Source organism: Xyrauchen texanus, chromosome 29, assembly GCF_025860055.1.
Source record: "Xyrauchen texanus isolate HMW12.3.18 chromosome 29, RBS_HiC_50CHRs, whole genome shotgun sequence".
Taxonomy (NCBI): domain Eukaryota; kingdom Metazoa; phylum Chordata; class Actinopteri; order Cypriniformes; family Catostomidae; genus Xyrauchen; species Xyrauchen texanus.
Genome location: NC_068304.1, coordinates 13,455,688 through 13,527,776, shown reverse-complemented (window position 1 = coordinate 13,527,776; position 72,089 = coordinate 13,455,688). Strand labels below are relative to the sequence as shown.

At 40.3% G+C, this 72,089-nt stretch overlaps 1 protein-coding gene across 1 annotated transcript; it reads right to left on the bottom strand.

Annotated features, from left to right (window-relative positions):
• Nucleotides 1–14,601: 14,601 nt before the first annotated feature.
• LOC127622881 (tyrosine-protein kinase CSK) lies at nt 14,602–68,625 on the bottom strand. Its single transcript, XM_052097010.1, has 13 exons — nt 68,440–68,625; nt 36,074–36,148; nt 35,753–35,866; nt 34,363–34,475; nt 28,035–28,254; nt 21,857–21,950; nt 20,907–20,972; nt 20,618–20,717; nt 18,975–19,065; nt 18,764–18,837; nt 18,485–18,680; nt 17,879–17,965; nt 14,602–16,175 (listed from the first exon to the last, which is right to left on the bottom strand). The coding sequence occupies exons 2-13, from the start codon at nt 36,086–36,088 to the stop codon at nt 15,993–15,995; spliced, it is 1,353 nt and encodes a 450-aa protein (XP_051952970.1). The 5' UTR covers nt 36,089–36,148; nt 68,440–68,625; the 3' UTR covers nt 14,602–15,992.
• Between the last annotated feature and the right edge of the window lie 3,464 nt (nt 68,626–72,089).

The following is a 72,089-nucleotide window of genomic DNA, read 5'->3' as shown; positions in this document are numbered from 1 at the left end:
AATCATTCTTAGTATTTAAATGTAAAAAAAAAAAAAATGTTCCATTACTACTAATTGTTGTATTTATTATTATCTTATTTAAAAGAGTCTGTATTATTTACATAACCTTAAAATGCTTTGGCAATACTATACTCCAGTTGTCATGCCAATAAATCTAAATTAAATTGAATTGTGTGGGGAAAAGGGTTTGTCTGAACCCAGGTTCCCTTGTGTAAAGTGGTTAATGGGCAAGGAGGAGGCGAGAACCGGCTTGGCAATATAAATAATAGTTTTTATAATAAACTGAACGAAAAACAAACAGACATAAACACAGAGCAGCTGCATGTCATTCTCTCTCTCTATGAACCATCGTCACCGGCTGCCTTTATAACTTGCGCGCCCCCATCAGGCTAAGTGGGGACCAGGCGTGCATTGTTCCAGCCTGGCCCCGCCCTCCTCCGCTCTATACTCCTCCCGGCATTGCCTCAGGCCGGGGAGCCCACGTCATGACCTACCCCCCGGATCATCTGCCGGTGGGTCATCCCGGCTTTTCTCGACCTGGGAGGAGGCAGGAGGTTAAAACAACAACAACAAACAAAATAGCCGAAGGACAAAGGCCAACACAGAGCGACAGAGAGAGAGAGAGAGAGAGAGAGAGAGGAGAGAGATAGGAAAAAAAAACCTCACTGGTTCTCTGATGCACCATCACGTGGTCCTCGATCACTCCCCCACCCTCTCAGGTGGATAGCAGCCGCTCCTCCCCGGGCGGACCTGAGTCAGACCTACGACCCCCGGTGGACAGAATGCCCCTCCGCGTTCCCGGCGACTCGTGGGGACACTCCTCCGTCCCTGGCAGCAGCCCTACCACTCCAGGCAGTCGGGGAGTCACTTCCCTCCTCCGCTCGCGGATAGCTGCAACATATTCCATGACCCCTCCGTGTTTCTGGGGAACGGCAGGGCACTCCTCCAGCCCTGGCAGCAGCTCCATCGCTCCAGGCGGTCGGGTAGTCCAGTCCCCACTCGCCTCGTGGACAGGCTACTCCGTCCCCCGACGGATGGGAGCGGCGCTCCCCTGGGTGGACGGCAGTGTTGAGGACTCCACGATGGGCATCCCTCCTCCCTCCCGGGTTTCGGCACCAATGTAAAGTGGTTAATGGGCAAGGAGTCGTCGAAAACCAGCTTGGCAATATAAATAATTGTTTTAATAATAAACTGAACGAAAAACATAAACACAGAGAAGCATCACGTCATTCTATTTTTCTCCGAACCGTCGTCACCCGCCGCCTTTATCCCTCGCGTGCCCCTATCAGGCTGATTGGGGACCAGGCGTGCGTTCTTCCAGCCAGGCCCCGCCCTCCTCCCTAAAAATTATTTTTATTTTACAATTGCATTTGTACAGTATTACAGTATTGTACTATAAAAAGTTTTTAGCATAGATTATGACGCTGCATGTTTTGTATTTCTTCAGTCATTTTGCCATGAATACCAAGTGAGCATGACCACCACTGGTCTCTGTCTGGCCTCATCCAAACAGTTAAGCACCTCACAATGGCACAAGTACTGTGCGGATTAAATAAAAACAAGGTTTTAAGGATTAAAACAGAAGGAAGAATATATCTGATGCTGGGCAGGGCAGACATCCGTGACGGAAATGCAAATTTAGCTGTCTGTGTGTGTGGCCCTGAATAGATGCTAATTGTGGTGGAAGCGTCAGCCGAGATGGCGGCATATTTATAGGGCGTCTCACAGAAGTGTTTGCTCTTAGTGCATGTGTGTTTGTGTATAAAGAGATTTGTTGACAAGGAAAGAGGCTGCAGTCACAGATCAGAATGACAACAGCAGTGCTACAAGCATCCGTCAGGGCCAATGATCTGCCGTCTGCAACAGAAAAGCTTGAAAAACATAACTAAATGCACACGGTATTTATGTAAATTTTTAAGTAGAATTTTAGACTGACTGCAGGTATAACAATTACTCCTTTCACAGCTAATTACAGAGCATTTGAAAGGCTCCCAATTAGCATGTTCTAGTGCTAAATACTAATAAGAATCCCTGAATGACAAATGAAATATTATAATTACGAGCTCAGAGCACATGAATGATCAAGTGAGGTCGTAGTTACAAGTGGGAAACTTTGAATTTTATATGATACCTCAGTTGTGAGTTGGAAGGGTCGTGTCGACATGAAAGATGATGGAAACCAATGATTTTACATAATTATTTCAACATATATACTTTATTTCAATAGCAGTAATTTGTTATAATATATATGACAGTGAATGTTATCTAAACAAAACGATGCTTAAGTGGTGATATTATAATTACTATTAATGGTGAACGTTAATCATTGCTCAACACTGACTCAAAAGCAAACCTATAAAATTAATAGGACAGGAAATTATAGTTTGTAAACACCAACACAGGCAGCTTCCAGAGGGTTTTATGCCCAGCTTTTTATGTTTGTAAAAGCTGATTAGGACAAGCTCTTCCATGAGCTCAAGTTAATGAAGATGAAGGTGGCCGTTGGGATTAAACCATCTTATTAATGAGTCTCACAGGAAATCCACACACAAAAAAAAAGATGTAAAGTCCATCTATAAAACAGGACTTGAAGCTGTGCTCTGTGAAATGCAGCGTTTTTGACAAAAACACAAATATAATACAGATTTTTAATAGTCTTTGTTTCTTTTTGGTTGACGTCACCTTGGCCGTGCAAGCTACTGGTTAATGTTAGCTATTTAGCCATTGTTTTAGTCTACTGTGGCAGGTAATTATCCAATAGTTAACTGGGTGATATAATGGCAGTAACACTGATGTAATAAAGGATATGGCAATAATAGAAAATAACAATAGATTTGATAAAACAAAGTGTTACCATTGTGATAAGTGGAGATGCTCAGAAGGGTGAATTTGACCTTCAGCCTCCAGTCAAATATCCTCCTCAAGTGGGTGTCAGCAGTGTTTCAGGAGGGACATTTCGCTGCAAACTCACATTCTCAGGTCTGGCCTGGAATGGCCACTTTCACCATCCAATCAATTCCTGATGAAATCAAGTCCCGTCCTACATTCTCTCCTTCTGGAAATTTTTGTGTCACTTGGAAGAACATCATATTGCAGAAATTACAATTGCAAATGATGATTCATGTTGATTTCAAACTATAAGTTGTAATGTAAACACCTTTCATTAAAAGTAATTCACAGTGCAAGTTCAAATAAAATAAAGCCAGAACAGTCCTCCTGAAACACTTTGGAGGTTAGTACAATGTTCAAGGAGTCACATTTAAACCACTTTACTTTTGTGTTCCCAAGCAGGCAAAATCCATCGCCGGAACGCTGCATAATGTTTCATGTGGCAATAACAATAAATATTGTGATTTTGACAGAGCTTTGTCCATTGATACATGTTCTTCTACAGGTTGAAGGAAATATGGCATTTAATGCTCTGCCTTAATCCAAATACAACACCATTATCACACCATTAGAATTATGGCCTTGAATCCTAGATGAAATATTACTGTACGCATTGACTCAAGGTCATTGGCCAGAGCACTGGCTCAGCAGATGTGTTTATGTCTTCAATACCAAGAGGAATCAAAGCTATAAGCACTTAATAAATTATAAAATACGGGTGTTAATTTAAATGTTAATTAACACTAAAAGTCAACAGCATGGATACACAAAAACACTAGGGCTGTGTGTCAGGCCCGTTTTTGAGATCACATGAGTGGTTTTCATTAGAGTTACTTGGCGTGGCTGGGGGAGAAACTTACATAACTGACCCACTGTCAGCAGTGCACCGGGGTCAGACATTTGAACAATACAAACTCCCCTTGCCTGCCTATAAACCAGGGTTGGACAGCAATATCTGAGAAAAACAGAACAAAGCATTTCAGTATTGGTGCATTTTGAGCTCCGTGAAATACCCTTAATTGTACTTTATTTTGCGTTGTTAGTCTAAATAAGCATCCAGTAAATACCGTGGTGCTACATGAGACAGATTTTCAGACTCTCTTTTTTTTTTTTTCTCAAACAATCTGTCTGATTTTGGTTCACATGCCCCATCATAGAACACTGAAATAATGTATATTACAAGCAACTCTGCGAAGTATTCATATTATAGCCCTTAGAAATAATATGAGTAGTACAGTAGAACACTATTACAAACACAGGTTTTTTGCTACTAGACTAGTCTTACAATTTCTGCCTTATATAGGCACATTTGGCAGAAGTAGTAAGAGTTGTATGGGTAGACATTCCAAACACAGCCACACCCTCTATGTTCTGCTATGTTTGTGTGATTGAGTTCAGCTGAACAGAAGTGTCAGTAATAATCCATCTGGATATAAACCAGCATCAACATCTCTTTCATGTCATACCACAGATAAAACAGAATGCCACCAGACACTCAGCAGAAATTCACAGAAACCAAAAACAAAATAAATTTGTTTTTGTGTTCCAACTATTTCTCATGGGAAGTCGCCAAAGGCTCGCTGAAATGTCACTTAAAGTAGCAACATCACGTGATGACATCAATATATAACATACATAAATTTACGTATGTAAAAGGATTGTCGTAAAGAGCTACGGCAATTATTTAAAGATGTAGAACCATATTGTTTCCATTGAAATGAGCTTTTATCTATAAATATTCTGTGCGTGATGACGTCATGCTTAAAAAAAACCCTGTCGCATAAGTTTTGGTTTATCGCAAAAGAAATCTGCCCTTAATCCGTTTCCATACAGAAATGTGTGTTTATTGCTAATTGTGTACCTTTCGCCTCCCAGATGTCCCTGATTTTCTTTTCCCTGAAGTCTTTGTAAAATGTGGAGTGTATTGAGACAATTCATTGAAATTAGCCAGCCAGGCATTTACATTTCTCAAATTAATACAATCCGAAGACGAGGAATTGCATTCAAAAGTGAACAGTTGCCCTTCTGATAGTTCTATAATATTGGTCCTGATGTTTAGCCTATCGCAGGTTGCCACCTGTTTCGACCTGAAAGTGAATAATCATGGCCCTGATCAAGCTGGCATCCTGCACCCAGGGGTGAATAATGACCTGACCAATTTTCTTTTAGGGGCCTCTCGGTCCAAATATCTTTTAAAGTTGAGATCTACGCGATCGATTTTCTTTGATTTAAGTCTCTTTTAATTACGGTTCTGTTATTTACAGTCAGATTAATTCAAACCAACAGCACGGATGTGGTAAAGAAACGCTGAAGAGCCACTGTTCTTAAAGAGACAGTGCCATTTTAATGTTTGTTATGCATAATGTGAACTCAGTGTAAATACTACAAATTATGCATAATAAATGCATATATTTATGGAGCCATAATAAATTATTACATATTTTAACTTCATCAAACTTCATCAAATTTCATCAAACACTTTAAATATTAATATTAAAGGCTCCTACAGTATCTATGCAAGGGTTTGGTCAAATTCGTAGTTCAGGTAGTTCTGGCTCGCACTGCTATATCTGTTCTATGTTTATCTGTTCTATATCCATCTAATGATGAAGTGCGTTCAATTCAGAAGTGATCATCCCTACACCCTGTTTTCTTCAAAGACTTGACCCTCTATTGTGAGAGCTTTGAAGGGCTGAAAGGAATGGGGCTCAAACATAGTGGACATTTGGTCATTTTGTGGAAATTCTGTTTGGAACTTTTTTGTTCGTCAGCCCTTTTTGTACAAAGAATAATGCGTAACCATATAAAGTTTAACATATGATATAATATTCAGAAAATGATATTTGCTTACCTATTTTTCTATACAATAATGAAATTTTAAGCACATATTGCTTGAATTCAATAAATACAAATTTTAGCAGTAAGTCATTTATCATATAAATATCAGTAACAATATAAAAGTTATTGTTCATTTTTCTTTATCAATTTTCACATAAAAAAGACGCATCAAAATATGAAGGTAGCTATTTTAGAAATTATTTTAGAAGGTCTTCTACTTTCAGAAGAGCATGGAAACATGACAGCATTATATGATTTAAGAGTGACTCAAAACATGTAATTAGAAACAGGGTCCTATCTTATAAAAGGGCTGGGGGCCCTCATAGTCACAGGGCCCTGTAGACGGAGCATTGTATAAGCTGTGGGTCCCACATATTTAAGCATATACAAACATTTGTTTTGAAAGTTGATGGGCTGCGAGACCTAGCAGCACTAGCCCCATTGGCCTAGTCTGTAATTCACCTATGCTTGCACCAAGTAGTGGGGAAACTTTCGGTCTTAGTATAAGGACCATCTATCCATGTGTATGTATATCCTGTGTGCATAGCTATTAAAGAAAAATGTATGTGGTGTAATATCAGGTATCATGTATCACATATCTGATACATTCCTGATATTCAATAGCAATTTTGAACAATCATCTAATCTAAAGCATTGCCATCACAACTGCATTATGTCCCGCATATTTTCAGCAACTTTTAATGACCAACAATCAAATTTTTTTGAAGAAGCTCAGCAAATATGATCCGAGGTAAAGCGGGTTATAATTAAAATATTTTAAAGTTTTAAAATGTTCAAAAGCTTGTTTTCTGAAAGTGAAATCAGCATTGGACAAATAGATGTGATAGTTCCCTTTCTGTCACTCACTCGACGTTGTGTCGATCTAGTGACACTAGGGGTCTCTCTTGAGAGCCTCAGTTACCTCTTATCTTTGAGAAAACGCCAATGAGAATTGGTGAACAGAATTTGCATGCCCCTCCCCCGGACATACCTGTATAAAAGGAGGGAAGCCTGCATCTGTTCAGACAGATTTTTTCTTCGGAACAGAGCGGTTGTGTTTCAGCGAGCTGAGTAAACCTACTGCTGTCCCACACACCTCTATAAGAGCATACGCTGTTGGAGAGATACCGCATTTTCAGCTGCTTTTCTCTTCTTCTGCACGCCACTGCAGACTATGTCCCTGGGTGCTTCGACAGCCCTCTAAAGTAGAGTATAATTCTCTAAAAGAGTACACATTGACATTGAACGTTTTTTTTAAAGACACATCTTTCAAGATGCCAGTCAAGATCAAGATGCCCTTCCGTCTTTGTGTCATTCCTGGATGCGGTCATTACCTCTCCGCTTCTGACGGCCATGGGCACAGCCTCACATGCCTGGGCAGCGAACACATTGAGGCAGTGTTTGTGGATGGTTCATGTTCTCACTGCGAGAACATGACCATGGCAACGCTGTGGTCACGGCTTTCCTTCATCCGGGGGAAAGCCACTCTAGCCGCCCCCACGTCGCGCCTTCTATCCACGGGTATAGGGCTGGCGCAGATGTCACTGGAGGCAATTTTGGGAGATTCTTGGGCACAGTTTTGCCGGGTAAATCCCCGCTGACCACCCATTCCCCAGCACGCTCATTTGCCCTCGTTCAGATCTGAGATGAGTCTGGCTCGCCTTACAGCCAGTCTTATTCAGCCCTTGGACAGACCTCTGTTTTCTACGGGCAGGAGTCCCCCTACAGCAGACATTCAGATGCGTTGTAGTTACTACAGATACCTCCCAGTCGGGCTGGAGCGCCGTGTGCAATGGGCACGCTGGCTCCTGGACAGGGCCGCAGCTGGGTTGGCACATAAACTGCCTAGAGTTGCTAGCTGTATTACTTGCCCTGCGCAGATTCAGACCTAGGCTCTGCCCACCCCCTTGCAGGTTCGAGCACACTCTACGAGGAGTGTGGCAACCTCATGGGCACTGGCCAATGGCACTTCTCTAGCAGACATCTGCAGAGCGGTGGGCTGGGTAACACGAAATACCTTCACGAGATTTTACAATCTCCAGGTTGAGCCTTTGTCAGGTCCGAACACGTAGAATTCGGTAATACAGAACATCTGGCTGGGTGTATCGCTTGCGCATAGCACCTTTCCCCTCTCCTGAGGCGAAGACGTGCGCTCTACTCCCCCAGTCAAGTCCACAAGTCATGGACCCTGGATGTCCTTCCTCAGCAGTCCATGTAACACGGTTCAGTGTTGTGGCATTTTTAGATAGGGATCCCTGTCACTACATCAACACAACTTCGAGTGAGTGACAGAAGGGGAACGTCTTGGTTACTGTCATAACCTCCGTTCCCTGATGGAGGGAACAAGACATTATGTCCCTATTGCCACAACACTATACTAGCTGCTGAAATGCCCAGGACCTTACTCTCGGCTCCTTAGCTCAAAACATGTCTGAACAGATTCCCTCCTTTTATACTCGTATGTCCAGGGGAGGGGCATGCAAATTCTGTTTGCCAATTCTCATTGGCCTTTTCTCAAAGATAAGAGGTAACCGAGGCTCTCAAGAGAGACCCCTAGTGTCACTACAGCGACACAACGTCTCGTTCCCTCCATCAGGGAATAGAGGTTAGCACAGTAACCAAGACGTTTATAGTCTTGAAAAAAGTCTAGAACATTCTGAGAATATCATTCAGTCGACTTTTTTCATTTACAGAACAGGGTAAATCTAATTTAAGTTTGTGTAAAGAAAAGGCAAGTATTTTTTTTCATTTGGTAATTCATCTTTTTTATTTAATACTTTATTCATTTGAATATTTATTTAATTTAATACAGGGAATTTTGCCAGCATTTTTTTTTAAAGTAAGCCAAACATGTATTTTATAGAATTGGGCTATATGTTGGTGTTCCAAAAAAGCACACTAAACCTTTTCTCTTAGTATTATATATTCATTTTTAATTTAAAACATTTGGTGCATAGAAATTATATGTTTTTCTATATTGTGGGCTAATTCCTTGACTTCCGTCTATTATTCTGAATGGTGTGGAAAAGAAACTTTAATAAATAAATGGATGGCTACCACGATTATATTAATCGCAAATACTCACCTTTCATTTGTTTTCCGAGCACATGTCGATGACAGGTGCATGATACCAGATATTTTTGTTGGCTCTCCTGGAAGTGTCAGGATGCAGATATGTTTGCAGCATCAGATCTGTGCAGGTATGCTGTTAAAACCAATCCATATAAGTGCGTGTAATGCCTCACATCAAATAAATTGGCTTTCAAGGATGTATCCCTTGTCGTTGTGATTAACACAGGCTAAAAATTGCCGTTAATTCTCAACTCAACCTTTATATATAGAGCAAATTTATAACAACAGCAGTTGACCCAAAGTGCTTTACAATACAAATTTCATTCACAACATCATTTGCATAATATACCCTTATATAAATACTAATAAATACCTGAGCCTAAAATCTATATCCATAATTAAAATGTGTTCAAAAGCAAATGAGTAAAAATGTGTTTTTAAAGCAGATTTAAAAAGGCGTTGGAGCTGTCCTGATATGAAGTGGAGGCTTGTTCCAGAGTTTGGGGCCTAAAATAGCAAATGCATGATCGCCCTTTAATTTGTAGCGACAATGAGGAACTTTTAGCAGAAGTTGGTCAGCTGACCTAAGTGCTCTAGTAGGAGAATAAGGGACAAGAAGGTCACAGAGATATTGAGGTGCAAGACCAGAATTTTTAAATGTGTCCTACATTTTATTATAATCTATCCTCCAAATTATGTCATGTGACACTACACTTTTGCGTTAATGCCAATTTTCTCGACAAAAAGTGCATGCAAACCAGTTTTTTGTGACATTTGAAGTATCGACAAGAGAAGATACAAAGATTTTATGCACTAGAGTTAAACTGAAAAATATTATTATTTTGGCTATAATTTGCATTTTTCCAACAGCTATATCGGTTAATTTGTTCATTGTTTTAATCTTAATTAGTCTTAGTTAAATCTTTCGTTGCAAAAACCTTTGATGGAAACATTTAGTTAATAACTTTTTAACACGTGATCATCTGTTCATATCACTTATCAACTTTATAATAGATTAGGGGTTCATATCCATTCTCTCTGTCTTTCTCTCTCTCGCCCTGCTAGATAATTTCTCAATGCTCTTCCATCGCTGTAGGTTGACTTTTATTCTTTAAACAGTGAGCATGCACATGAACCGAGGTTGAGATTGTCACAACAAATACCAACAACATGAAAGCTCCTCAGTCATTTGATTTATAGAACATCCATTTGCACATTAATCCAACTCCTGATTGCATGCAGGTCAGTCATCTCACTTGAAACACAGGGGGCGCTAGAACACTGAGAAAACTGAGACATCAGTCATGATAGAGCTGATGATCTTTTGTGTCACCAGAGGTGGAAGAATATCGCTAAAGCAGACTACAAAAGTTGCTAAAATTGTCATTAGTCGCTAGATGGCTCTTTTGCTCGCTAAGGTGTTCAAAATGTTGCTGAATCTAGTGACTAAGTCGCTAAATTGGCAACACTGCACAGGGCACGTAGATGCGTTTCAGGTGGCAGACAGTACACACAAAATTTACCAAGGTTTTTCCATTCTTCAAGAATGAACAACGCTAGAGCAAATAATCTATGTCCTTTGTTAATTATTTGGGTCGAATTTAATTGAAATTTGGCAAGATGCGCTCCGTGTCGCGGCAGAGATTTGCAATAGTATGCGCAGCCTCCGGAGTCGTCGCTGGGCATCACTAACAGCAGCGGCGCCGTTGTGCGTACCTTCATTGAAAACAATTGTTAACATTTTTGAGCGAACCATGTCCTCTGCCAGAGGTGCCCAGTGTGCGACCACCTTCACACTGACACATAGAGAAGTGGATGCAAAATCATTCAAATGCAATAGTTTTCAGTTACAAATACACTTTACAGTTAGCTATGATTAATTCCATCCATGAGTGAAAGTGTACAAAACCAGGGCGGTTACTGAGATTAAAAGAATAGTATTCGGCTTGTCATGTGATCATAACTTGGCCCCCATGAGGGGACCCTCTTTGATGTAGAATAAAACATACCATCAAAAACGGTGTTATACACCGATCAGCCACAACATTATAACCACCCGCCTAATATATATATATATATATATATATATATATATATATATATATATACACTCACTGATGAGTCAAGACATTATGACCACTCACAGGTGAAGCGAATAATGTTGATCATTTGCTATCAAAACCACATGTCAAGGTCTTGGTAGATTAGATGGTAAGTGAACAATGCAGGACAAATGAACAGGAGTGAAAACCTAAGTGACTTTGACAACTGGGTCAGAGCATCTCTGAAACAGCAAGGCTTGTGGGGTGCTGCCAGTCAGCAGCAGTGAGTACCTACCGACAGAGGTCTGAGGACGGACAAACCACAAACTGGCAACAGGGTGTTGGGCGCCCAAGGCTCATCAATGCGTGAGGTAAACAAAGGCTATCCCATCTGGTCCGAACCGACAGAAGGTCTACTGTGGCACAAGTCTCAATTTTTTTTAATGATGGTTATGGGAGGAATGTGTCACAACATGCAGTGCATAGAACCCTGCTGCATATTGGGCTGCACAGCTGTAGACCAGTCAGAATGCCCATGCTCACCCATCCACCATCGAAAGTGCCTACAATGGGCACGCGAGCATCTGAACTGGACCTTGGAGCAATGGAAGAAAGTTGCCTGATCCGATGAGTCTCGTTTTCTTTTACATCACGTGGATGGCCATGTACTTGTTTGCCATTTACCTGAGGAGGTGATGGCACCAGGATGCACTGTGGAAAGACGACAAGCCGGCAGAGTCTAGCCATTCATGTAGATGTTAATTTGACATGTGCCACCTACCTAAACACTGTTGCAGACCAGGTACACCCCTTCATGGCAATGGTATTTCCTGATGGCAGTGGCCTCATTCAGCAGGATAATAATCCCTGCCACACTGCACACATTGTTCGGGAATAGTTTGAGGAACATGATGAACAGTTCAAGGTGTTGCCCTGGCCTCCAAATTCCCCAGATCTCAATTCGATTGAGCATCTGTGGGATGTGCTGGACCAACAAGTCCAATCCACAGCGGTTCCACCTTGCAACTTACAGGCCTTGAAGGATCTGCTGCTAATATCTTGGTACCAGATACAACATAATAAAACTATGGTTAATTTGACCCAGATCAAAACTTTCTCTAAACTCACAGACTTTCACAGTCACCAAATCACTGTGAGGAAATAAACCTTTATATAATTTGTTTTATTATTATTATAAGTATTATTAAAGGAGTAGAGCCAGGAAACAGGATGGGAAAAACTGAGGCAAAAGGGGGAAATAAAGCCCTGGTCCTTCTGCATGAAAAATACACATCCACAGCATCTTTATACAATATGTCATTGCAATGACACTTGGGGGCCCAGTTTCCACCAGACTATTTGAGTGCAAATAGCCATGCTGTGTGGGCAGGTGCTATTTACATCTAAAGCAGTCACACCTTTTAAATAAAACTCTGCATTTCCTGTTTTATGGTGCGGTAAAGTTCTGTGGACCTGTGTGACTGACGGTGACTGGTGTCTCTGCAGAACAATAATGGGCATTTCCCAATCAGTGGTCATTTTCAAACCAGGATGAGAGTTCTTCAACTGCTTTACTCTATTTCAGTGGCGAATTCTCAGGGCCAGCAAAGCCTTCTCTGCTGGCCTATCATGCCAAATAAATACATATTTTTCATCCTTTCATTCTCAATCACCTTTTTTCCTATGTATTTTTAATCGCTTTCCACTCTTAATTAATCTACAAACAAATAGAGAAAAACTAAAAGTTTATCCAGTCAGAATTTATTCCTTGATGCTTACAAGTGAAGTGTGACAACTGTTTCACAAATCACGTGGCTGAAGCAGCTCGTGAGTCTGAGCTTCACCCCGTCAGGTCATCAGAATATCTTTACAATCACTCAACGGTGCACATGAATGTCTAAATATAAAATCTAAAGTCAGATTGTCAGATTCCTCAGCCAGTTAGATTGATCTATTTGTTCTTGGTGGGTGTGATCTTTAGGATATGTCCCGGTAGAGGCCTTCTAGCTGGCCTTGTGTGACGCAATCACGCTTTAAGTGATGTAATTAGAAAGCGAAGAGCGCGAGATCTTGCTGACGAGTCGGCTGTCATCACTGCTGGTATTGCCGTTGAGAAAGAGATCTTTATGGATTTAAAAACATGAGATGATTTGCATAACCGTGTGATTGCTTAATTTATTAATCATGAAAGGAGGACTGATTTTCACTTCAAGCTAATTGGTAAATTGTGCAAAGTAGGCTGCTTGAAGTTTTGAAAAGTAGTTTCATTCAACTCGGAAAGTCAGATTTTCCAACTTCCTACTAGGAAAAGTGCAATGTAATGCATCTTTAAGTCAGAATTACAACTTATAGGCTCAAACAGAAATTCTCAAAACCGATTTCACCGAGCTGCAGGTGCATGATGTCACACAAACATCTCAACACTCAAAGTAAGTGATAAACATACACTTTATTAACTAATATCGATAAATGAGTTCCACATTACATGATATTAAAGCTTGTTTAACAAACGCCTGCAGAAACAGGTGTATAAAACATTATAATCTCTTTTGATAATCGTACACCTGAAGCACAAACGTTAGCGCTGCAGCATTGTTTATCAGTTGTGTTGCTAGGAGACATCTCCAATGAGAGTCAAATCCCTGCTAATCTAACGGGAGCGTTCCGAATATCGGGGAATGGAATGCATTTATGGAGTAAGAATTTCCCACATCCAACTGGAATGGAATGCAACATAATCATGTTCCCTGACGAAACTAAATTTATTGCAAAAATGTATTAAATCGCAAATATTATTAGATAGATTTTTCCAGGTATTATAGGCCTCCTTGTTAGATTCATATGAAAAATTATGATTTTTGAATGTCTGTTCGGGAGACATTCATTTAAAAAAACAGTCATGCTGCAGTTAAAATTAGTCTTGCTTGAGCATAGGTGTCGTTTCAAGTTCTGGCTTTTGTGCATGGAGGTGTTTTTAAAATGTCAGTTGGTATTACTAGTTAGCTGCAACATAATGTATGATGCCCAAAGGCATAGGGTGTCTTATTCATTGTGAAACCGTGTTTTCTTAATGACATGAATCACACTGAAGGCCTGGACTTTTAATGCATGGCCCGCCACTGCGCGATTTTGCTTACTGCATAGATTTCCTTCTTTCAATGTATGGTTGAAAAATGCCCATCGCAGTTTGAAAATGCCCACTGATTGGGAAATAACCATATTTGTTCAGCAGAGACCTACGTATACTACAACTCAGTTTTCATTTTTGTTAAGATTATTTTCTGTTATAGCATGATTTCCTGTAAAGCTGATTTGAAACAACTGTTGTGAAAAGTGGTATACAAATAAAAATGACTTGAAATAAATCATAATTTTTCAAAGTCTCTGTTTTTGTTGGAGGAAAACACCATTCCAGTATGAACGAGAGGCGTAAATGTAGCTAAATCAATGCATTTTCAACCGACAGAAACAATTGTGTTGAGCACTAAGATGAGTCAACATGAAATAATATTCACAATCCATTTTACTCCCATAATGTGATGCATTTCCACGTAGTACATGACATTCAATAAGGCAAGACCTTATTTTATTTATCTAGAATTGGCAGGATGGTGAAAAGTGGTCTCTATATGACCAGTGGTTTAAAAGGAGGGGTTATTGAATGAAAAAGCTTTGTGATGTCAGTTGAAAAGTAAAGTCATTTTAGAGGCAGAGCAATGTATTACTTTTTGTTCTTTGGAATCATTTACTGTACACTGATCAATCTTTGGCAATAATACCAGGTACATGTATTAATAAAGTTAACATGGCCAACTACAATTTCATGTTGACTCCAAAAAATGCAATTTCAGATGGTAAAACTATTCAGTTTATCGTATGCGTGTAGTGTGTTAATCTCAACCCTTACACACATAGGTTTGAAAGGTGCAATATGTCGGTCATCAATGGTGACATTTAGACATGTTCACTTCCTGAAAAAAGAACTCTCTGTGCTGGTCACATGGAATGATTTATTCTTATTCATAGCAGAATATTAAAACAATAAACATTGAAACCACTGACACATTAATCCAAGGCCCCTCTGAGCATGCACAACCCTGCAGTCCATCTGCAGACCCCCAACACATCAAACTCTTTCTGCCCCATCTGTCTTCACTATTGCATTTCTGTTCCATGTTTCAAGTTCTTTAAATATATTTTAATATAAAACATGTTGACAAATAAAGAGTTCTGTTGGATTGACCCCACAAGGAGTGTGAGTGTGTGTGTGTCTGTGTTGGTAGGCACATGAGCTCAGCTGGGATGTGTGTGTGTGTGTGTGTGTGTTTCCCAGCTCATCAGTACAGTCTAGTGAACACAAACCCTCTCCGTGCAGATGACCAATCAACAAATACAAACATTATAAAAGGCTGATCTAAAAAAAGAATAAAAAAGACAAACGTTGAATGTGTTTCAAAGGAACACAGGCACTGCTCTGTTAACACCAGCAGGCACTTTGACATAGAGCACACACAGAAATATGCATGCAGCTAGATGCAAAGAAAACAAGCACTTCAGAATGAGAGTTGGTGAAAAATCAAGAACATGTCCAAGTCATATTTCATCCCCAAATCAAAAGATAATAATAATAATTATTATATATTATAATAATTGTAATAATATTTGTTGTACTGTATTTAATATTTGCTGATTAAAAAAAGCAATTGTATTACAGTACCGGCAATAAGAATCGTCATTTACTATCTTTTACTATTTATTCTTCTTTTTGATTTTGAGATGAAATATGGCCTGGACATGTTTTCATGAGATTCACTCAGGTATTGTTGTGGAAAACAAAACAAAAAACAAAGAAAAACAGCAGAGGAAAAGACCAGCCTTCCTCACAGATGCCATGAGCAGAAACAAGATAAGAATGAGAACAGAGAAGAAAATAATGATGCAGAGAGACCGACATCTAGAAGTTTTAAACACACACTCACACAAACTCAAGCGGTGTGTTCCTAATCTCAGATTAATATTCATGAGAGTTTGTCAACAGTCCACGTCCAAACAGACAAAAAAAAGAATGCAGCGCCACAGTAAAAGGTTTCATTTTGTGACGGAGGAGTTCCTGTGTCTCTTGAATCGCTGTCCCCGGGACACCTTCGGCCCTCACAGGTACAGATCTTTCGCTCTGATGTGCTGCAGTTTCTCACAAAGCATATGGAATGAGGGTCGCCCCTCTGGGTCCAGTGTCCAACACTGCTTCATGAGGTCATAGACCGCGGCCGGACACCCATCAGGCGCATCCATCTTATAGCCCTTCTCCACACGCGGCACCACTTCCTTCAGTGGCTGCAAACACACAGAACACAAATAAAGCAGGCGGACATTCACAAAGCAAATCCCTCAGTGCCCTCTGGTGGACAAACTGAGATCAACACTAAATATGCACATTACTGTTTGAACTTGAAGAGACGTATTTCATATTAACAACTGCAAATCCAGTCACCTGTCACTCAGAATCAGTGCCCCAAAACAACTAACACTGTGTGTTTTGCTCAAACACCACTGAGTGAATGCTAAAACTAGGGCTTTGTTTCATGTGGCATAGATTCTTATTAGAAAATCGTATTTTACAAGTATCTTTGTTTTGTTGTTCACTTAAAATATCTAAACTTTAGGAATGTAAAAAAAATATTGATGTAACGATTGTTGCTCGGAGGGTTTTCTCTATATGTTTTTGAGGCTTATATATGGATCTTGAAAATAGAAGCCTAATTTGTGTGCTTTCCAATTTATTGTCAGTTGGCCTTCCGTTTAATGTAGTCTGATGTAATAGATTTGGGAGACCACAAGGGGGTGATATAGAATTTACTATACTTAATAATATAGCCGGTCACACACTGGACGAGAAGCGGCGTGTCGCAGTAAGACAAGGCACAGGTATCACACAAAGGCTGTCAAAAGTTGAGTATCTAGTCACCATACACACAAATGTTACAAAGATTTTGTACTTCTTCAATAATGAATGACGTTGATGAGTTTGCAGGTTAATGTATGAAACTGGTGTTTCATTCAAGCTGTCAAACCACAAAAAGACTTGTAACTGAAAATACATTGTGTAGGCTACATAACAGATACAAGTACACAATATATCATCCAGTGATGGCTAGAGTAAATAATCTATGTCCTTTGATAATGATTTGGGTCGAATTAAATGGAAAACAATGCGAGATGCTTTCCAAGGTGCTGCAGAATTTTGAGCAGCTTCCGGAGTTGTAGCTGCGTGCCGCTGATAGAGGCCGAGTGCCTAAAAACTAAATGATTGTTTCTAAGTTTAGAACGCGCCATGTTGTCTGCCAGAAACAACCAAAGTGCGACCGACCCCTTTAAGTTAACCTGCTGCTCAAACTTTACCAAAGTTGTGTTGTACTTTTGAGAGACTACTGCGCAACGATTAGCTTTATTTATGTCTGAAAAAATGCAGATATATACAGTGCCCTCCACTAATACTGGCATCCTTGGTAAACATGAGCAAAGGAGGCTGTGAAAAAATTTCTTTATTATTTATCCCTCTGATCTTTCATTCAAAATATTCAAAAAGGACTCAAAGTAAAATAATTGAAATGGGGAAAATCTCATAAATAAATAAATATTTTCTCCAAAACACGTTTTCCACAATTATTGGCACCCATCCACAAAATGGAAAGAGGATATAAGAAAATAGTCAAAGCATTGAAAATGCCCATTTCCACCACCAGGGCAATAATTAAGACATTCCAATCAACTGGAGATATTAAGAATCAGCCTGGAAAAGGATGTGTGTCTATATTGTCTCTACGCACAATGAGGAGGAAGGTTTGAGTGGCCAAAGAATCTCCAAGGATCACAGCTGGAGAATTATTTTCAGAGAATATAAGTGAACAAGTAAACAAGTGAAAATAATCTGCCAATGGAACGAGACAAAACCCCCCCGTATATTTTCTGTGTATGTATCCAACAGGGCAGCTCCCTGAGGTCCTACAACCACTCGGACAAAACAATTCAATTCTTACAATTCTTGGGTACGGCACCCGACCAAAGGAATAAATCTCCCAAAGAAGAACTCCATAACTCCACACATCTGATTTAGTGGAAAACCTCTGCAAAAGGAGGGAAAAAAAAATACTTTTAATAACATAAAGATTCATATTGGAAAGAGAATGTTAATTCTCCCCCAAAAAGTAGCTTTTTACAACATGATTACGGCACAAATCACCACTGAAAACTGCTAATTTGTGCATCAAAGTCAAAGTGCATCTGAACAAATTTCGCAAACAAAAAGTGAATCTCACTATTGTCAATCGCATGCTTTTAAATCAAAATATAAATAATATAATAACTGTTAAAATTTCACTGACATTTTGTCAGATTATGCAAACAGAACAATAACATCAGCAGCTCAACCTCCAGTTCTAGAAACATGAACAAATAGCTCAAATCTTATTGGTTGAGTTTTTACTTAGTGAGAAAAAATAAATGGCACTTTATTTTAACACAATTTCTGTACATATGTTCAGTGAAGTTGTCTATGCAAGCTGTCGAAGCCTGTTTCATTCTAACAACATAATCGTTGAGCTGATTTAGAGATATAATTTTTTGTCAAGTATACGTCATGTTACCTTCTCTCGCAGAGCCTCGGGCGAGGTCCACTTGACGGGGAGTTTGGCCGTGTCCTGAGTGGACGAGGCCTCCTTGGTCAGGCCGAAGTCGCTAACTTTGGCAATGTTATCATCAGACACCAAGACGTTACGAGCCGCCAAATCTCTGTGTACAAAGTTGTTGACCTCCAAATACTCCATGGCTTCACATACATCACTAACAGAGAGACATATATCAGTCCTGAAGACCTATCCTGACGGACATATTGAGCTGATGTGTTTAACCTGGCATTTACTCACAGCGAGAATTTGAGGAGACACTCTCCCCCGAGCACAGTTCGACCCCGAGAGCGCAAGTAATCCACCAGACTGCCCTGTTACAAATGAAATACTTAAATTATCGAAAGTGACCATAACCTTTGTTAAAAGTTAAAATCCTGATGAAATAATGTCATTCAGAGTTCATGATGAAATGTAAACACACCAGTACTACGAGAGAACTAACACTGACCTTTGACATATATTCTGTGACGATGAACAAACTGCCTCTTTCTTCCACAATCACCCCCAATAACTGTACCAGGTTAGGGTGTCGGAGCTGACTGTAACACACACACACACACACACACACACACACACACACACACACACACACACACACACACACTTTGAAAATGTAGTTACTGGCATTGCATGTATTGAGGTAACAAACAAGTTGAGTGACAAAGAAGACATGTAGCTGGATATTTAGCTCAGTAACCGTTTCAACCGAGTGAAACTTTGTGAATATGAGACCATTTTACAAACAAATTGTTCCGAATGATTTAAAAGCAAGTCATTCAAACAGATTTGCAAACAGGTTGTTAAAAGTTATCCCGGAGTACCCTCTTAATACCATGAATATAATGATTATTTAGTGGTGTGGTATTTATCAAAATAGCACAAAACTATCCAATACTACCACAATCCTTTTTGGTAAGTAATGTATTACTGAAGTATTCACTTGATTTTTAAAGTGTAATAAAAGAAACAAGTATGCAAGTATGCTTGACTGATGTAGAAATATAAAAAAAAAATTGCATTTAAGTAGCATGTGTACATTACTGTATACCTGTGAACTGCAGTCAAATAATGTGATGATGTGTTTGACAGTGAGAGTTGAGAGAAAACAGGCTTGTAGTTTGCCTAAAAATTATGCTGAAATTCATTAACGCTTAAGTTCTGCGAAGGTGTTCCATTTGGGGATATTTCTCCTGTTCGCTCACATCCTTGAAATTCTACACATAAAAGAACTCAGCTTGTCAAAGAGCCTTGATGCGATGTTCTTTATTTACAATTGCATGTGCCAGATGAGGAGATTGTAGCTAGCTATGTTACCAACTTAAAGGGATAGTTTACCCAAAAATGAAAATTCTCTTATAATTTACTCTCCCTCATGCCATCCCAGATGTGTCTGGCTTTCTTTCTTCACCGGAACAAAAATATTTTTAGAAGAATATTTCAGCTCCATACAATGCAAGTGAATGGTGACCAAAAAAGTCTAAAAAAATCACAAAGACAGCATAAAAGTAATTCATATGACTCTATTGGTTAAATCCATGTCTTCAGAAGTGATATAATAGGTGTGAGTGAGAAACAGATTCATATTTAAGTCCCTTTTTTAATATAAATCTACACATTCTGAAAGTGAAAGTGGGGATATATAGTCTGTGTCTCGTCGCTTCAGAAGACATGGATTGAACCAATGGAGTCATATGGATTACTTTTTTTTGACTTTATGTATTTTTTGGAGCTTCGAAGTTTTGGTCACTATTAATTGCATTTTATGGACCTGCACAGCTGAAATATTCTTCTAAAAATCTTCATTTGTGTTCTGCTGAAGACAGAAGGTCACACACATCTGGGATGGCATGAGGGTGAGTAAATTATGAGAGTTTTCATTTCGGGTGAATTATCCCTTTAACTTTGAAAATGAATAACATTGAAGCACAAACTTCTGAGATGTCACCCACCATTAACTAATTTAAAAAAAGACACCACACATAGTGTAAATGCAGGCTATGTTCGCCTAAGGTGCTTTCGTTTGTTCAGGAGAAAAAAAGTTCAGCTTCTTTTATTGTATAAATTAGGCTTTAGAGAGAGACAGAAACTCACGTCATGACTGAAGCTTCAGCAAGAAATGCCTGAGCCGTAGCGTCATGTTTGATACACTTCACTGCCACCTTTGTACCACGGTAATCTCCAACCATCACATCTGAAATATAAACAAATATAAACACAGCAGTTAAAACCATAACTCTGAATAGATGATTTTGTATTTTGTATATTCATAATTATAGATTTATTGAGAATATGTTTTAATAATCCTATTTTTTTCAAAGCATAATGCTAATTCCAAGCACTTTTGGGGGTCACATTCATGTGACCTCTGACCTTTACATACCTCCGAATTCTCCTTTCCCAATGGACTGCAGAAGTTTCAGGTCTTTCCTAGTAAGAGCCCAACCGCCTGCAGAACATAAACTTCATTAAACACTTTCACATGAAGATAAAAGCCTCCAGATGGCTGGATGTTTCCAGTATTTCCTGTCAAGGAGGATCTTAGCAGGTCAGAGCTCCACTGATGTTTTAACAGACACAGCAAATAAATAAACATCTGTTTCCATCTTTAGATCTTTAGATTTAATTTGGGTTGACGTTCATCTTGCACAAACCAAACTGTCTGAAGGAATGATAAACATATGCCTTGGAAATGTAGAGCAACTGTGGTCCAATGAACATCATTACATGATAGATGAAGCCAAGCTACAATCGCATTGACTTGATCTATTAGTTTGACAATTTAAAGCTACACTATTTAAGATTTTTTTGTTAGAAATGAACAAAATTTAATCAATGAAAAAGTATACCAACAATCTGTCTTCCAAACCATGTTTTTGCTTTATCCCGATTCACTATGGTAAGTCTTTTTCTTCCTTTCCTTATTTATTACATTTTTTTGAGGAGAGGAAATAGATTTTTTCTAAGGAATCATGGGGGGAGTTTTGTTGTTGTTTGTGACATTTGCTCTGATAAGTTGATCATCTGTTACCATGTTTTCACCGGCACTCCTCAAACCATCAGATTCGTCCGAACAGAAGAGCAGAGCCAAAGCCCGACTGACGTAGTTACCATAAATGTTCCTCCACAAGTTAAAAAGTTAAATAGTGTAGCTTTAAACAAACAAATTATTGTTTTAGTCTGGCTGCATTCAGTTTTTTAAAGAGCATATAAACGTACTGATTGATAAAACCCCCTCAATTCCCTAAAGCCTCTGTAGAGGGAATGCAAGATGAAGTATGCTCTTGATATAAATGTAAAGAGCATTTATATAAACACAGAGATAACACTCACTCCTGGAGAACTCGTCCTGCGCCGCCACTGTCCCTTCCATCAGGTTGGGTTTGATTAGTCGTGTACACAGACCATCAGCATCTTTGGTGTAGTGCTGAAAACACAAATGTAAATGTGTAGTGTTAATATACACTGTCTACAAGTGAAATGCAACTTTGAACACAGTTGTCAGAGAGCAGAACACAATAGAGAGAAAGACAGACAGGAGGAGTGAAGGACAACAGCCCATGGTTGTATCCTAGTTTAATGTGCAGAGTCAACTATAAGTAAACAATTTAAAGGTTGACTTCCATAAAAGCCACATTGCTCTGTTTGTTTGAGTGGGTCAACATGTCAACTTCTGACTCAACCAATGATGTGATTTTGGGGCGGGACTATCTGTTTGAATGATCAAAAGGAATGGGGAGTGTTTGGGAAACCTGTCTGAAAACAGACAAAGACAACATACTGGCCAGGTGCACCCTACAAAGTTTCGGGAGTGACAACCGTATTTAAATGTGGGAATGAATCCCCAAAATGTTCATTCCATGTGTGTGTATGGAATACGAGACTGACTCACGCAATTGCGATGATTGACAAGTGATCACCATAGCAACGCTTCAGCATCTCCTGTGAACAAGAAACATGCATGCTACCAGCTTAATCTGTTTTGTGCTCGCTATTTTTGATTTTAAAGAGATTATCCACCAGACATGTATTATCATCAGACAATGTTTAGTAAGATGCTGTCCACAGAATAGCAGAGATAGTTTTTTTTTTTTAAGCGGCTGTTGTTAAACAGCGCACACTCTCTCTGGACTGTAATGTACGGGTTACCCCGAGACCACAGGGCAGATAAGAGAAATAACAGTGGAGAGAGAGAGAGACTGGAAGTATTTGAATGAATAAAGACGCATACCTCTTTTTACTTGATTTACACCAGGAGAACCATGCTGACTGTTGATCTCGTTATTAACAACTAGTTGTTCAGTTTGGTTTCGTACTCATTACGTGGATTTTCTGGAAATGTGGTGGTCATTACCTAAATTAGTTTGTTGTAGAATGCAGATGTCACTCCTGAATTTTACTGAACTGTGTGAGTACAGAACAGGATCAAGTACTAAAAGATGAACTGACAATTAGGGATGTGCATGAGTAGTCGAATATTCGTTCCGCAATAGTTATTCGAATAGTAAAAATACTATTCGAATTTCGCACAGTGAGATGCATGTTAAATCCTGAACACACAAACTAAAACAGTCAGTTATAACAGACTGCACTGGGTGGCGCTGTTGAGTGTGGACACAAGTTGATCACATTTGTTGAGCAAACGGTTCCATCAGTATGTTCAGTTGGCCACCAAAAATTGTGTTATTGCAAGAATATGGTTTACTGTGTGAAAGCTGGGTTCTTGTTTAAATGTACTGGATAAGCAGTGTGCACTCTCGTATATGGGCAGCTCGTCAGAAAGCAGCGTACCTGTAGCCATGTAATCCTCACAACGCTTTTGTAAACAGCAAACACGGCATCCAGGAAAAGACTATGTTAGGGGAGGTAAGGGACATTCCATCATTTAAACTGGTATGTATAAATGAGTATAGTTTATGGAGCACGTGGATATGCTTGTTTTTCTCAAAAACATGACATGAGATACAATATAAACATGATAACTATTATATGCCGAGTGTTTATACTTGTCCTGTACTTTAACTGCGTCAGTCTACTTCATTAGCTGTTTCTTTTTCTTCGCTTTGCGTGAGCATAAATGCTTTATTTCTATTCTTTTTTTTGTTTTCACTCATTGCATGTTTAAATATATAAATAACAGGACATGATATAAGCTTGTTTAGAATATAATTAGAAGCTTGATTTTTGTAATGGTGATGCAACGTTTATGAATAATTGTTTTTTTACAACGTCTCTCTCTCTCATTAATTACCTTCATTTAAATAATAGAATATTAAAATATTCGTTTTTTATGAGCTTAAATAATCAAATACTAAATTATTGATGAATGCCCATCAATACTGTCAATCTAATTTAGCTGCAGTGTTTACAATGCCACTGTTATTCTAGAATTTGTTTAAGGTTCCCCTGCACTCAACATTATGTCAATGTAGTGACATTAGGGGTTGATCTTGAGAGCCCCGATTACCTCGGATCTTTGAGAAAAGGCCAATGAAAATTGGCGAGTGGAATTTGCATGCCACACCCCCGGACATATGGGTATACAAGGGAGCTGGAATGTGGATTCATTAAGATTTTTTCTTTGGAGCTGAGCGGTTGTACTATCAGCGATGTTCCATTCACCTCTACAGAAGCGAATGATGTTGGATATCTGATGCATAGCTGATCGCCATGCTTAATCGGGCTCGATGATTGGTTCCTGGGTTTGGGGTGCTGCTTAGAGGCAGCTCTTGCCCCATTAAGGGAAGTGGGTATCCGCATCCTCAACTACCTCAAGGACTGGCTGATTCTAGCACACTCTCAGTTGCTGTGCACCCACAGAGATTTGGTGCTCAGGCACCTCAGCCGTCTAGGGCTTCGGCTCAACTGGGAAAAGAGCTAGCTCTCCCCGGTTCAGAGCATATATTTTTAGTTAGACTCGGTCTCAAGGGCAGTCAGTGCTGAACTGCCTGAAGTCATTCAGGCAGAGGATAGCGGTTCCACTGAAACAGTCACACTGCTCAGGTTGATGCATACGAGACCACTCGGCACACATTGTGTAGCTATCACGCCGCTCTGCCGCCACTTATTCAGCCCTTGGACAGACCTTGCATTTCTACGGGCAGAAGTTCCCCTACAGCAAGTGTCCAAATGTGTCGTGGTCACCACAGACGCCTCCAAACTGTGCTGGGGCACCGTGTGTAATGGGCACGCAGCTGCCGGTTCCTGGTCAGGACCGCGACTGGGTTGGCACATCAACTGCCTAGAGTTGATGGCTGTACTACTCGCCCTTTGGAGGCTATTGCCATTGATCCAGGGCAAGCATGTGTTGGTCCGGTCCGACAACACAGCAACCGTAGCATATATAAATCGGCAAGGTGACATACGGTCTCGTCGCATGTCTAAATTTGCCATCTCATCCTCTGGAGTCAGCAGCAGCTGAGGTTGCTGCTGGTAACTCATATCCCGGGCAGCCTCAACACCACAGGTCAAGACAGGCAATGCTCAGCAGAGAGTGGAGACTCCACCCTCAGGTGGTCCAGCTGATTTGGAGTCGATTCGGCAAAGCACAGGTAGACCTGTTCGCTACAGGGGAGTCCTCCCACTGCTCGCTCTGGTATTCCCTGACGGGAGCCCCCCTCGGGACAGAAGCGCTGGCACACAGCTTGCCCCAGGGCAGTGCAAATACACATTCCCCCAGTGAGCTTTCTTGCATAGACCCTGTGCAAGGTCAGGGAGGATGAGGAACAAGTCACCCTCATGGCCCCATACTGGCCCACACAGACTTGGTTCTCGGAACCTCATGCTCCTCGTCACAGCACCTCCCTGGCAAATTCCTCTGAGGAAAGACCTTAATTCTCAGGGATGGGGCACAATCTGGCACCCACGCTCAGACCTCTGGAACCTCCACGTCTGCCCCTTGGACGGGACGCAGAAGACCTAAGTGGCCTACCACCAGCAGTGGTAGACACGATCACTCAAGCCAGAGCTCCCTCTACGAGCCAGCTTTAGTGCCCTGAAGTGATGCCTGTTCGCAAATTGGTGTTCTTCCAGAGGCAAAGGCACCCAGAGATGCGCAGTCGGGTCAGTGGTTTCCTTCCTGCAGTAGAGGTTGGAGGGTCGGCTATCCCCCTCCACCTTGAAGGTATACATAGCCACTATAGACGCACACCCTGACGTAGTGGATGGTAAGTCCCTAGGGAAACATTACTTGATCATCAGCTTCCTCAGAGATGCCTAGAGCCTGAATCTTCCCAGGCCATGCCTCTTCCCTCCTGGGATCTCTCTGTGGTCCTCCTGGGCCTTCAGAGAGCCCCATTTGAGCCACTACAGTCAGTCGAGCTGAAATCCTTCTCCTTAAAGACGGCCCTCCTGATTGCGCTCACCTCCATAAAGTTCTCTTTTAGTAACACTTGCCTGGAGTTTGGTCTGGCAGATTCTCACGTGATCCTGTGATCTCAACCGGGCTATGTGCCCAAGGTTCCCATGACCCCCTTCCGGGGCGTGCTTTCCACACCTACTTGGATCACACACACAGAGCTTTAGATGGTCTGAGCAGCTCTTTGTCTGCTTTAGTGGACAGCGTAAAGGGAACACCATCTCCAAACAGAGGCTTGCCCACTGGATCGTGGATGCCATTGCAGTGGCCTACGAGACCCAGGACGTGCACGCCCCCTTGCGGGTTCATGCACACTATACAAGGAGTGTGGCATCCTCATGGGCACTGGCCAATGGCACCTCTCTAGCAGACATCTGCAGAGCAGTGGTCTGGGCAACACCTTCGCGAGATATTACAATCTCCGGGTTAAGCCGGTTTCATCCCTTATTCTTTCGGGTACAAACAGGTAGAGTTCAGTAATACGGAACAGCTGGCTGGGTGTATCACTTGCGAATAGCGCCTTTTCTCTCCCCTGAGGTGAAAACGTGCGCTTTTACCCCCAGTCTAGTTCACAAAGTTGTGGACCCTGGATGTCCTTCATCCCTAGCCCTATGGTTCACGAACTCGGCGGAAGAGTTTGCAGCCAGCCCCACTACGGTGTCTAATATGTCCTGTACTTGGATAGGTGCTCAACAGGTGCCGATTACTCCGGTAACCCCTGTGATGTATATTGCGCAGTACGGTCTCCCTGTCAACGGACCCGCGTCTCCCTTGGGCAGAGCTCTCTTTGCCCCCGGTTGCTGTGTTTGTAGAGTCCCCCCCCCTTTAGTGGCAGGACCTACCACTGCGCCTCTTCCATGTGCGTCTGCTGAGCCCATGTGTCATATTTCCACATTTTGACCTCCCCTTTTAGGCAGAATGTGGTCTCCGCCTGGTCTTTTCTCCCCTGAAAGTATAGGAAAGTAAAAGAACACCTTCCCCGATGCTTATGATAGCGTTAGATGGCCCCAGCCGAATCTAATACTCTGTGGAGAGAAAACATAGAGAGAAAAGGCCACGGCTGATGTGGCCTGCTCCCATGCTAGTTACGTCACCACCCCCCCCAGGGATGTGGGGAACTACATGATGTCTTTGGGGGCATTGGGGGAGGTTACATGCAGTCTGATGCACCTGCGCACACAGCAGCTTGCTTGCACCTGCATCAGCGTTTTTCCATAGGGGCCCCTAGTGTCACTACATCAACACAACAATGAGTGAATGACAGAAGGGGAATGTCTCGGTTACTGTCGTAACCTCCGTTCCCTGATGGAGGGAACGAAATGTTATGTCCCTCTTGCCACAATGCTGAACTAGCCACTGAAATGGCCAGGACAGTGTCTTGGCTTCTCAGCATAAAACCTGAAAGAATCCACATTCCAGCTCCCTTTATACCCGTATGTCCGGAGGAGTGGCATGCAAATTCCACTCGCAAATTTTCATTGGCCTCAAGATAAACCCCTAGCGTCACTATATCAGGGAATGGAGGGTACGACAGTAACCCAGGAGTCCTTCCAAAGTCCCTAGCTACATCAACCACACTCAGAACGGACCTTAAAAATGTTCTGACTTGTGGTTCTTATCTAACTGACAGGGGTAACGGTTTTCTCACAGCAGAAAATAAAAAAATCGGAAAAATCCTACTGACTTAAATTGACTGAATGTTCAAACAGGCCAACGCAATGCTCAGCAATTCAAACTCCAAATGTCTAAACATTTTAATGTAAACAAACACACACAAGGCCTGCCATATCATGACTTTAGGTTACAATTCAAATCTATCATCTGTCTTGACTGATTGTCTGTCTGTCCGTTTGTCTATCTTTCCACTTAACCTAGACTTTTATAACACACGTGCCTCTAGGGGCAGTACATTTATTAACACTCCCAAAAATCACATGTTTGAGCCAGAATACATACACACACTCTCATGAAGTGACGTGTGTGACATTGATTCATCAGCAACTTGTAGTGACATGCTGTTGAATAAAACACAAGGAAGTGGAAAGAAGGAGAAACACTAGAATGTGAGAAATGTTGTTATGCATTCAAACATGAAGTGTTTGTCCTAAAAACAGCATGCCCCCCCCCCCCACACACAAACACAGCAACACACACCTCCACCAGCTGCATGAGATTATCAAAGTACTCCTCCTCATCGATAGATAGTTTTCCACTGTGGTAAATGATTCGGTAATGTTCCACCTTCCCGTCGCAGCTAACACACAGTGTGTAGTCGCCGGGGTAGTTTGTGCTCTCACGCACCAAGAACAGTCCAGTCTCAGGTGGATAAAGCAAACGTTCTGCCTGTTCACGCGTGATTTTACCATGAAACCATCTGAGAAGAAAGAGAGAAAAAGATTACAAATTAGGTAGGATTTATAGTTCTGAGCTTTGTGAGTCTTATTTTGATTCAGAGAGATTCTTGCTTAAGGAACCAAATGTGTCATAAAGAAATGTCTTTATGGCTTTTGAAGGTCCAATTTCAGATTTGCCTGTTCCAAAACTGTTCCTGTAGAAATTGGCAGTCCTTGACTAGAATAAACTGCACTGGTGTACCAGAATAATTAACATATTAAACCACAGATGCCAGTGATAGAAAATAATGAACGTGGTACAGAGGTCAGAGGCCATATAGATGTCGATCAGAATAGCATTCTGAAATGATAATCTTCTCACCAAAATTGTACGGAGGGGTTATCTATTTTACCATAGTCTTTGTCAAACCAGTCTGGCCATTCTCTGTTGATCTCTCTGATCAACAAAGTGTTTCCGTCCACAGAACTGTACCTGTTACAAAAGGTACCAGCCCATTCTGGCACCAATAATCATCTATGCAATAATCTAATCAGCCAATCGTGTGGCAGCAGTGCAGTGCATAATATAAAGCAGATATGGGTCAGCAGCTTCAATTAATGTTCACCTATATCTGCTGTCGTAAATAATTGCTATTTCTCAACAGTTCTGCAAGTTTCTGGTGTGGACGTGACCGGCCATCTTTAATCTACCATTACACAGAAGCCACATCTGCAGCAGCTGCATAAATATATTTACACAGCAACAATAGTGGGAAACAATGTATCATGTGTGCGAATGCTATATTTGTGGAAATAACTTTGCTGACTGTATTGATAGGCCACTGCCGCACAGCTGACAGAACGCTGATTGTAAGATGTACCACTGCAGTTGCCAGATATTAAATCCAGGAGTCATTATACATGAGTAATTCATTGCATTTCTATTCTTAAGTGCCTACCATCAGACCTTTTCGTGACCGTGGTCCATTTTTAAATGCTCCCAAAAACACAACCTGGGATTCTTTGATTTTTAACAAAGAAGACGCGTTTGCAGCTTGCATCTGCGCTGTTCAGAAAACTGTTCAGAAAAATAATCAAGTTTCTTACTTGATTTACAAGAATTTATTTATTTATGCCTTAATTTGTGGTCATTATGAGAGACGTAATCTAACAAAAACACTGTATTCCGTTACCACTCAACTCTCTGTGTGTGTGTGGGTATATATATATATATATATATATATATATATATATATATATATATATATATATATATATATATATATATATATATATATATATATATATATATATATATATATATATATATATACATACACACACACACACACACACACACACACACACACACACACACACACACACACACACACACATACACAAACACACAGTTGAAGTCAGAAGTTTACATACACTTAGGTTGAAGTCATTAAAACCACTCATTTTCACCATTTCACAGATTTCATATCAGTAAACTATAGTTTTGGCTTGTTGTTTAAGACATCTACTTTGTGTATGACATGATAATTTTTCCAACATTTGTTTACAGACAGATTGTTTCACTTTTAATTGACTATGTCACAATTCCAGTGGGTCAACTGTGCCTTTAAGCAGCTTGGAAAATTCCAGAAAATGTTGTCAAGCCTTAGGCAATTAGCTTCTTATAGACTAATTGGCTATTTGGAGTCAATTGGAGGTCTACCTGTGGATGTATTTGTCACATTCATGAGAACAAAAGCTTTCATTTGATTTTACAATTCTATTGTGCTATGTGAAAAACTTAATATTCACATGCATATTTCTAGATCCCCCCCTTTGTGGCTCTCATTTGCGAGGCAGAGGTTTTCAGGCTACATTTTGTTATTTTATCTAACACAAATGCAAAAGTGATGGTATTCTGTGAAAAAGGTCAGATTCTAAGCTTTCAAACTTTACCACATACGAGTGACTTATGTACCCAGAGACTTTTACAATTTAAGCGTTATCACAGGCTTCAAGCCCCATAGTCCGCAGTGTTTAAGAGGCTCAATTAATTTGTACAGATATACACATTTAAAATGTACAGTCTTTCTCTTCTGAGGAAAATGATCTTGTCCACATTGTCCATCTTATTTGTATTTTGGCCAATTGTTGTGATCTCTAAAACAAGAACACCCGACCCCTAATATCACCAGCTAATGACTAGAACTCCTCCATGGCCGGTAACTTTGCCATGGCCAGTCCCAAGCCCATCTGTGAAAAGAGGAGGTTTATGTGTGAGGCCAGCTACCCCACCATGGGGGAGAAAAATAAATAAAAAATTCCAGTTACAGAATTGTCAACCAAAATACATCCAGGCCTTGGGGAGTGAGGAATCTCCTTCACGGAGATCTATGATGCATTGTGGTGAAAGCCAGAGATTTATGGAAGCCACAAAGCCGACCTCCCTGCTCTCGACCAGGACTATCGCCATCAGGGCATGGAATGCGAGGACCATGTACAAGACAGACATGACAACCTAAGTGGAAACGGAGAGGAAAAATTACAACCTCGCCCAGCTTGGCATCAGCGAGACCAGATGGACACAGTCTGGACAGAAAAAACAAGCTCTGGGAGGAATGCTGTTGTATTCTGGACATGAGGAAGAGAACGCCCCCACACACAGGGAGTACTTATGCTATTGCCAGCAGCCAACAGAGCTCTGTTTGGATGGGAAGCCCACAGTCCCAGAATCAGCGACCTTTCACGTGAATGTTATCCAGTGCCGAGAGAGACATTAACATATTGATAGGGGACCTCAATGCCAAGAGTGTAAGCAACAACATTGGGTATGAGGAAGTCATGGGCAACCATGGCCTTGGCGATATGAACAAAATTGGTGAAAATTCACTTCCCACACAAAAAAAAATAAACAAGGCAACGTGGGTGTCACTGGACCAGATAAACCATGTCTGCATTGCCAAGAAGTTTCGGAGTGAAGAGTGGAGCAAATGGGGCTTCAGACCATCACCATGTCATGGCCAGGCTGAAAATAAAGCTAAAGAAAGCATGGATGGAGCCGATTTCCGATTTAAATTAATTTCAAGACACGTTTTTAAATGTTGATCTCTGAAATGTTCAACTTTATATGGCATCTACAAAACACAGCACTCCTGCACATGCACAGCACAATGTCCAGCACACTGATTTACAAACTGCAAGGTGTCTATGATTAACTAGAGTTGTGGAATATCTATTCAGTTCAATACTTTAATAGCCACAGATGAAAAAAAAAATACCAGCAATACCAATATCTGACATAATTCGCTACCCCGTGCGCTGTTTGATTACAGTCGGCTGCCTTTCAACTCTCACATCAGTGTGTCTGCCCGTCTGCTTGTCTCGTGATGAATTCAGCACTTCTGCACAAGACTGTTTAGGCGATATTAAAGGAGACTTATTATGCCCCTTTTTACAAGATGTTAATATAAGTCTAAGGAGTCCCCAGAATATGTCCACTCAAAATCATGGATCATTTATTATACCATGTTGTAAATGCCTCTTTTTGGGTGGAATCAAAAACATGCTTTTTTCAGGCATGTCTCTTTAAATGCAAATGAGCTGCTGCTCCCCGCCCCCGACATAGCTCTGGTCTCCGTGAATACAATCAGAGACAATGGTATCTTTAGCTGCATTAGCCGTGGAATCAGCAAACAAGCACATTCTGAAAGGAGATTAGCAATCTGAGTGCTCAAGACCTCACAGACGTAACTCTGAACCCTTGACCAAAACTCATAAATTATGCAAAATCTTAAATTGAATGAGGCACACCCTGGCATCAATAGACATAGACGTGACATTTTTTAAAATCCTACCCCATTCTTCATCCTCCAGTACTAAATTCACCTCTTAAGAGATGTTAAAAACCCATCACCTAGACTCTGAGTTAGCCATGAATAGTACGCTGAAGCCTTGTGACCCTTTCCAAAAGCTGCAAGCACCATCTCAAGATTGTCTGCTGCTTTAGAGGGCTATGTATGACACCCAACGTTGGTACAAAGTAGATGGCGCATCTGTAAATTCCAGAAAAATTGAGATCTGGGTATCCCAAACCGCTGTATAATATTTTCAAATGATCTCAATGCTCCATTTTCATACAGGTCACCCAGCAACTCCCTTTTAAATCCATTCTGTCCAACAGAAAGGGGACATGTAAATTGCACAATTTAGGGTTTAACCAAATACTTGTGGCAATGTTCAGGTAAATGTCCAAATTGAACACGCAGGAAACTTTTGTCCACACTAAATGCATGTGCGAGATAAAAGGATTTGCCTTTACTTCTCCGGGAAACTTGGTAGAGACACATTTTAAATGTGTATATTTGTTTACTTTACTTTATTGCATTATTACATAGTTTGAAGCAGAGAACATTTTGTCAGAACCTCTCATAAATTACGTTACTTTGTTTAGTTCCTTTATGTCCAAGTTTTGTAAATCGCTAAAATATTTTTAATATTTGTATTAAAATATTTCTTCAGAATCATGAGATAATTGTGATCTTTATTCTAAGCAAAAAAATTGTGATTCTCAATTTAGAATTGTGCAGCTGTACTGCTGGCCATAGACTGGATCATGAAGACATCCACAGCAGCGAGAAGAAACCAAATCCTGTGGACACACTGGATGCAGCTCGATTTGCAGACGACCTGGCCCTACTCACCCATACCAATCAGCAGATGCCAGAGAAGACCAACAATGTGGCAGCCACTTCAGTAAAACTTGGCCACAACATCCACAGGGGAACAACCAAGATTCTGAAGGCAAATACAGCCAGCACAGCTCCAGTAACTCTTGCAGGTGACGCACGGGATGAGGGTGGAGGCTTTCACCTACCTGGACAGTGTCATAGACAAGCAGGGCAGTTCAGACGCCAGCGTCAAAGCAAGAATCGGCAAAGCAAGGACTGCCTTCATCCAACTAAAAAAGATCTGGAGCTCCAAGGACCTATCGCTGCAAACTAAGATCAGAATTTTTAACACTATTGTAAAATTGATCCTTCTGTATTGAGCACTGTAACAGGTTCACAAGATGGGCAAGGATGAGGCAGGAACCGGCTGAGCAGTCAATGTAAATTTTAATGACACAAATGAACAAACAAAACATGGAGTACTCCAGCAAAACCCACAGACATGCACACACACAGTCTCTCTCTCTAAAAACTGGCATCTTCGACTCCTCTTTATCCCTCTCCCGCTGATTGGCCAACTCAGGGCCAGGTGCGCACCCTCACGGCCCGGCCATGCCCTCCTGCTTGTCACATTCCTCCACCGCCCGATTCAGGGGTGCCATCCGGACTGGCTTACCGAACACCCTTTTCTGCAAAACCCACAGACACGCACACACATAGCTCATGCTTCTCTCTCTCTCTTGAACTGGTGCCTCCGGCGCCCCTTTATCCCTCTCCCACTAATTGGCCAACTCAGAGGCAGGTGCGCACCCTCACGACCCGGCCACGCGCTCCTCCTTGTCAAAAGCAGACACTTGGAGGACAACAGTGACTACCTCCAACAAAGTCAAGACTTTCATTAACGTCTGAGAACTATCCTCCAAATCTGCTGGCCAAACACAATTAGCAATAACGACATAAGGCAGAAAATTTAAAAAAACTCCCTGCCCATGAAAAGACGCTGGGGCTGAATAGGTCACACACTCCACAAGCCCACCTCAAACACCACCAAGCAAGCCCTGACCTGGAACCCTCAAGGGAAAAGGAAAAGAGGAAGGCCAAGAAACAGCTGTCGCTGAGACTCAAGGCTGACTGCAAGAGGATGGGCTACGCTTGGAACCAGATTGAACGAAAAGCCCAAGACAGATATGGCTGGAAAGTCCTGGTCGGCGGCCAATACCCCAGGATGGGTAGTAGGCATAAATAACGACTAGATAGCAAATCGCTGTTTCACCCAGCTGAGAAGTAAACTACAGGCTATTTAAAAAAAGAAAAGAAGGACAAGCCCTTTATTAATAGGAAATTCTTCAACACAGGAAAGGAAACCATTTCATGGTGTCTTTAAAGGTTCTCATTTGTTTGTGATCTATCCTGACATTGACTCGAGCGATTGACGATTGCCACAAGATCATTAGTGCATATGAATGAAGTGCATGTACTCACGGCATCAAACTGAGTTTTCCTCCAGATTTCACTCCCTCTCTCTTCTGTACGTAGTTGGCTGGAATTGTGCCCTCTCTGCCAACAGAATTCTTTGCTTTGTACCAGTTCGGGTCCTGAATCAACAAATCAACAAATCACAATACTTAACACATTCTTGCAAGAGCATCATATGACAACAGTGCTGGACAATATAGCTGAAATTATATTGCAATATTTTTCAGCCTTCTGACTATGATTAGACTTGACTGAGCTTAAAGAAATCATTTTCCCAAAAATTCTCATCATTTACTCAACCTCATGATATCCCATATGTATATGTCTTTCGTTCTTCTACTGAACTCAAATGAAGATCTTTAGAAGAATGTTTCAGCTCTGTAGGTCCATACAATGCAAGTGTACAGTATGGTGACCAAAACTTTGATGCTCAAAAAGCTCAAAGGCAGCATAAAATTAATCCGTACGGCTCCAGTGGTTTAATCAATGTCTTCAATTTAAGTCCTTTCTTACTATAAATCTCCACTTTCACATACTTTAATACTGATCTGTTTCTCAACGACACCCATCATACCACTTCTGAAGACATGGATTAAAACACTGGAGTCTTATGGTTACCTTTATGTGCCATTTGGAGCTTATTTTGGAGCTGAGATATTCTTCTAAACATATTAATTTGTGTTCTGCAGAAATCTGGGATGGCATGATGGTGAGTAAATGATGAGGGAAATATTCCTTTAATAAATTCAGCAAAATACAAATAGCATTAAGATCACAGAAATGTTCACAATGTTGCTTGATTTTATATTGTCAACAAAATCATCTGGTATATCAGTTGAATCTTGAAATTAATACAAATACCAATATAAAGTCCAGGTCATATTTCACTTCAACATCAAGAGTACGTTTTTTTTATTTTGCATTAAGAACCACATTTCTAAGACAATTAAGATGTTTGCATTAATTGTGACATTGCTTTCATGACAAATTTTAATTACCATAATGCATTTGGACATTTTATTTTTGAGATATTTTTGTATTTTTCATTATTCAAAATGATAATTCTCATTTGATCCTCAAACAATTATTGAATTATTAAACAATCTGAATAAACTAAAGGTACATTAAAATTTGTATAAATTATTTTTTACAGTAATAAAAACGTTTCTTGCATTACAGTACTGAAAAATATTTATTTGCTATGAATAAAATGTCACAATGACATTTGTGACTTAATGGTAGTAAAACAGGCTTCATTTTCTTTATGCAAACTATAATGTATTTTTAATAAGTACGTCCAGGACATGTTCATGACAGGTTTTGTGAGAATTTTTAGGCTGTTTAAATGACATCACGATGTAGCCCCTCCCCTCAGTGGTTCCGCATTGGGTGTTACCTTGGTTACGCCAATGATAGTGAGCAGATCTCCTTTGCAGAAGGGCAGGTCCTGATCAGTACTTCCCTGGAAATTATACTTCGCCACACACTCTGTGCCCGGCGGCCATGTTGCCTGTGTGAGGAATGAGAATGTGAATAAATGGCCTCCTCCTTTTCATCTTCACACAACTTCAGTCAACTTTCCCTTTCATTGTGAAAAATATGATTTGTTAAAAGAGAATGATGACTGAGGTGAACATTCGGCCTAACATCCCCATTGGTATTAAACAGAAGAAAGTCACAGGTAAATGATGACATATATAGTGTGTGCAATGTATACCTGTAGAGCAGACATGTTGAGTGTGTGTTGCTGGTCTCTTCAATGAGCCTCACAGACTGATGTGAAACATCAGAGCTGAAAAAACAAAAACACAATCAGTCAGTCATGCATCATAATGTGTTATAATAACCTGCTGTATATAACAAAATTAAGAACGTGTCAGAATCAAGCAGAAGCTCATGGGGCGTTGAAGCCCCTCAGACCAGCGAGAACAGGAAGTGAAAACAAGACAAACCCTCAGTGATGCTGACACAAATTTTCCATCAAACTACTGAGTGGGAAGTGTGTGTGTGTGTGTGTTTAGGTCAAAGTTTTTGCCCCTCTCACATCAAATGCGTGCGTACAACATCTAAACTTGGCCACAATTCTATAGCAACAAGCTTCATTTCAGCTCACATACGTCAGAGTTATTGCAAAATAAACTCAGCAGAGAGGTCTTGAATCATCCCGAAGGGGTTTATTTAGCAATAATGACTGGGTGACTGTACCTCATCTCACTTATTACACAGCTACTTGGCATGAAACATTCATTTGAGTCTAAATCATTTTAGAATGTGAGAGGATAGAGACTGTGGAGTGTTACAAGAAACATAACACTAGCACAGCAAGCTATGTAGGAAATCACATGCCTGGGACAACAGTCAATTATGCCATTTATCATCAAAATAGACAAATATATGACCATAGAATGCCAAGATAGACCACTCACAAAGTTTTCCAGTGAGATTTGTAAAAAGAGTATTTTTTTATCACTTTATCACTCTAAAATGTAAACCAACACACTGCAATCATGCCAAAAATGATGGCATCACGTACGCACGCTGTTCGTGTGTCTCTGCACCCTACACACCAACAGGAAGTACTTAAATTGTAGCCTGCCTTGTGTAAATGGAGCAGCCCCTGTGAAGAGAGTGTGTGTGTGTGTGTGTGTGCTAGGGCTGCACGATTTGGACAAAAAGTCATATTGCAATTATTTCGAAAAATACTGCGTTCGCGATTTGAAATGCGATTATGATGGTAATGTTTTCCACATGTTCAACTGCAAAAAGGCTACTGGGGATTTCACATTTGAGCCCTCTTAAAAAGAACCAAACTGAGACCTTTTTTCAGTTCACCCACAAACAAATAAACATATAAACAGTGAAACAAAGTCTTCTTCATATCCAAATGTTACCATCCACCATGTACGTGTTTTTTGTGACAGGATCTCAGCCCACTAATCATCAACATTAGTTTTTGAAACACAGCCAACTTAAATATTAGGGATGCTCCAATCAGGATTTTAACATCCGACACCGATCTCCAATTTTCATCTCATCTATCGATGCTGATCATTAAACTTTTTTTTCAGCTGCTCTGTCGAATCTGGTTATATGTAAGCTTTCTGGTCAATGTCACTGTTAACTACATTTCCCTGTTGGTAAAACCATAGTTGTTGCCTAGTTTTTGCTATCAAAAATAATGTTGATTGATTGAATAATTCAGTATACACAAAATATAAATGTTACTCTTTATTCTAGGCCTTAAAAAATAGTAGGCTTATACAAACTATTCTTTACTGTATATCAAACAGTCCTAAAGAATGAGGCTTAATGTCAAACTGAAGTTGAACTGATAACCCATTGGTGTAATTCAATTTAAAGTGAAAAGTTTGGTTAGTTTGTCACCATTTAATTAAATTATTTGTATTCATTGTTTTATTATATTTAATTTAGCAATGCATTATATTATAATAACTAAATATTTGATAGATTTATTATATGTTCCTTTTCATTTGGTAATATGTTGTTCGGCTTTCACTTGTTTCTGCGGGGAGTGTAATAAGTGTGACACACTCTCTCGTGAGGTAAACAAATAACAGGAGAATGAAGAGGTGTTTCTGGACTCTACAGGTGTTACTGTTAATGCTGTTTGCTCAACAAGCATTTAATAAAGATGTTTGAATTATACACCATCATGTATTCTGTGTTATTATTATGATACCTGTGCCTTGCGGACACTGAAATGCTGCTACCACAGATAATAATAAAAACGCTTCAAGCAGAACGCGCCACTTTAGTGTAAATAAAATGTTTAGCGCACGTAAGGAAACGGAACCGAACTCAGAGCACTTCTGTTACTCTAAGCATGAGAGGGAGTTGTGGAGTGCAGAACCGCTCTGAAAAATCTGTAAAATAACTTATAGACTGGACTGAGCAGCGCAAATAAACGTTGAAGGGAGCAGACTATTTATATAATTAATGAAATCACAGCTTTTGCAATTTAATAATCGCAAAACGTCATATCGCGGTTTCAATTTCATTTTGATTAATTGTGCAGCCCTAGTGTGCGCGCATGCATGGCGCTCTTAAAATGTACAAGAACAACATTAATGACATTCAAAACATGTCAAATGAGATTTCAAAAGTAAAAAGCAACACAAATCCCGACACGTCTTTCTCTCTTCAACTTCCTGCTGTACAATGTGAAAAAATAATGCATATTTAAGCAGTGTCTGCCTAGTCAAAAATCACTATTACTATTGCTCATATACAGTGTTGAGCCTCATGTACTTGGATAAGAGGCAAAAACAGGCCTTCACACAATCATAAAGCCTGCATGCAGCCTGTGGGAACCCTCAAAGCCTGATAACACACAATGGTGCAAAAATCAAACAAAGACAGTCCAAAACAGACTACAGATCCCATCAAGCTTTGCTCTCTTTACACATATGAGTGAGATTCTGAAGGATCGAACTCTCAACTCCTATTGGATGAAACGCACAACAGAATGCGTCCCCCAACCCTGATGTCATCGAGAATATAAACACCTCAGAGATCCTTCCAGCAACAGTATGCCACATCTAGTTGCAGCCCTGCTGCTCCCAGGTGTAGCCTTGTTGTCGCCTTGTTGTCTAAGGAAGTAACGTACATACCTGAACATTGGCCATACGATCTGAATCTCACTGGACAAGCCAAGATTTCTCTGTATTCCACCAAGCACACTAACGGATCCGAAGGAGGTCGCAGAGAAATCTGCATCTCACACATTTGCCTGCAGAAGTGAAGATGATTTCTATTCCTTCTTCAACCTTGACGACTTTGCAGATATCTACATCAACCTGCCGCGAATCAGCCGTCATACTGCCCACCGACAGAGTGAGGAAATGGCCTCCCATCATCTACCCGAGCTTCAAGGAATTGAGTCGGAGTCAAATGATGGAAGAACACATTCTACCCACGTCCTCACACCACTCAAGTGTGTTATTCTTGTGTATCAAGGCTATTCTTGTACAGTTTACGGACCTCCGATTCTGCTCATTGCTGCTAATAATACTCAAGGTATTACTGTAACATCATCCAACAATGTTGGAATGTTTGTGCATTTCCGCCATTGTGGATGAGACAGCACACTGAGTTTATCCATTAAAGAAACAACGACTGCAGCAGATGTATTCCAAGCCGTTCACCACGTCTCTGAGTGATAAAACTAATGTTTGCCTTCTCTCCCATTATTACTAAAACTGGCTTCAGTGCCATCACACTGTTCTCTCTCTCTCATACTAACTGAACACACATAACCCCTCACAAACATACCCGCACACACATTTGCCGACCAGATCACTTGGCTATAGAGCCCAGCTTTGTCCTTAAGTTATAGTACCAGCGGAGCCATGTGTTAAATGGTCCAACGCCATTAACCAATCTCTCCGGCCATATTATCTGGCCGGAAACCTCGAGTGACGTACTTTCCACGAGGGCCACGGCCGCATTTTGTGCGCTCCTCACACACACACACACACACACACACACACACACACACACACACACACACACACACACACACACACACACACACACACACAGACAGACAGACAGACAGACAGACAGACAGACAGACAGACAGACAGACAGGACACACACACACCTCATGTATTATAGGCTTACCATATCTAAATGTTACTGTTTAGTTTGTAGTTGGAAGTCAGATGTTTATGGACTGCATTGTATTGATTATTAATTGATTTTACTGCATCAATAAACTTTGTTATACTTTAAAGAGAAGTGTTTTGTTATTGTTCTTGTTGACGTTGACTTTGATAGTTATCTTTGATGATTGTTGATTTGAAGGATTAATAAGCTAATGTTGATTCTAATTAGTGTTTATTGATTTTAATAATGATCTTTGATAATTATTTTATTATTGCTAATAAGCAAACCTGCTCCTGAACGAAGCGCCCAACATTCAGTAGCAAGAAAATCTATGTGAACCCTTTGGAATTACCTGCATTTATGTATACAATTGTGTGTTTGATCTTCATCTACAGTAAGTTACAATAAAGAACAAATACAACCTTTTTCTAATAACACACATTATTATTATTGTATTGTTCTTGTACAAATTGAAAACATCATTCAAATGTTCAAGGTGTAGGTTTGAAAATGTATGTGAACCCCATAAGCTAATGACATCAACAAAAGCTGAACTAAGAGTCAGTAGTTGGCAAATCTGGCAGCCAATTAATGAAATTAGATTTGAGGTGTGGATTCGAGCTACTTTGCCCTATAAAAATCACACACATTTCGATTTTGATATTCACAAGAAGCATCTGCTGACGTGGACCATGCCTCGCAAAAAAGAGATCTCAGAATATCTACGGCCAGAATTGTTGCTTTGCATAAAGCTAGAAAGGGTTACAAAGTTAGCTTGAAGAGCTTAGAAATTCATTTCTCCACAGTTAGACCAATTGTCTAATGGAGATGATTTAGTACTGTGGCTACTCTTCCAAGTGGCAGTCCAGCCAAGATGACTCAAAGGACACACACAATGCTCAATGAGAGACAAAAGAACCCTAGAGTGACAGTTAAAGGCTTAACTGAATCATTGGAACTGGTTAACATCTCTGTTTGTGAGTCCACAATACTGAAAACATTAAACAGGCATGGTGTCCATGGCAGGACACCACGAAGGAAGCTGCTGCTTTCCAACAAAAATATTGCTGCACATCTGAAGTTTTAAAAAGACCACCTTGACAGTTAACATTCCACAAAGCTACTGAGAAAATGTTTTGTGGACCGATGGATCTAAGGTTCAATTGTTTAGAAAGAACACGCAGCATTGGCATAAAAATGGCACAGCATACCAACATGAAAGCATCATCCCAACGGTGAAGTTGGAGCAGCATGATTTGGGGCTGCTTTGCTGCTTTGGGGCCTGGACTGCTTGCCATCATCGAGGGAAAAAATAAATTCCCAAATGTATCAAGATATCCTACAGGGTAATGTCAGAGTGGCTGTGTGCCAGCTGAGGCAGAGTATAAGTTGGGTGATGCAGCAGGTCAATGACCCTAATAGGGCTGCGATGGTACAGAATGGATACAGGGCCTTCGGTGCGGTACACGCAGTCACATGAATGATTACATATCTTAGCATGCGTGAAACCAATAATAAAACAACATTTAACTACCAACACAAACCGCATAGAACTAAAATGAATAAAGATTGCGGAGCAACACAGGACTGCACAGAATCAAAACTTAACAGAACAGAGAGCCAGACGGTACACTAGAAATTGCGGATCAGATAAATGCATGTGAAGTTTATTCTAGCTAGCTCAATATTTTTCCCAACTGTGATGGAACTAAGCAAAATATAAATATGTTGGACTTATATAAGCCAGAGATTGTAGACCCACTGCCCAGAGTGCCATCTCTAAAATCTGTTGTTTGATGGCATTATGGTTTTGCAGTAATCTACAGTAATACTGGGCAACGAGTAGTGAACAGGACAAAGGCAGTGTGTCGGCTCTGTTTCAACGAAGTCGGGAATGTCTCAAGAAGCAGCAATCTAACATGAGGACTAATTTGCATCAACATCATCCACGTGTGTCTTGAGTTTACAGGAGCAAAGCAAATAAAGCCTGTGCAAGTTAGCCTCTCGCTGCAAGCTCAGAGCTAAAGCGATAACGAACACCATAGGCGTATTCATTGCTGCAGATCTGCAACCGTCGAGAACATAGGATTTAAGCATCAGCTTAACGTGCTTCAGCCCCGTTATAAAGTTCCTACAAGAACGCATTTCAGCAATTCTGTAGTGCCTGATCTATATAAACAAGCACGTGCTGTAATTGTCCAGCAAGGGAAATTGTCAGTGCCAACAGATCTGCCCTCTACTCTGATAAAGTGGATATTCTCATTTTCCTAAAGAAAAAAAATGTGAAAATTTTGTGCTAAATACAAATGATGAGCTGAAAGGCAAATGACAGAAATCTGCACAGCTAATATCTTAATTTTGTTACATTATTATAATTGCACTTTTTTTTTTTTAACTTCTATAATTTTTTTTATACAATGTGCACATAAGAGGCTCTTAAGATTTTTATTGTAATTTCATTGAAGAAATATGCATAGTGCGGTCATGTATAAATGAGCCTTCAGCCACTGTGTTTTCAAAATAATTTAACTTTATGGACTGAGACAGCCCGCGGACGGGCCCTTAAATGTACAAAATAAAAGTATGCGATAAACAAAACTGCTGTGTGTACATTGGTACACATGCCACATATCTTTGGAAAGCTACATTTCTTGATTTTCTATTGATATAAACCATTTTAAGATACAATCACAACAGCAGGTACAATCTATATCTTTGTCAGACCACCAACATATAAACAACCAATAACAAAATTTAGGCAACTCACCTATGAAGCCTCATAGTAGTCCACTGATCCATAACTTCCCGACAAAAAAGGTGTTGTTTCATTGTCAAATGTCCAAACGATCAAATCAAGTAAAATGTTTAGTCCAAATCACATTATTACATCAATAAATATCCACAGACTCTTGTTGCATCATTTCAAAGCACCTGGCAGCTGTACCTAATCTTTCACATATTATCGGTAATAACTTCAGTTCAGATGTAAACATTTCCTATATCCGGTATCAAAGTGGAAGCACGCACTCTGACCATTCGATTGATAGCAATAGCAACTTTATTTATATAGCACATTTAAAAAAAACAACACAAGTTGACCAAAGTGCTTTACATTGTAACACATAACACAGAAGGTAAAAAAGATCTAATCTTAAAAGTAAGCATCACATAGGCAGCAACACGTTTAATAAAAAAATTATCACTAATTAAAAGCTATTGAAAACAGATGTGTTTTAAGTTGTCTTTTAAAATCCTGCACATTAGCGGCATCTCTAATATGTTCAGGCAAACTATTCCAAAGTTTAGGTGCTGCTACATCAAAGGCACGATCACCTTTTTTATTTCGATGTGTCCTAGGTATTTTGAGTAGATTCTGAGTCGCTGATCTCAAACTTCGTCCAGTCTGATATTCAGTTAAAAGATCTGACAGATAGGCCGGTGCGAGTCCATGCAGAGATTTGTACACCAGTAACAAAAGTTTAAAATCAATCCTATAATAAACCGGAAGCCAGTGCAAGGAGATCAGGGTAGGAGTAATGTGTTCGCGTTTTTAATCCCCATTAAAAGTCTAGCAGCTGAATTTTGAACTTTTTGTAAACGAGAAATAGATGACTGACTAATTCCCGTGATATAACGCATTACAATAATCAAGTCTGGATGTTATCAAAGCGTGGATCGTGGTTTCAAGGCCTTTAAACGTCAAGCATGATTTCATCTTTGCTAGATTGCGTAAGTGAAAGAAACTTGACTTTACAACAGAATTGATCTGTTTGTCTAGTTTTAAAGAGCTGTCCATATTTACACCTAGATTTCGAATACATGTTTTAACATGAGGTGACAAAAGGCCAAAGTCTATTTCTGCTGTACCCTTGGCTCCACTAGAACTGCAGACAATAATCTCAGTCTTGGTTTCATTTAAATGTAAAAATTCAAAGTCAACCATGTTTTAAGATCTTTAAGACAGGCCATAAGTGGTTCTAAACCATTTTCATGTGACAGTGGCAGATACACTTGTACGTCATCAGCGTAGCAGTGAAACTTAATGTTATGTTTCCTGAAAATATTTCCCAACGGAATCATATAGAGAGAAAATAAAATAGGAGCAAGAATGGAGCCTTGCGGCACACCACACATGATCGGTGCTGATCTAGAAGAACATGTCCCGATCTTCACTACCATACTTCTACCAGTCAGATAGGATTTAAACCACTCCAGGACCTTCCCCTGAACCCCCACATACTCCTCCAAACGTGAGATCATCACTGAGTGATCAATTGTATCAAAAGCCATGGTTAAATCTAATAAAACTAACACAGCAGACTTTCCAACATCAACAGTCATCAACAAATCATTAAAAACTTTTACAAGTGTTGTCTCAGTTGAGTGGTGTTTCTTGAAACCAGACTGGTAGACTTCACCGATCTTATGTTCTTCTACAAAGTTATTTAATTGATGAAAAACAATTTTTTCTAAAATTTTGGATAAAAATGAAAGATGAGATACCGGTCTGAAGTTAGCCAGGACAGTCGGGTCCAGATTTGGTTTCTTTAGTAAAGGCTGCACACATGCCCGTTTCAACATGTTTGGAAATATCCCAGTATCTAAATTGTTATTTATAATTTGCAAGGTACCAGGACCAATCACCTCAATAGTTTCTTTAAAAAACCATGGAGGGACCATATCTCCATCGGGGTTTTAATTTACTTACCACCTTTTGTAACCACTGAAATGTAGCCAATTCAAATTGATCAAAAACTGCAATATGCCGAACAGGACTTAATGGTTTATAAGTCATCGGTGAGAAATCCAGTCTAATTGCATCAATCTTAGAAATAAAATAATCAAGAAAGTTCTCACATACAGACGGGGACGGAGTTAATTTTACCTTAGGAGAAGGATTTACTACAATATTAATAATATTAAAAAGTGTTTTCGGATTATTCGAGTTTTTCTCTATAAGTTCTGTGAAATATCTAGATTTAGCTGATTTTACAGCTCTCTGAAATTGTGTTAAAGTTTCCTTAAAAATGTTATAAAAAATTTGACGTTTATCCTTTTTCCATTTTCTTTCCGCCTGCCTGCAAGCTTGTCTACAGCGCCGTATCTCATCATCATTCAACCAGGGATCAGACCTATTTTTACAATATTTACTTTTTAAATGGAGCCACTGCATCCAACACTTCTTGACAGGTGAAGTGTAGCAGTTGAAGGTGTTCATCCACTCCCCTGTCCTGAAGACCACTGTCTGACACATTGTACACCTCCCTGAACCTTGTAGTAAAATCTGCACAGGTTGTAGATGAAAACTTACGAAAATACTGAATAGATTTTACAGGGTTGTTAAAATGGCAGACAACAGGAATAGTAAACAAAACAGGTTTATAATCAGAGATACTGTAATCACTTAATTCTAAGTCCTCAACAAGAAAACCATGTGTTAGTACCAGGTCTAATGTATGGCCATGCATGTGGGTTGGGCCTTTAACTTCCTGAGTTAGGCCAAAGGAGTCAATCAAACCTAAAAAAATCCTTTGCCAGGGAATTTTCAGAACAACACAGATGAATATTAAAATCACCCACAATAAGCAGTCTATCAAACTTTGATATCAAACCTCCGAGAAAATCTCCAAAATCATTGGTAAAGTCCTTATGTTGTTTAGGTGGCCTATATATGACTGCTATTACCACTGGGTTGTCAATGTCTAATATCATTAACTGCAGTTCGAACGACTGATATTCCTCGGTCACTATTTGTCTACAGTTAAACTTCTCTTTAAAAATAGAAGCCAACCCTCCTCCTCGACCAGATAAACGAGGAGTATTATAAAACGTACATTTCTGTGGTAGAAGTTCAGAGAAAGGGCTTATTTCTCCACGCGTGATCCACGTTTCAGTAATAAACATAAAATCCAAACCGCTCGCGGTAAATAATTCATTCAATAAAAAGGTCTTATTTACCACTGATCTTGCGTTGATCAAGGCAATCCTCAGTTTTACCGGGTCATTGTTTACTTGAGATATCCGCCGCAAAGGTCTAATATTGCACGATCTCACACCACCACGATGAAGTCGAGGCGGGCGATACAGTTGCTCCAATCCAGACGAGGTCGGGGAGATCAGAATGTTCCAAGCATATGATGGTTCCAATGAACGGCGTCTTATGAGATGACAGCAGTCCATTTCGTTGATAGAGGAACTCTGAAGGGTATACCTCTACCGGTTTTTCGCAAGGGTAAGCTTAATCTGAACAGCAGCACCACCTCTTTTCCCTCTTCGCCTTCGGCGTTTCCTTCCCGTCGGCAAACACGGCACGCGCCGCAGAAAGGGAGGCACGGACGCCAGCAGCGGTGGTGGAGTGCAATAAGCATCCAGCGACACACAGTGAGATTGCTCATCGACCAGAAATTTAATGTTCAATAGAGTTTGCCGATCATACGCTATTAATGGCAGCACATTTTGGCTTAAGACAACACTTGAGTTTAAAATCACTTGGCTTAAAAGACTCATAAAACACCATAAAATAAAAAGTCTCAGGAACTGACGGCCTGCCAAAAACACCGGCGCCATCTTGACTTCTTGACACCTCATTTGACCCAATAGGAGCTTCCATGTCCTGTCCAAAGCCTTCAATAGCCAACCACTGTCTGTGTCGAATGTAAGGGACTCCCCACTTTCCTTTGTTCCCTGATCAAACTATTTACATCGAAAAGTGGAAATGACTGACGCATCGTATAGCCAATGAAATTCTGAAAACAGTGATATGCGGCTTTAGTGGGACGATTAGAGCACGGTTCTGTAATGTGTGTGCGCAAAGTTGCCTTGCCATTACCGAGTGTTTTGTGCGTCCGTGCGTAAAAGGTGAAGTGTTGTTTTGGAACTGTTTACACATTTGGAGATTTAAATATGGTGAAACGGACGCGAAAAACAGGATTTTCACCCCAGGATGTGATATAAGAAGGTTAAATTAAGAGTTTGGAGATGAAATTTCTGAAAACAATATGGATGATTCGGAGGCAGAGGAAATGTTTATGGAGAGATGAGACAATGCTCTGGACAAGTAAGTGTTTTCTTGTGTTTTATAACATATATTACTGTATATTCCGCATAAATAAGCTTTAGTTTGAATAATGAATACACATTTTGTAATTACCCTTTTTCGTGTGTTTCCTCAGTGAGTGTTTGAACCGTTTGTGCGTGTTTTTTGTATTTGTTTGTGCGTGTGTGAGGTCTTAGTTCATTGTTTGTTTCAGATCTATTGACATGCTATATAGATGTTTTGTATATTTACTGTAAATATGTATTTATATATATATATAAATGGACGCGAAATACATATATAAATAAATCAATAAATATAAGTTGAAAATAAGAATATATGTTGTGTTTGAGAGTCTATTTCTTACAATGCGGGGAGGTGGGGGAGGGGTAGGCCCATCTATTTGTTACAATGCTGAATTCATGGGGGGAGGTGTAGGCCCATCTATTTGTTCCATAGTACATTGGCAAAGTATACAGTATTTACAGTAAATATACATACAATAATACATATTTACACAGTCGAAAAGAAAAAACTATATATATATATATATATATATATATATATATATATATATATATATAGAATACAGAAAAGATGGAAAAGTTGTGTCTAGCTTTGTAAATTACATTTATTTTTTCTCACTGAATCAGATAGCGATTGGGAGCCGGATACTTCTCCCCACTCAGCAAGCGGCCACATAAAGTGGAGCAGCAGGACAGCACCTCATCAAGAGAGGAGGGCTTTCAGAGAGACCCTTGCTGAGGAGCTGGCAGAGTTGGGGTCTCACTCCACAGCCAGACCCGTATCTCCTGCTCCACGAAGAGCACATCACAGGCCGTTGCACATCACCAAATCTTGCACCGCTGGTCGTCTGAAGTGCAGGCAGTGTCATGCAAAGACACCAGTGAAGTACTCCTCCTGTGATGTGCCTTTGTGCTTTGTACCCAAATGTGACTGCTACAATGACTGGCATGTTGCTAGAAACATGTACAATTTTATAATGGTTTGTAAATACTTTGTGTAAAAATTCATGTAAATAGTTTGTTGTGTATTTTTTATATAAACAAATTGTCCACCATAGCACTAGTTTTGACTCTTTTATATGCACAACATTTAGTTTCAAGAAGGGAAAAGGCACTCTAATGTGTTTATGCATCAGTTACTCTGTGTCAGCAAAACTAATAGTGGATCTGGATATGGAATATGATAGCTCTAAGTGTCATCTTTCATTAGAGCCCAAAATTATGACTGTACGTTGAAGCGTTCAAAAGTAGTAGCCTTTTTGTCCTAGGTTACCAAAGGGTCCTTTTGGAGTATCCAAAAGGCACTTTTGTAAAACGCCTGGGTGTACCCTTAGAAAAACATGTGTAACATATTCATTTTTTATGGTATTGTTATAAAATTTGAACTTGGACTAGGAAAGGCTTCATGCTGTGATCCCATTGTGTTCTCAAGCTAATAGCTACAAGTTATAGTCATCTGCAGGCATCTGTATGCAAAAAAAAAATTTCAGGCGGAAAAACAAACTTCTATTTCATTGTGTTTAAACTTCTATTACTCAAAATCAGTAGCACTTACAGTAATTCTAACTGCTGGGGAAAAAACTTCAGAGTGTCCCCTTTCAAATGTGACCAAATCCATGCATGTACTCCAAAAGGTTCAAGAACAGCTTTAAATTTACTTTGGGTATGCCTTGATTAGGCGTTTTAGGCTAATTTTACAGGATTGGGAAGAGGTTAGAAAGATTCTTTTGTTTTCCTTGCTATACAGAAACCGTGACCCAAAAAGGTCTAATTGGCAGCAATCGGAAATGCTTGGTTGAGGTTATTGCTGCCAAAGGAGGATCTACCAGTTATAAAATCCAAGGAATCATTTACTTTTTCACAGAACTGTGAATGTTTAATGGGATGTGTTCAATAAAGACATAGAAGATTATAAAGGTTTGTGTGTTGTAAGCTTAAGCATGTTGTTTTTGCCAAGGATACTTGTGACTTTGATGAAGATGAGATCACATTTTATGACCAATACAGAAAACCAGCTAATTCCAAAGGGTTCACATGCTTTTTCTTGCAACTATACATTAAACTTCAATGCAATCCACACCATTCTTCATGAAAGATACATCATGGTTACTGTCGTAACCTCCGTTCCCTGATAGAGGGAACGAGACCTAGTGTCAATATAGTGACACTAGGGGGTCACTCTTGAGAGCCCCAAACACCTCCCATTCTATGAGAAAAGGCCAATGAGAATTGGCGAGTGGAATTTCAAAGCCACTCCCCCCGGACATATGGGTATAAAAGAAGCTGGAATGCCCACTCCATTCAGGTTTTGTGCCGAGTAGCCGAGACAAGGTCCGGCCATTTCAGCGACTAGTACAGTGTTGTGGCAAGAGGGACACAACGTCTCGTTCCCTCCATCAGGGAACGGAGGTTACAACAGTAAACATTACATTTCCCATCTGTCACTCACTCGACGTTGTGTTGAAGTAGTGACACTATGGGTCCCTAAAAAAAAATGCCACAACAGCTGAACCGTGTTCCTTGAACTGCTGATGCAGGTGCAAGCAAGCTGCTGCGTGTGTAATAGCAGAAGCATCAGTCTGCATGTAACCTCCCCCAATGTCCCAAAAGACATCATGCAGTTCCCCACATCCCTGAGAGGATGGGGTGACGTAACTAGCATGGGAGCAGGCTGCGCCAGTCTCTGCCTTTTCTCTCTATCTTTTTCTCTCCACAGAGTATTACATTTGGCTGGGGCCATCTAACCCTATCATACGCATCTGGGAAGGTGTTCTTTCCTTTCCTATTCTTTCAGGGAGTCCACCGACAGGGAGACCATATCTAGGAATATACATCACAGGGGTTACTGGAGTAATCGGCACCTGTCGGGTCTCAGGATGACTTGAGAATCTGCTGGACCGAACTCCAGGCAAGTGTCGCTGACAGAAAACGCTTGCAGGTCCCACACCCTCTTGATGGAGGTGAGCCCAATCAGGAGGGCCATCTTCAAGGAGAGGGCTTTCAGCTCGACTGACTCTAGTGGCTCAAAGGGAGCTCCCCGAAGACCCAAGTGGACCGTGGAGAGATCCATGAGGGGAAGAGGCGTGGCCTGGGAGGATTCAGCCGGATGATCAGGTCATGCTTCCCTAGGGACTTACAGTCCACAGCGTCGAGGTGGGCTGCTATAGTGGCTACATATACCTTCAAGGTGGAGGGGGACAGCCGCCCCTCCATTCTCTCCTGCAGAAAGGAAAGCACTGACCCGATTGCGCATCTCTGGGGGTCTTCGGCTCGAGAAGAACAACAATTCGTGAACAAACGCCACTTCAGGGCATAAAGTTGCCTGGTAGGGGGAGCTCTGGCTTGAGTGATCGTGTCTACGACTGCTGGTGGTAGGCCACTTAGATCTTCCGTGTCCCTGTCGAAAGGCCAGACGTGGAGGTTCCAAAAGGTCTGGGCGAGGATGCCAGATGGTGCCCCATCCCTGAGAAAGAAGGTCCTTCCTCAGAGGAATCTGCCAGGGAAGCGCTGTTGCGAGGAGAGTGATATCTGAGAACCAAGTCTGGGTGGGCCAATATGGGGCCACGAGGGTGACTCATTCCTCATCCTCCCTGAACTTGCACAGAGTCTGTCCAAGTAGGCTCACTGGGGGGGAATGCATATTTGCTGAGGGAAACCTCAAAGTACTTACCTTGTTCTGCATACCCAGCATAGGGTGGAAGAGTGACTGAGGATGAGGAGGACCTCTTGAAACTCATCACATTCGGCTGGCCGTAGGTATAGCGCAGCAGTGCGCGCGAAGGCGGGGGGCCGCGTTCGCAGGGTCCTAGCTGCGCATGCTCTGTGTCTGGTCCCATGACAATGCCGGTCATGAACACTGATTATGTGACCCAAGGAGTGAGGAAACCGCTCTCTTTTTGACAATGTGGGTACCGCAGCCTGTTTGGGGTGTGGTGAACAAAAGAGAAAATGAAACAAAGGATTTATCTCCCGGCCATCTAGCGGGAGATAGATTGGTCTGGATACCAGCTGCATAGCAAACTTCTCGCTCCCTGGGTTGTCTGTCTCAGGGGCGCTTAGAAGCCTCCCGGGTGTCAGCTTCCTGCGGGGGGTCTCTACGCTGGGGCCGAGAACTGGGCTCGGGTTGAGGCAGAGCCACCTGGGCCGCCGGAAGAAGTTAAGCTGCGACCGCAACGTTGCTATATTCTCGCGATGAGAACATGAACCATCCAAAACCACTGCCTCAGTGTGATCGCTGCCCAGACACGAGGCAGCGCCTGTGGCCATCGTAAGTGGAGAGATAACGACCGCATCCAGGAACCACACAAAGACGGAAAGGCATCTTTATAAAAGACACGTCTTTAAAAAGACGTTCAACGTCAATGTGTGTGCTCTAATAGAAAAATATTCTCTTTAGCAGGAATATACACACTTTTAGTACGCTGTAGAATTACCCAGGGGCGAAATCTACACTCGTTGTGCAAAAGGAGAGAGAGCCACTTGAAATGCACCATATATCCAGCAGAATATGCTTCTTAAGAGGTGAATGGAACAGCAGTAGTATTAAGCTCACTGATAGTAAAAACGATCGGCTCAGAAGAAAAAATCTGAATGGAGTGGACATTCCAGGTCCTTTTATAGCGGTACGTCCAGTGGAGTGGCATGAAAATTACGCTCACCATTTCTCATTGGCCTTTTCTCAAAGAATGGGAGGTATTCGGGGCTCTCAAGAGCAACCCCTAGTGTCACTATATCGACACAACGTCGAGTGAGTGACAGAAGGGGAATCTCAAATATTGTATGTTGAGGAGATGGGTGCTATTATATTTCTATGTGACCAGACATCCAATTTTCACCTGAGCCGGAGGAATTTCAATGTGATCATATCCAAACAAACACCTGTACTCACATGCTTACAGATTTACAGCCGTCGGAGTGCTGCAAACACACACGCAGCTCTGAACTACAACATGTGTATGATCTCACCTTGTCTCAAAGCACATGTCAGCATCCTGAATCCTGCTGTTACTGTTACCATGGCAATAGTCACAAGACACACACCTAAAAATGGCTATTCCTCGAATGATATAATGCGAAATAATGCACATTATCACTGCTACACACACACACTTAAAAGGGATGCTATGGAAATGAACTTCACTGTGAAGAGATCATAGTGAATTAGCAGCTTTATCCACACCAAACAGAAATTTGTGCTGACAAAATGTTAAGAAGAAACAAAACAAGGAGTGTTAAAATTCTCTCATCAATGAAGCAATTTTTTTGACATTATCCAGAGAGGGCATCATGACATTGAGTTGTAACACAGAAGTGACATAAGTGTTATAAAGAGACCAGAATGATCTTCCTTCCTGCACTGACTTGCATCATATATAGTGAGTGAATGCTTGATAAATAGGTTAATCTCTCAGAATACACCCTAATAATCTACTCCAGAGACTTCCATACAGCACATGGGGGACATTTTTATTAGATAAAAGGAACATGGAAAAAAAAAAAAAAGAAGAAAAACTTGACTGTCCAGAGATATTCAAGGTTTATAATATTTTCTTTTATTCTGTTAAAATCAGGGTTGCATTTCCCAAAAGCATCGCAAGTTTAAATTGATTGTAGGGACCATTGGCGCCAATGGTTTCTACGATCTAAATAGTCTTATGATGCTTTTGGGAAAGGCAGCCCAGGAAGGTTCCACAGGTACTGTAAGTTTTAAACTTTAACAACGACTTAAGCATAAAAGCCTTTAAAGCAATTATATGTAGAATGGCTCTCAGAATGTCTATTAAGTGTTTCCCACAGGATTTTGTGAGACTATGGGGGGTGGACCTCTGACCCTCTAGGGTACATTTTAAAGTTAAATAGCTAAATTAAGAGGCTAGTGTTGTGCTTTTATAAACAGTTTTGTGCTCTTAAAACTGCAGAAGGCAACTTTGAAATAAACTGAATTGTTAGAAACAGTGCCCCCAATTCTTCCCCATATACATGATGCTCTTCACCCCCAGCCAGGGTTACTTGGCAGCTGTTCACAAACAGAGCAAAGGCCTGCCTTTCACTGAGACTGTGGTGCCAACTAATTTCTCATAGGGCCTTATTTAACTTAGACACTATGTTTATATAGAAAACTATTTTAATAAATAAATACTACCTACTGTAGCTTTAACAATTTAGTGCTCTTTTGTTTTCTTTTGCTTCTTTTGTAACCCAGACAACCTGTATAGCTATTATATTACATTATACTGTATTACATTACATTTTATTATATTAATTATATTATCCAATAGTAAAATATTTCTGCCTTAAATTCTTCACTTTCACACATTATTTTAAGGCTCTCTGATCAGCTCAAAAGCCCTTATTTCTCATGAAGGAAGTGGTTCATCTTCACATGACGTCTGCGGTGCTGTTCCCTGAGCTCAACTGAATGAGACAAGTGTTTTTACCTGCAAGCATGAGAATCATGTAGGGAAAGACGAGGCTGAATCCAGCTTCTTAACAACTGCTTTTTATTTAGTAAAAGGGACTCGGCACTTTGAAACTCCAAAACTATCACTGGCTAGTGAAATGTGAATATTTACTTAAGTATTTACTTATAAGTACTACTAATAACAGAAATTTTTTGGTCGCATAATGCAAAATGTACTCGCAATGTAGAGGGCTGGTTAACGTTACTTACCTCAAAAATGTGTTATCCTCCTCAACCAAATAAAGTTACACTTCAGTGCAGATATCTGCAAGTGTGAGCGCGTGAGTCTACAACAGCGGGGGAGGAGCTGACTGAACTGACTGGCACAAAGTGAGAGAGCGCAAAACACAACCTTTTATTTTATGTTATTATGAGACTGAGAAGTGCTTGGCTTTGTTTGATGGCTTGTGGCCATCCATCTTCCTCTTGATCCCATTCTAGACATTTTCAGTGGGGTTCAGGTCTGGAGATTGGGCTGGCCATGACAGGATCTTGATCCCGTGGTCCTCAATCTACACCTTGATTGATCTTTGTCCTTCACAAAGACAAATCTGCCCGATTCCAGCCTTACTAAATCACCCACAGATCATCACAGACCCTCCACCTGGTCATCTAATGGTTAGACGGAGACCTGGAGAGGCTTCTCACAACCACTGTGAAATTTGTTGGAGGATCCGTGATGACCAGTGGGGGTGCTTCAGCAAGGCTAGAATCAGGCAGATTCATCTTTGTGAAGGACACATGAATCATGCCACGTACAAGGAATCCTGGAAAAAAAACTTGCTTCTTTCTGCTCTGACAATGCTCCCCAAATCTGAGGATTGTTTTCTCCAGCAGGACAATGATCCATGCCACACAGTCAGGTCAATCAAGTTGTGGATGTAGGACCACCGTATCCAGACCCTGTCATGGCTAGCCCAGTGTCCAGATCTGTATCCCATTAAAAACCTCTGGAATGTGATCAAGAGTAAAATGGATGGAATGGATGGCCACAAGCCACCAAACAAAGCCGAGCTGCTTGAATTGTTACGCCAGAAGTGGCATAAAGTCACTTGGTAGAGAGAAAGACTGGTAGAGAGCATGCCAAGACACATGAAAGATGTGATTGAAAATCAAGGTTATTCCACCAAATATTGATTTCTGAACTCTTCCCAAGTTAAAACATTAGTATTGTGTTGTTTAACAATGATTATGAACTGGTTTTATTTGCATTATTCAAGGTCTGAAAACCCTGCATCTTTTTTGTTATTTTGAACAATTTTCTGAAAACAATTACACCCAATAGCTTCAGACATGAAGTCAAGAATTTTTGTCGTAGATTTAAAGAAACCTCAAATGAACTGTCTTTTTTAAATCCATTTAGTGGCTGTCAAATGACTGAGATGAAATAAGGAAATGTGACCTTACCTAACATGCAAATACTGAGTTAACGGTCAGCATAGAGAGCAAACACACTTTCACACACATTTTTTAGTGCTGTCCACTTGTGGATCACCTGACAACACACACATTAATAATGTGTAAACAGCCAGGGTCTAAATGTAAATTTGCATATAAAAGGGTTATCAAGACATTTTGGAATACAGAGGCTGTTAGTTCGATTGTTTGATCTAAACACAAGTTGCACACAAAACCGCAGGTAACGCAAACACATCACTGATTAATCTCTCATTCAGCGAGTGTGTGTGTGTGTGTGAATGATCTAGTTTAACTCTCAAAACATCCCGCTGTCACCGCAGCACGCAACTCACTCTAACTGAGCTATTTATATCATCACAATATCCAGAGAGTGTGTGAGAGAAAAAGTGTGTGTGTGTGCGCGTGCTGGCATACATTACTGGAGCTTTGTGAGAGGCTACAGATTTCCATAAACAGACATTGAGAAAAAAACATCATCCATTGAGCTGCAAAATAAAAGAGCTGAAGCGGAAACAGAGAGATTAGAGAAACAGACAAATAATTACAAAGAGATGTGAAAGAGTGTGTGCGCATGTGTTTGTGTGTGAAGGATTAGCAAGTATGTTCTTTCACATTTGCATTAAACACATATTAATGAAAGAACAAAGGTATGAGAGAAAAATTGTGATAGAAAGAGTATCAAAAACAGCTTGATACAGTGCAGTAAAATGACACAGAAAGCAGTGCTCTTAAGACCGGGACCGGTACTAAGATACGGGGGGAGGTCTTGTGTTAAAGACATGAATGAAACATTACTAAATGATCAGACTAAAGATTTCACCTGGCAGAAGATGAAAAGGCAAGAAAATCCAAAAAACTTCCCAACCTCAAGCCATACCAGAAGGCCAGAACTTCATAGAGATTTGGTGATGGACTTGTTCACTTGGGCCAGTAAACAACCATCCAGCAATGCCCTGGCAATCACCTAGAACACCCTGGCATCATGGGAGAGACTTTTGCATCGGCAAACACAACTAACATTTTCCACAGAAAATGTTTGAATCTAAGTTAGTTGCTTTAAAATTAGCTTCAAAGCGCTGCAGTCATGATACAGAGTAAATAAAACATGTTGAAAAGCAGTTTTGACATTCACTGATTTAAACTCTCTGACAGTGTTTGGTTGAGTGCGGGCTCAAAGTAAATATATTTTATATTTCTCAATTTTATCACAAACTAATAACTGATTCACTGACTGACAGCAAAACTTTTAGCCACAAGAACTTGAGCAAAGATCCTGCATGAAACCTCTCCAACTACTGAGGTTTAGAATGACACACAGATAAAGATCAGAGAGAGAGAGAGAGAGAGAGAGAGAGAGAGAGAGTCACCCATATCAATTGAAAAATATTCATATATATTATACAGCTCACCGGAACACTTGATTCTGATTGGACAATCAGTTTGTATTTTTTTATCAAATATTTCTTCATGATGACTGCTGTTGGCCATGGAAATGCTTTGTAACTGACAGCTCATCCAAGTAATATTTCACCATGTCCAAATATCTACACTTTTCCACAATACAATGCAAAACAACATATACACCCAAATGACCTACTGTTTCTGGTGAGATTCTAAAGTGTGGAGCGGCTAGACACTAGTGCTTCTCTCAGATTTCACAGTTCAGAGATGCGCAACCCTCTACTACAATGAATGTTAATCACTCTCATTTGCAACCACATTTCACGCTATGCGACTAAAATGTTAAGTATACTGCATATTTGTCAACTTGCTGGTAAATGTTTAGATTTCACTCACCAGCAGCGAGATCCGTTCACTGGGTTTTGAGAGTAAAAGTTATTCTGTGTAATGCGTGACCCACGTGACCCATTTGTCATTAAATAACATTTCTGTTCAGCCTGTTGTTGATCAAAAAAACAAAAACATTTAATTCTAATCATGCATAGCACAGATGAGATTTATCATTAACATGCGTTCTTCTACAGATGCTCTTTACAGAAATGCTGGGTTTGTTAAAGAGACAGTACTAATTTCAGCACGTTCAACAAATCAATGTAAATACTTGTAAATAGTACAAATTATGCAATTAAATAATAAACATAACAAAATATATGAAATATAAAATCTTATTTATAGATCGAATACGTGAATGTGCATTTTTTGAATTCTAAAATGTGATCAAAATGATGAAGAACTAACTTAATATTTATTAGTTAGTTACAAGAAATACTTAATATTTTCGTAATGTACCGATTTAGAAGGTCCCCTGAGTATCATTAGCTGGGAGAGAACTTCTTTTATATTAATTTCTTCCATCTTTCATACAAAAGTACTGCTTAATAAACAGCATGCTACTACTGTGCTTTTTTGGACATGCACCTTTTTTTCAGGTATTCTTGGAATAACCTTGAAGTACCATGTAAATACCATGGTACGTGAATTTTAGTACCACGATGTGCATAAAAGTACCATGGTATTACCTTTTTCTCAAAAGGGTATGACTTAAATACAATGGTATATGAATATGGTAATTAGTAATGATTCAGTAAAATGGTATATAGGCCTACATCAAAGTGGCAAGGTAGTACCATCACTGTATCATTTTACTGCCAAAGTACATTTTTGTAAGATGTCAGAGGTTGCTTTTATGGCTGAAATGTAGTCCACACAATCATAGTTGCATGGGCAGTAGGCGGTGCAGACACAGCGTTTGAAGATCTAGGCCACCAGCACAAAAACCGCAGGTTCTGTCCCAAGTAGGTGAGTGACCCAAAGAATCTCTCTGGTGCCCATGAGCAAACTGATCATCCCCAAAACAATCACATAATTACATTTTATTGATTTCATGCAGAAAATCAAATAGACACAACAGAAAATACATAAACAAACCACATGAAATTACAACACCCCCACCCCCTCCCCGAATATTAACCCCCCCACCCAGACCCGACACAAACAAGCACTCCAGTCATCAAAAGCCAACTGACAAAGACACACACATAAATAAAAACAGACAATAAAACAGCAGAAAATATTTAGAAACATAAAACAAAACCAACCCACTTGTTTCTCTCCACTGCCCCTCCCCGAGAGCCTTCCAAAAAGGCTAGATAGCTGCCCCATTTCCTGATGTATATATCTAGGTTGCCTAGCTTTCTATATACCATCTCCTCAAACGCCACCACCCTGCCCAACTCAACGCACCACTCACGAAATGAGGGCACCTCATTCGACCTCCATCCCCTGAGGATTACCCGCCTGACAATCATCATGCCAGTCAGGAACCAGCTCTCCATATATCCATCACCCATATTCAGGACTGCCTCATCACCCAAAATACACAGGCTGGAGCAAAATGAAAATTGAGTGTCCACTACGTCACACATGAAGCTCTGAACCCTCAACCAAAATTCTTGGATCTTAACACATCCCCAAAAACATGGCTTGTGTCCCTGTCTTCTGATTGGCATTGCCAGCAGGTGGGTGTGTCTTTAAGATCAAGCTTATACAATCTAGAGGTGGTCCAATGGAATCGATGCAAAAATCACACTTGCATGATTACTGACATAAAATAACACCAGCAAGATAGCAGAGGTACAGCCTTTAGAGGTACTGCAGTGGAACCATGGTACCGTGATGGTATTAGATCATAATAGCATGGTGCGAAAAGTGCAAATCAATTCCAGAACAGCAGCAAAGGACCTTGTGAAGATGCTGGAAGAACCAGGTAGACAAGTATCTATATCCACAGTAAAACAAGTCCTATATCAACATAATTTATAGTTTATAATAGTAATAATTCTGGTCAACAACATATCGGACTGAAATGTACTGTAGCATAATGTGAAATTTAGTATTATGGTAAAGTTGATTTAAAACCAAGAAAAGTTTCTTTTTTCTTTTTTTTTTACTTTGACTGTGTCAATTTCCAAATAAAGAGAAATTAATAAAAAAGGAGGTAGTTTTCATTTATAGAATTAATTCACATTAAAATATAGCTATCTAATATATAAACCCATTTTTATCCATTCTAAAGAAAAGAAAATTCTATATCGTGATATATACAGTTATTGTGATTTAAAATTATTAATTTCATGATACAAAATTTTGCTCATATTGCCCACCCCTAGTCATTACATACAGTAGAGATATAACAAATATCAAAGCAAATGTGATCTGCAAACAAATGCTGCTAGAGCTTTTCTCAGAACTAAGTTCACATTTCTGAGCCTGGTGTCATGGTGGTTTTTGGTAAACGTATGAAGTCAGTTCCCCTCATATTTACATGCTGTCCAAGCAGAGTGACCTCAAGTGTAGTTTATCACTTTAATTATGGACCTGTTCAACTAAAATTTGACAACCACAAAATGTAAAAATAAAAACCTTGTCTTCATTTTAAACACTAAATCTATTGTTTTTACCATTTTGAAGCTAAAAATCTTTTTAGTCAATCGTTTGGCTTTAAAAGTGTGCTTGTGATGTTTTAATTATAAATAGTGACAATATTTTGTCATCTAATGCAATGACATGATGAAATTTGTATGTGTGACAAAGTGTCCAAATTGTCTTTGGGGCCACATACAAAACATCCAACAACCTTTTGTGATTTTTATCATTCTCTCTTAGAAAAAAACACAAGCAAATCCAGAAATAGACTTTCACGGCACGTCAATTAACAAAACCGAACAAATCTGAGTGAATCGCCCTCAACTGAGCCACCTGTCAATCACGTGCAGAAAAAAGAGTGAATATTGACAGAGTGCTCAGGCCAGAGGGACACACACGTGAATGTCACTGTAAATGGCTAATGGAGTTGAATCAATGTATTAGACAACAACAGCAGACGATCACATCCCTCTGAAAACATACAAAAGCACGCCAAATTCTACAGCAGATCACGTCACAACATGTTTGCCACCAGAGAAAAGAAAACTTAGTCTTTGATAATGCTACAGATCTAAAAAAAAATAACTGCCATCAAATCAAGTGTCCTTTCAAACACTTTTAACCTGTTGATACACACCCTCTTTTTGAGCACAAACCATGAAAATGACATACCTGAACTTAAATGGTTGTTTTTACTGGACCCTTTCGAGTACGGACACAGTTGTAGTATCTTTTGAAAGAAGACACATTGAACTTTATTTCCCATGTTTCAGAATTAATATATGTTGTTATTTTTTAAAGTTAGAGAAGCTGAAGTTTATAGTAATGGAAATATTTTGTGCTGAAAATGTTTTTATAATCTAAAAAAACAATAATAAAAGTGCCAAGACAACCCAGAAATACAATGTTCTCAAAGCCTCAAGAAGTTACATTTCAAATTCGAAGATGATCTAACAAAAAATTAGGTTCCTGCAAGCTTTTTTTCCCTGAAAACTGCTGCAGGTGTACAGAGTAAAATTAAGGCTCCGCCTTCCAAGATGACACAAAATCTGACGGCACTGCTTGGCTATTCTGAATAAAACAACGCTGCATTTTTAAAAATAGACTTTGGAGACAGGCTCATTTTATTTATGAGACTCTAATATATAAGATAATATACAGTTTTACAACATGAATGCTGCTCAGATTGCATAGTTTGTTGAAGAACGACGACGAAGGGAAATTCTTTCAGGCGAGATCTCATGTAAACAATGGAGAATATATCAATAGTTCCCAGATTGATCACTTTTATTGACAAAAATTGCTATTGGATGTTTTTCAACAAACGCTTGACATGGACCGTTAACTCAAGTGTGGCGAACTGAATTCATCTGGCGATCGCGTTTTCATAACAAAAGGTATGAAGTCCCATTTTGATATTGCATTTTTTCATTTGTACTCCTGGCACAAATAACTAAATTGCTGTTTCTGAAGCATTGCTATCGTGAAACAGAGATCAGATATCAATGTTGAACCCTTGGACCTTTGAAAAGATGTATAATTTGTTAACATTAATTACATTTATAGATGGTAAATTGTATATTAAATGTAAGCAGAGTGACGTCACTCCCCGAGTGTGGTGAAATTGCATATCAACAGGTTAAACTCCTTTTTCGCCTCAAAAGCAGCTCAGATGTTCCTCAAATGAGAAAGTTACTAAAAATCAATGCATGCTACAGTTGGGTCACAAACAAAGACCAGCAAAAACCGTAAACAGTGTTTCCAAACATATGGACCATTTCCCATGATTTTTCCAGTTTGAGAATACTGGATCAGGATTTTATAAAATCATTAAAAAAATTAAAAATAAAAAACACACACAAAGAGAAATATTTTTGATCTGAGAAAAACTAGAAACAAAATGTACATTACAACATGATGACACTGGATGTCAGCAGGTTGTTTCCATGAGTTACGGAATCCTACCATTGGCCACATATGCAGATTCATTGACAAGCGCTATCTCCTCCCAGACATGTTTGCATTGGTTATAGTGCGTTTCCTTTGCCCAATTGCGTGACCTGAAGTGCAATGCTTCAGCAGTGTGGGAGACCCGGGTTCAGATCCCTCATTGAAAGTACAGCCGTGGCCAAAAGTATTGGCAGTGACATCAATTTTGTGTTTTGCAATGTTTGCTGCTTCAGTATTTGTAGATTATTTTTTCACATGTTTCTATGGTATACTGGAAAACAATGATAAACATTTCATGAGTTTTAAAGGCTTTTACAGGCAAAAACATTAAATATGCAAAGATTCAATATTTATAGGGATGACCCTTGTTCTTCATAACCTCTGTAATTCGCTCTGGCATGCTGGTTATCAGCTTCTGGGACAAATACTGAATGTTGGCGATCCGTTCTTGCCTGATTAGTGCTCAGGGTTGATCACAGTTTGTGGGCTTCTGCTTGTCCACTTGCCTTTTGAGGACTGACCACAGGTTCTCTATGGGATTAAGATCCGGGGAGTTGCCTGGCCACGGATCCAAAATTTCAATGTAATGATCTCCGAGCCACTTCATTATCACTCTTGCCTTGTGACATGGTGCCCCATCATGCTGGAAAATAAACGGATAATCACCAAATTGCTCCTGGATCATTGGGAGAAGTTGCTCTTGAAGGACGTTTTGATACCATTCTTTATTCATGGCAGTGTTTTTGGGAAGAATTGTGAGATCCCACTCCCTTGGATGAAAACAACCCCACATATGGATGGTCTCAGGATGCTTCACTGTTGGAACGACACAGGACTCATGGTAGCGTTCACTTTTTCTTCTCCGGACTATCGATTTTCCAGATGTCCCAAACATTCGAAAGAGAATATAACTTTGCACCAGTCTTCTGCTGTCCAATCTTTGAACTTCCTGCAGAATTTCAGTCTGTCCTTGATATTTTTCTTGGAGAGAAGTGGATTCTTTGCTGCCGTTCTTGACACCAGGCCATTGTCCAAAAGTCTTCGCCTCACTGTACGTGCAGATGCACTCACACCAACCTGCTGCCAATATTGAGAAAGCTCTGCACTGGTGGTGACACGATTCAATTACTGACTCCTCAGGAGGAGACGGTCCTTGCGCCTGCTGGACACTCTGAGACATCCTGAAGCCTTCTTCGCTGCAGTTGAACCTCTCTCCTTGAAGTTCTTGATGATCCGGTTAATGGTTCTTTCAGGTACAATATTCTTTGCAGCAATTTCCTTGCATTTGAGGCCATTTTGATGCAAAGCGATGATGGCTACACGTCTTTCTTTAGAGGTAACCATTGCGAACAAGAACACAATGATTGGAAGCACTTCTTTACTCCTTTTATAGCAAACAGTCTGCTCTTATAATCCAATCAGAATGATAGAGTGATTTCACCTGACTAGTACTCGTTCACACTTTCCCAGGTACTGCTGATATGATTAGTGAAATGATGTTGGCTGGTCATTTTGTGCCAGGACCAAAAAGCTGTGAAATTTGGGTTTTTGAGATAAAGTTAATTTTTATGGCTAATTAAGCTTTTTGCAATTATTTAAAATGCATCTGATCACTCTGCACAATAATCTAGAAACAATGTGAATCAACACCACAACAACTGAAGCAGAAAACTTTGCGAACAAAATTTATGTCACTGCCAATACTTTTGCCCATGGCTGTACAGTTATTCCTCTTCACTGCATTACAGCTAGTGGTCGACCGATATATCACCGAAGCAGATAATCAGACGATATTCCGATTTTTTTCAATTATTGGCATCGGCCGATAAATTTCCCATTTAGCCGATTTGTTTCTTGAGTACGCTGAGAATCACCTGCTTGCATATGAAGTGACTGAGACATGTAAATGACCAGTCACGGTTAGCAACACAGTGTCATTAAAACAGTCCGCATATCAGAGGCTGACGGGTTTGAGCTTATTATGTTAAATTGCTCACCTGTTTCATTCTCCCTGTCTCTCCTCAACAGTTCCCTGTAAAATTGAAATGTCTTGACTAATAATTAGAGATGCACCGGTCGACCGGCCAGGGACCGGAATTAGCCGATTTTCCGCATGCTCGGCCCGGATCGGTGATCGGCCGGTCAGCCTCACGTCTTTCCAATTCCAAGCCGGTCCGTTTTGTTGCCAGCGGCGCAGGCAATAACGTCACTGCCGCATGTAAACATGTCATTGGCGTGGGAGATCTTCACTGTGAGTGAAGAATACATAAAGTTCGAAATGTGTAATAATTGTAAGGCCAAAGTAAACCATGGGGGAACCACCACAATAACTTTCGGATCAACAAACCTAATTAGACATTTATAACACCATCACCCAGCTGAAAATGCCCATTTTAAAAAAGAAGCTAAAAAGTGACAGCGGCTAAAGCTAGCCAGAGCTCAGAGCCAGCCACAAGTCAGCAGCAGCCCCTACTCCTATCATTCCTTGGTATGAGCAGCGAAAATACCAAAGCAATTACGAGGAAAATTATGGAATACATGGCCCTGGATGACCAGCCGTTCTCCATAGTTGAGGACAGAGGCTTCAGAAATCTGATAAATTTCCTCGATACAGAGTAGGAGGTACTTTCCGATGTCGCGTTGCCCGAGTTGTTTAATCTCGTGTCATGTCACACTGCCTGTTATCTGTCAACATTTGGGTACACAAATCCGGGAGAGGGGAAGGGGGGTGCTGGATGGCAGAGGCAGGCTAAATACATACAAATTGTGCCGTTGTGATTTAACGTAATTTTTCCCATCGTGTCCGATATTAAAATCAGTGCGACACACATTGCGAAAGGCGTGGGCATTGTCGGTATGGCTTCGGGATATGAAATTCAATTCTTCCATCCAGCTGTTGTTAAATGTACATGTATATTTTGTTTTTATCACCGGAGCACCAGCTGAGTCTTCTTCTCCCATCTTCCAGTGATGCTTGATTTAACATCTCGCGTCTACTGCCTGCGCAGATATCAACAGCGCAAATGGGTTGTTGGTTGCCAGATTGAGGTCAAAAATGATTTGTAATGTGTATGATGTGTCGATTGTGTCAGTAGGATGCGTTTCATTCAAGATCTGGCAACTGGACACCTTGGAATAATATATTGATGTGATTATTCATATAACGTGGTTTGGGCCATACAAATTACGGGAGTTTTTTTTGGGAGAAATAACAAAACGGGAGACTCCCGGGAAAAACGGGAGTGTTTACATATGCAAGCCGTTCCCGAAGCAGTGCTCTGTTTTACAACTGATATTTGTACATCTAACGTAAGTTGAGCGTATTGGACACTTCAGTTTTTCAGATCTTTGGAATTGTTTTGTTAGACGAGTAAAAAGAGAAAAAGGTCCATTTATAAAAATAGTGGAAAATGACATTTGTTATATAAAGCAACTCATTTGCAGTTAATTGTTATTTCTACCTCTTTCCAGTCACAGAGCACTTTATTTTGAGAGTTGTTTAAGTGAGAGAAGATCCTGTAACTTAGTGCAGTTTGGGGGAAATTGTAATGTTTAATAATTTATTTTATTATGAAAATATAATGTAGCATTGAAGAAAGGTAGATTTTGTTTGTATATGTGGTCAATAATAGTTCTTAGAAAGAAAATCGGAAAAAGTCGGTATTGGCAGGTCACACTTGCAAAAAATCGGAAATCGAAATAGGCCAAGAAAATTGCAATCGGTGCAAAGGCAAATATCAATAAAACTAATATCATATACCATCTGCAAATATGTGCATATCTCGTTGAAACAGATTCTCTGAAGCAAATACTCTATCAGCCAGAATCAAAACTTCAGGATCAAAAGTTCCTCTGATTCACAAATCATGACGGTCAGTCTGTGACAATCCAAGCAGGCTATCCAGGACATTTAAACTGTCAGTAGATTCCTGATACTCGCTGGAACCTTGGAATTTTTGAGAAAATGCGATTGCTAACATGGACATGCCATCCATGGTTGCTCGACTACTCTGTGTACTATATTAACAATTTCTTCATGTGCAAATAAATTACAAAAATGTTACTATAAACTAGTGCTGCATGATAAATCATATCTCAATCGCGATGTCAGCCTGTGCGATTATATGACGGCAAAATGCTGCGATTATATTAAATAAATAAGTGCATGTGTGGACGTGACAGCCGATTCTCTCTGAGAGCCGTGACAGCCCATTCTCTCTGAGAGCTGTGACAGCCCATTCTCTCTGACAGCTGTTTGCCCATTTTCCACACTACTAATAAAAAGACGACCAGTCAGTCTCAGTTTAGGGAGATTTGTGGGATGCACATCCAGGGCATCCCCACACCATTACACCACCACCACCAGCCTGCACAGTGGTAACAAGGCATGATGGATCCATGTTCTCATTCTGTTTACGCCAAATTCTGACTCTACCATCTGAATGTCTCAACAGAAATCGAGACTCATCAGACCAGGCAACATTTTTCCAGTCTTCAACGGTCCAATTTTGGTGAGCTCTTGCAAATTGTAGCCTCTTTTTCCTATTTGTAGTGGAGATGAGTGGTACCCGGTGGGGTCTTCTGCTGTTGTAGCCCATCCGCCTCAAGGTTGTGCGTGTTGTGGCTTCACAAATGCTTTGCTGCATACCTCGGTTGTAACGAGTGGTTATTTCAGGCAAAGTTGCTCTTCTATCAGCTTGAATCAGTCGGCCCATTCTCCTCTGACCTCTAGCATCAACAAGGCATTTTCGCCCACAGGACTGCCGCATACTGGATGTTTTTCGCTTTTCACACCATTCTTTGTAAACCCTAGAAATGGTTGTGCGTGAAAATCCCAGTAACTGAGCAGATTGTGAAATACTCAGACAGGCCCGTCTGGCACCAACAACCATGCCACGCTCAAAATTGCTTAAATCACCTTTCTTTCCCATTCTGATATTCAGTTTGGAGTTCAGGAGATTGTCTTGACCAGGACCACACCCCTAAATGCATTGAAGCAACTGCCATGTGATTGGTTGATTAGATAATTGCATTAATGAGAAATTGAACAGGTGTTCCTAATAATCCTTTAGGTGAGTGTATATATATATATATATATATATATATATATATATATATATATTGGTTTTGGATAGACAAGTTTGACAAATGCTTATCAATAATACTCTTATAGAGTATTCTTACATTGACTAAAACTACATTAAAAAGGCCAGTAAACAAAACAAAGCACTATTACAGATGTGTTTGCGAGTGTCACGCCATATGAGGTACCAGGGATAAGTATAACTTTTTAGAAAGAGGATTTGGAAATACTGGTTGGTAATTTAAAAAAAAAAAAAAAAAAAAAAAACAGCAACAACAACAACAACAGTTTTAGTGGTTTGAGTGAACCACACTTTTATATCCAGTTTCCTTTTCAAAAGAGTTTATAGAAAGTATGTTACATGATTAAATGTCCCTGTTTTTTTTGGACAATCTTATTTTTATGAAAATGTGTATGTTCTTATTTATTGTTCCATTTTATTTATGTGTAATATTGAGAAAATAACAAGTTTGCAGTAATGCAAAGATGTTATTATTTAATTTTGTAAAAATATTTTAATTTGAAAACACTCTCTAGATATCGGCATTGGCCATTAAAAAAAAACATATCGGTCGATCACTAATTACAGCCTGTACAGTTGAACACAATTAACTACACAAATTGCTTTAGGCGCCCCTCCATGGACACTGCACACAGAAAATGCAGCTCACAAGTGCCCATACACCCAACAACACTTACCGCTTTAGCCACTGGGGGCAGTGTTTCACAATTCAGTAAGCACAGACTGATTTTAGCGGAGGAAATATCAATATACTATTTCCAATTTAACTGAGATCAGTCTGCTAACTTTTAAAGATTTAATAAATTATGTTCTGATATTTACACTTTTTCCACAACAATGGGAACTCTACTGAAAGTTCAGAGGAAGTGTCCTCTCAGTCCATCAGTGCCCCTTTCTCTCTGTAAATCCTGGAATTGCCTGCATGAAGCAGGACGGATATCTTGGCACATGAGCGATCTGCAACAGACATGACAGACGGTGTCCATGCGTGCTCCTGTCTGGCTCTTTAAATTCCTGAGGGGCTAAAGAGTCGAGCCAAGATCTCCTCACCTTAATCAGACAGATGCCCCATAGGCAGACATCATAAGCACACTTAATATCACTGATGGCCAAAGACAATTTGACTGATGAACGGGGGGCATGTTTCAGTGGTAAAACCATTGTAGTTCTGGTAGTATCTTGAAATACCAGGTAAGCCCATTGGTAAATGAATATGGTAATTATTCAGTAGTATCATGGTTTTAGGACATGTTTATATTTTTTATTTTAATTTTTGGACATGCTACCATTACAAAATTATGTTTTTTGGACATGTACTGTATGGTATTAACATGTTTTTAGTACTTATTCTTGGAGTATTATGGAAATTCCAAAGTACATGAATTTGGTAACCATTCAATACCATGCTATATGTCAAATAACACCACTGTATCATTGTACAACCACATTACTTTTTGCAAGATAAACTAAAGTGAATTTAAATCTGTAATTCATTACAACACACAACCATGTTTTATAACAATATTATCCACCCAGAGTCACAATCACAAATGCACTGAGATATTGGAGTAAAACAACTATAAACTATAAAACAACTATATAAAAAAAACTATAAAGCAACAATACCTCCTTTATGATTTATCCCCTTATGTATGGCACATCAATCCTGCATACTCAGTTTGTTTAATATAGGTATGCATCTGTGCGGATATAAATCTCAGATTTAAGACAACCACGCTTGTATTTAGAGCACAACTCAACATGCATACATCAGTTCTGATCAGCACCTTTATATCTAATGCACTGCAGTCATCAAAACACAAATGTAAAGGCAGCAAGCATGCACCTGTATTTTCAAATAAGAGAAATGCATGTCTAAATATGTTAAATAATGTATGCATGCATATGCATGACAATACAAGCCGGTCCAAATGTCCCGAACAAACAACACAACACATACGATGATATAACTATGTTGTAATAGATGTCTATTTAATGAACCAGCAATCTGATTATACATGAAAAGGTTTCGATTATTGCTGGAGACACACGAACGCATACACATCAACTCACCCAGTGGTGTGTGGTCGCAAATATCACACAGAACCTTTTAATTATCTTGTGTTTGTTTTGGGTATGGTTTGTTGCGAGCATCCAGTTGTTGGGGTTTTGAGACCAGACAGTCCAAATCGGGCCTTTGGTAGACGAGGAAATGAACTGAGATGAAAATGTCGCTGCGCTTCAACACGGTGTTTCATGTTCAAGCGCTGCCACTCTGATTCAGTGCAGAGCACCTTCACTTGTATTCCTCCAAGGGGCGCTTGGTGGCCAAACATCCGATTTCCCGAATGATACTCATTCAAATCTCAGGTTGTTGTTGTTTTTGTTTTGTTAACTTATTGGAAACATTTGCACATACAAATTCTAAAAATTTAAAATGTTCCTATGATAGAATTGATGTCCGCTATACAAATGACACCTACCGCAGTAATCACAAACAAAATAGTTAAAATAATTGACCTTTATTCAGAAACGACTGTGATTGGTTCATCCTCAAAAGCGCTGAGAAAACTAACACATACCATATGACATTTTTATTTTTTTTGACGCTGTCAGGACAAAAAAAATGACACTTGAATAATATCACCGAGAAATTAAATAAACATTTAATTGGAAATCCACACGGAAGAGTTAAAAATATGAGAATTGTAATTTACACTCATCGTCAAGGACCATTAAGAGGGCAACATGACACGGGCCGAATGCGGAAGAAGCGCTACAGTTGCATCGCTATGCTGCTGAAAAGATGCTTGGCTTCAGCGCAACCTCTGCGCGTGCGCGGCAGCTCCACGCCACAGCGTAGCGACGGGAGGGGACGCGCTTCAGATATCAACATAAAATAATAGCTTTGAGCCCATGATGAAGTTCGTTTCATAGTGAGACAGCGGCCGCTCAACAATGTCTCGCTAAATTTGATCATGAATCACGGTTGAGTGTTTGCTACCTCTAGTGGCCGCAGAAAGTAACAGCAACTAAAGTGAATCGAGGAGTGACCCCGTGTGGCTCATATTACAATGCGCTGTATATGGGGACATCCTCCGGGATTCGGTAAGATTTCAACTTCGATTTTTCCACCCAAGTACATATGATTAATTGTCTGAATACTCCACAATATTAGGCAAACATTAAACCTCTAAAAAAAATAAAAAATAAATCACATTTCCCGTCTTCAGACATCATAGACCTTTTATTATTTTCTATATTTATCACAGTTTACCCTTTGTTATGTGATGAAGCTACAAATGTGTGTCTGTGGTCTCACTATTTTTGTTAAAAATGTTTTACATTTAGATTTATTCAGATCTAAAACCCCAAATTTTTTGCAAGTCATTAATATGTTAGACTGTGCTCAGCAAACAATGTTGATTTGTAATTGTGTTCCCATTTTAATGACCCAATATTGTCACTCTCGCCTCAACCCCGTAACAACTCTCCCACTACTTGCACTCACATATTTTTAACACCATGTTTCATTCTAGTAAATATATAGAATTTGAATGTATAATATTTTGAATGTATTGATTCCAAATTTCTGTTACAATATCCATAAATGTAGTGAATATCTCAACCCTGTCACAGCTTGATGATGAAGAAATGTGACAGGGTTGTCTGTGACGTAGTTGTTGTTTTTTTACTCAAAATGTCCACTGTTCCTCATGTAGTGTAGGATGGTTGGTGTGATGGGGCTTTCAGGAGTTCAGACTGAGGGACACAACTTTATAGCCTGGTTGTGTGTATCTATATGTATATCTATCTGTCTGTCTGTCTGTCTATATATATGGTGCACCACATCAGGTGCAAAATATTAGAACATCATTAGAGAGGATTGTGGAGGATCCTTCAGCCAGTCTGGAAAATAATTTACAAGTGGAGAACATTTAAAACAACTGCCAACATGCCCAGGTCAGGCCGTTCTAGCAAGTTCAGCCCAAGAAAAGAATTCTCCAAAAATCCTGAAATGTAATCTCGGAACCTACAGGTAGTTCTTGCCACAGTTGATGTCAAAGTACATGCATCTACCATAAGAAAGAGATGGCACAAGTTTAATTTGCATGGGAGGTGTGCAAGGAGGAACCCCTTGCTGACAAAAAAAATAAATAAAAAAAAAACACCAGGGCAAGACCGGGTTTGCCAGAGAACACCTACACAAAGACCAGGACTTCTGGAACAATGTGCTTTTGACAGATGAATCCAACGTTGAACTGTTTGGGCATAGTAACAGAAGACATGTGTGGCACAAACCAAAGACAGCATTTGAGCACAAGAACATCATACCAACTGTTAAGCATGGGGGTGGAAATGCCATGGCTTGGCCAGCTCGCTATCATAGAATCCACTATGAATTCATAATTGTATCAGAGGGTGCTTGAGGAAAATGTAAGCCCATCTGTCCGAAAATTGAAGCTGAAGCGGATGTGGACTCATGTCAATGACATGTCAATGACCCAAAACATTCCAGTTAATCCACCAAGGAATGGCTCAAAAGAAAGAAATTGAGAGTTCTGGAATGGCCAAGTCAAACCCCGGATCTTAATCCTATTGAAATGCTTTGCAGTGGTTTGAAATGGGCTGTGCATGCAAGAAAACCCTCAAACATCACACAGCTGAAACAATTCTGCATGGATGAGTGGGAAAAGCTTTCATCCAGTCGATGTCAGTGTCACGATTGTGGATGAAGGCAGACACAGGACGAGGATCTATCTGCAGCGGCGGTTTACAAACAGGGTAATACAAAAACATGAACAAAGGAAAACATCCATGATGGGAAAAAAGGTAAACAAAAACACGGAAGGCACACAAGGAGTTAACAGGAACACGGATGGCAGACAAGGAGATAACAGAGGCGAACACAACGACGGAAAACATGGGCATCAGGCATCTACATACAACATCTAAAGACCGACAGGGGAATGGAGAAATAAACAGGGTTATGTACACAAACACAATGAAGACTAAACGAGACACAGGTGAGAACAATGAAGAGTGCAGGCAGTGAGAGAGGCCAGGAATTGTGGGAATTGTAGTTTTACACACGGACAGTGAGACTCAGGGCGGACAACAGGGAAAACGTGACATGGAACAGGATCGGTGACGGTTGAAACGGAAAACACGGAGCAGACAACACGGAAACATGACATAAACGTGATGGGTGAAACAGAGAACATAGGGCAGACAACACAGGAACGTGACATGGCCCCCCCTCAAAAGGACCGGATTCCAGACGGTCCTAAGAAAAGGGATGGAAAAAATAAACAAAGGTTCAAGGAGAGGAGGGCTGGACAAGGGGGAAAACAGACAGACCAAAGGGGCCACAAGGGACACAAAGACAGACCAAGGAGGCACAAGGGACACAGAGACAGACCAAGGAGGCACAAGGGACAATTAGGCAGTCCATGGGGGCAAAAGGGGCAATTAGGAAGTCCACGGGGGCAAAAAGGGAAATGAGACAGTCCACGGGGGCAAAAAGGGAAATGAGACAGTCCACGGGGCAGTTAGGCAGTCCACGGGGGCACAAAGGACAGACAGGCAGACCAGGGAGGCCGAGAGGGCAGACTGGCAGACCAGGGAGGCCGAGAGGGCAGGCAAGTAGTCTCTGGGGGTGTGTGAAGGGAACCGGGTCAGGTGGCCTGGGGGGCGTCCACCGGGTAGGGACAGGTTTAGGA

Coding starts and splice junctions, on each gene's coding strand:
- LOC127622881 (XM_052097010.1), bottom strand. Junction 28,255..34,362: donor GGAAAACTCAGTTTGATGCC/GTGAGTACATGC, acceptor CTTTCTTCTCAG/ATGGTTTCATGGTAAAATCA. Junction 17,966..18,484: donor CCGAGGCTCTGCGAGAGAAG/GTAACATGACGT, acceptor CTCCTTTTGCAG/AGGTTTTCCACTAAATCAGA.